At 36.4% G+C, this 72089-nt stretch overlaps 4 protein-coding genes, 1 non-coding gene and 1 pseudogene across 6 annotated transcripts; 3 read left to right on the top strand and 3 right to left on the bottom strand.

Annotated features, from left to right (window-relative positions):
• The first annotated feature begins 26613 nt into the window (after positions 1–26613).
• LOC145225206 (uncharacterized) lies at positions 26614–28791 on the top strand (annotated as a pseudogene).
• A 2771-nt stretch (positions 28792–31562) lies between these two features.
• Positions 31563–34205, top strand: LOC145225208 (uncharacterized). The gene is made up of 5 exons (XM_080091897.1): positions 31563–31779; positions 32061–32303; positions 32830–32938; positions 33118–33167; positions 33368–34205. The coding sequence occupies exons 1-5, from the start codon at positions 31563–31565 to the stop codon at positions 33784–33786; spliced, it is 1038 nt and encodes a 345-aa protein (XP_079948023.1). The 3' UTR covers positions 33787–34205.
• Positions 34206–41553: 7348 nt separating this feature from the next.
• On the bottom strand, positions 41554–43702 carry LOC145225207 (uncharacterized). Of its 2 annotated transcripts, none has more exons than XM_080091895.1 (9): positions 43410–43702; positions 43229–43354; positions 42966–42995; positions 42874–42903; positions 42670–42714; positions 42423–42610; positions 42197–42356; positions 42005–42111; positions 41554–41709 (listed from the first exon to the last, which is right to left on the bottom strand). In XM_080091895.1, exons 1-9 carry the CDS (start codon positions 43609–43611, stop codon positions 41620–41622), a joined length of 978 nt encoding a protein of 325 aa, XP_079948021.1. In that variant the 5' UTR covers positions 43612–43702; the 3' UTR covers positions 41554–41619. The 2 variants fall into 2 exon arrangements, with proteins under 2 accessions (XP_079948021.1, XP_079948022.1); XM_080091896.1 differs by having other exon boundaries at positions 42874–42900.
• A 518-nt stretch (positions 43703–44220) lies between these two features.
• LOC145223741 (uncharacterized) lies at positions 44221–45461 on the bottom strand. Its single transcript, XM_080090133.1, has one exon. It carries the CDS (start codon positions 45418–45420, stop codon positions 44221–44223), a length of 1200 nt encoding a protein of 399 aa, XP_079946259.1. The 5' UTR covers positions 45421–45461.
• A 1019-nt stretch (positions 45462–46480) lies between these two features.
• Positions 46481–46554, top strand: Trnas-gga (transfer RNA serine (anticodon GGA)). The gene has a single exon. It is a non-coding gene; the product is annotated as a tRNA-Ser (tRNA).
• Positions 46555–56733: 10179 nt separating this feature from the next.
• LOC145223740 (NACHT, LRR and PYD domains-containing protein 3-like) lies at positions 56734–65996 on the bottom strand. Its single transcript, XM_080090131.1, has 6 exons — positions 65565–65996; positions 63383–65311; positions 61087–61251; positions 59089–59253; positions 58136–58297; positions 56734–56898 (listed from the first exon to the last, which is right to left on the bottom strand). Exons 1-6 carry the CDS (start codon positions 65994–65996, stop codon positions 56734–56736), a joined length of 3018 nt encoding a protein of 1005 aa, XP_079946257.1.
• Positions 65997–72089: the final 6093 nt, after the last annotated feature.

Here is a 72089-nt window from a genome sequence, read left to right as displayed (position 1 = left end):
CAAAACTAACAACGCCATGTTTGTTCTGCAAAAGCATGCAAAAATATTAAGACAAAGTTTCGTTAAATTGCTTCGAAAGCCGTTATGAAAAAGAAATGAGAATGTAACATAAATCCAAGAAAAATAATCAGCATAGTTAATGCAAACCATATAAGAATACACATATATCGTTGAATGTTAAAAGCGCTACGAAAGTCGACCCGCAAATATAACGAACATGTTTACATGCTAACCACAAACTACCTGCAAAACACAATCAAACTTTCCTTCACAACAACAAGCACAAACGAATAACTGACTTGGTTCCCTCAACACAGAAACTATAATGCGGAAGCTTTGTGAAGATGCCGTGCTGCACTTTCGTTCTTTGTCACGAATAAACGACAATCCTTTTTAATTTGATTAAAGATGGGTGCAGTTTATTTATAGCATTGAGTTTCCATTGGAGACCTATCATAATGGGACATTAATTTACAATGATTTACTTAAATGCACAAATTTGTTTTCAATCCTGACTGTGGATGTGGATTTAAATGTCAAAATGTGCTTTTATAAAACTGCACAAAAACTAAATCACGTGACTTGTGCCTTCGGTCTGTAGAATGACCATGACGTCAAGAATAAACCGAATTATCACAAACTTGTTGCAACAAGTGAGTTTGTCTATTTTGTTAGTGTGCAGTGTAGACACTATGTATTTAGGTGGTGTGGAGTCACATTATGAATCGTTTTTAAAGATTCGGCAGAGAAAACTTTCGCTTCCTCTTATTGAAGCATTGGACGATCAAGTTTCACTAGATGTGGTTGTTCATCTTATATTTTTATAGCTCTACTGGCAATTGTATTTTTATACCGACGTTTCGACGTTCTATACAGGGTGTTCATCAGGATAAATAATGAATGCGAGTAGTGCAGTGCACGATCAACAAAGGAAAAGAGAATTAAACTAAAGACAACGAAACAATACGTCACAACGCAACAAAAACACTGTGCGATAACAAATGTTTAGACCATTGCGTCTGTTTTGATGTTCATTGTGTTTCCCCGTTGCTGAATTTTCCATGAATCGGGAAATAAACTTTTCATGTAGTCAGGCTCCCGGGCCACAACAGACGCCCCAATGAAATCATTATGGCTGCCTTGAAATCAATATGGTTGTCTCGCTGTTGGCGACATCTCGTTCATGTTTTATTTGGCGAGGGTTGAGTGACCTTCCAGTCCCCCGATATATATTACCGGACATTCGGTGCAAGGAAAAGAATATCAACACTTTGTTGTTTGATATTTAAAAGATATTGCTGGGATCTTTTGGGGTGACTCAGTAGCTTGCGGAGAGCATTGGCAGGTTGGACGCCAACCGCTATGTCGAAGTCACGCAATATCCAACAGATAAACTGAAGTAATAAAGTAATCCTACAAAGCGGTATAAAGCTAGCCAGGCCTTTGACCAATATTAAGACAAGCGGTCCTGGGACTCCGGCTTTAAACGGCGATAAACGAACGTTTGCAAGCCGGCTGATCTTCTGAAAAAACACCTGATAAATTTGTCACATTTAACAAATATTATTTGCTTCAATCTGTTTGTATAGAGATTGCAGCTCAATTCTTAATCGCAAGAATTAAAGCTTAGGTTTTGTGAAATGTCAATTTTTTTTGTTTGTTCAAACGAGAGACGTTTGCAAAAACAATGCATAAAAACATAAACACATTTCAGAATAGATTTATGACATTTTTACGCTTGTGACCCCATGTTTTTGAAATCCTTGACCGCCCCCAACGGTAGACTTTCGAAAAAAAATCCACCGAGTTTTTACACAATACGGGACAGGAACTTGGCCGATTGGTTCGGCGCGCCTGACCCATGAACAAACATAATACATGTATACATATGTGAAGAATTACAGCTGTACACTTTATTTCTTTCTACCGAAAACAATTTGATTGCTCATGAAGTGTTTGACTGTGACAACTTAAAACCATGGGTGTGCAAACTTTGTCACTGTGGGCACAATACAATTACCATAATTAGATCGCAGGACGCACCTGTGAAACACACAGTGATTTTACGTTGTTTCAAACCAAATATATGCCTATATTATGTCAAAAATAAAATTCGCATGTGATTCTAGGCGCATTCTTTTTAGGGTTCAGAAAAATAGAACTGATCTGCTAATAAAGAAAATAGCACTGGGTGCATGATAAAATACATAATGGTTGGACTTGTTTGCCAGTACATTTGAAATTCAAGCGTATCTGCGGACCTCACAACCTTTAGTTTATAGGCTGCATTGGACCTGCGGGTCGCAGGTTGCACACCCCTGACTTAAACAAACAACAAGCGATTTTCACCTGTCCAACACGGAGCTTAACTTAATTTGTGATTACGTACGATTGTAATTTTGGCGTTTTGTTACCAACTAAAATAAACCCAACGTGTCTCATACTTTACTAATAAAATGACTTCAAAGCTTGTTAAACGCTCGACTTACTAAACTTTGCACTATGAGAGGAACATTTGGCGGCTGTTACTACAGTAAAACTACTGACACGGTTAATCACAATAAACTATTCAATTTAAGTTTGTAATGCCATAGCGGATACATTATGACACCTACACAACAGCCATCAACTTCACTACTCAACCAGTTACTGGATTGCGTTAAATAACACGTAACTCCTATGCAATGCATGTCACATGTCCTGTTTATCTAGAAACGCTTAAACTATGAATACAGATGTGTTTTCGTATACAGTATGTTTTATTTTGATGTATTTTGCGACACGTTTCAGGTGTTAGCTGTAATAATACAAATTCGACAATAAAACAACTGTGAAACGAAGCCAGGTTTTTAATCAATTGCAAGCGGTTAAACTGTTTTCAACAGCGGGAAACAAACGCCTGCAGGCCCGCTAAGATTACAATGCAACGGTCGATGTCGATTGATTAATAAACAAGAATGTTCAAAACACGGCAAGTTGTACAGAAACAAACTAACCAATAATTTGGTTGCACTTCATTTAATAATTGTTAAACACAAGTGAAATTCTTATTATGGATCAAATGTTATGTATTCAGGACGTCGATCTTGGCTGACGCAATAGGGATTGGCGTCATCAGTTTGTGATTGTGACGTGGTTGATTGTATCGAGTTGTTGACATAGGTTGGTGGGTTGTGTGTTTTAACATTTCGTTGAATTCCATCTAATTAAAACGAACACAACTTTGCAACAATATGCATTTTGTATCTGATTAGAAACTCGCTTTTATCGATATAATATGAACATAAACAAACAAAAACGGATGATCAAAACGCACCTTCGAAACACAGATTATAAATACTTATTGAGGACTTAAAATATGCAATCAGAACCTTGTGGATGGGTGACGTAATAAGGACTGATGTCACCAGGTTGCTGTTGTGACGTTGGCGGCTGAGAGAAGATAGATCCATCATCTGTTTAACACATTTATTGCATAATCTTTAGTCAATTTCATTGATTTTGAATAATCAACTTTTTTGCTGGTAAGAAAGAATGACGAATCAGAAACAATTTGGTTAGAAAGTATACATATCAAGTCACTTGTTTTCGAAACAAAAAAGTTGTTATATTTAGTATATAAGGCACTGCGTTATGTTTCCTACCCTCTGCGTTGTCGTAAATCACTGCTGCTTCATTAGACGCTTCGTTTCTCCTGCGAACGAGAACATAGGGTTACTTCCCACAAGTTTAAACGGTAAAGATGCATGTAACAAAGTTTTGAGTTAACAGAAATGAGAAGTCAGGCTGATTATCGTCTGTGTGCTTGGATGCATTTTTTATTCAGGTAAACAAATAGTGACAGCATTATTCCCTATTGCATTTGCACACAAATGTGTTACCTCCTTTTCTTATGTGACATAACAAAGACAATGGCGATGTAGATTGTGACTAATATGACGCATCCGCCTATTGCTGAAGTGATAATGACTGTGTTGATCTTTGCTGGAACTGCAAAATCAGAAACAAAAACTCATGTACTCCATCGTCCATATAGCTAGCAATTAATTTTGATTTCGTTTTGCCAACATAACATTAATTCTCCTTTCAATCAAAAATATTTAGATTATTTATTTTTTACCCTTTGTTGTATTCGTAGTAGAAAAACTCTTTTTGAGCACTTTTGACAGTAGTGTGGCGAATTTTAATCACGTTTTATTTATGACGCGTCTTTTGTATAATTTACCTTCACACACGTATTTTCATTATTCTTTCACGTTACTTTGTTATATTTGTTCAGATCATTACACACCTTCATGCACATAACGTGTATTATCCTGTGTTTCGCCACTCATTTATTCACTTAATTGTTTTGTCTAATCGTTGTTATGTTTCGCCACTCATTTCTCCACTTAATTGTTTTGCGTATGATTCTCACCACACAGTATCTTCACTTAATGGTTCTTGTTACACATGATGCTTTTCCTATGTTTTATACGTTCGCCTCATATGTGCCAGTTGCGTGTTCACGCTTGTTGGTTCTGCGATACCCGGATGTGCCTCTTGGAATCACGTGATATGTTAATCAACGTAATTGGTGTGGTAAAACGTGCTTGAGAAGAAAGCATGGTCAGTCTTCTGGGTGCCGTACGAGTAGCACTGTGTACTTTTGTGTCGTGTATTTGCTGGCGTTGACTTGTAGTGGAACTTGTCGAATTCGGAGTTGTTTTGTGCGAATGCTTTTTATCGTTTTATTTAAACAAGGCGCCCATTAGTGAAACCAGTTTGTGGTCTCTCTTTGGCTTAGTGGTGAGCCGTTATTACAGGGTTCGGGCCGTTTCCGAATTAGGGAGGCAGTTTTGGTTTAAGATGTATAGAATTAGACATAAACAGATCGACTGGGATTTAACATCGCCACTTGAAACGTCTTTTAGCCGTATTCCCAAAGCTGTCGAAATAATTCCGTAACAGTAGTTGATGTTAATATGGTAAAAATGGCGGGTTTGGTGAAATGTTAGAAACCTGTTGATGGTTCTGTCGTAGATAGTGTTGAACTTGTTGCTGTTGATTTGGTGGACGAAAGTATGGTTGTGGCTGTAATAAGAAGATTGGGTTGTTTTTGTCCTCTCAGAAATTTTAAGTAAAAAGGTTTTAAGAACATCAAATTGACGACACATTCCTTAAAATACTGACATTAAACTTGTACTTTGCACAACATGATTAATGATATAATGCAATTTATGAGTTTACAATAACTTTTGTTTGACACCAAAGACCTCAATAGCATTTCCAACCTGTCATATTTTTCTCACAAATGTATCTTGCATCGTGTAATGTGCATCGCACGTCATGCCATCGGTATAACACGCGATCAACAGGGCGAATGTAATAACCCATTGTGACGCAATTATCACTTCTATTGTTATCTGGTTGTCCAGGGTACCACATAGATTTTGGAACAGAAACATCGCTTCCATCATTCCATTGAAACTTGGTTGTGTTTCCGACACTTTTAGCACCAATGTAAAACGAGAAGGGCTCATCTAAACCAGACAGTCGCTTAATTTACAACAGAGTGTCTTCCAAATAATAATTCATTGACAAGAATTAGTACTGCCATTTTTGTGACGATAGAAGTCGAGTTTATTTTGTCATTGTTTAAAGACGTTATTTCTTATGATAAAACATCATGCCTAATGTATGCGCTATATAGTTGCACAATGCGTACTATAATCCTTTTGCAAAATTTAAAATGCCAAATTTGTCGTTAAAACATAACAAAACTGGACAATTAATACCTGTCAGGTTTATGAATGACTTTAAGTATTCAAAGGTTTCGTTGTTTTTAACATTAGCTACATTAGCTTGCAACACTGAACAATAGTACTCTGCTTCAGCATATGAAGTGACTGGAGTCATTTCGATGGAATATTGAGATCCATTGACGTTATGCCAAGTAGTTCCTTCAGCAGAAATTGACAAACACAACATAAACAACAAAACTAACAACGCCATGTTTATTCTGCAAAAGCATGCAAAAATATTAAGACACAGTTTGGTTTAAGTGTTTTGAGGGCCGTTATGAAAAAACGAGAAAGTAACACATAGACAAGAAAAATAATCAGCAGTTAATGCAAATCATGTAAGAATACATATATCGTTGAATGTTAAAAGCGCTACGAAAATTGACCCGCAAATGTAAATTACATGTTTACATGCTAACCACAAACTACCTGCAAAACGCAATCAAACTTTCCTTCACAACAACAAGCACAAACGAATAACTGACTTGGTTCCCTAAACACATAAACTATAATGCGGAAGCTTTGTGAAGATGCCGTGCTGCACTTTCGTTCTTTGTCATGAATAAACGACAATCCTTTTTAATTTGATTAAAGATGGGTGCAGTTTATTTATAGCATTAAGTTTCTATTGAAGACCTATCATAATGGGTCATTAATTTACAATGATTTACTTAAATACACAAATTTGTTTGCAATCATGACTGTGGATGTCAAAATGTGCTTTTATAAAACTGCACAAAAACTGAATCACGTGACTTGTGCCTTCGGTCTGTAGAATGACCATGACGTCAAGAATAAACCGAATTATCACAAACTTGTTGCAACAAGTGAGTTTGTCTATTTTGTTAGTGTGCAGTGTAGACACTATGTATTTAAGTGGTGTGGAATCACATTATGAATCGTTTTTAAAGATTCGGCAAAGAAAACTTTCGCTTCCTCTTATTCAAGCATTGATCTAGCAAGTTTCACTAGATGTGGTTGTTCATCTTATATTTTTATAGCTCTACTGGCAATTGTATTTTTATACCGACGTTTCGACGTTCTATACAGGGTGTTCATCAGGATAAATAATGAATGCGAGTAGTGCAGTGCACGATCAACAAAGGAAAAGAGAATTAAACTAAAGACAACGAAACACTACGTCACAACGCAACAAAAACACTGTGCGATAACAAACGCTTAGACCATTGCGTCTGTTTTGATGTTCATTGTGTTGCCCCGTTGCTGAATTTTCCATGAATCGGGAAATAAACGTTTCATGTAGTCAGGCTCCCGGGCCACAACAGACGCCCCAATGAAATCATTATGGCTGCCTTGAAATCAATATGGTTGTCTCGCTGTTGGCGACATCTCGTTCATGTTCTATTTGGCGAGGGTTGAGCGACCTTCCAGTCCCCCGATATATATTACCGGACATTCGGTGCAAGGAAAAGAATATCAACACTTTGTTGTTTGATATTTAAAAGATATTGCTGGGATCTTTTGGGGTGACTCAGTAGCTTGCGGAGAGCATTGGCAGGTTGGACGCCAACCGCTATGCCGAAGTCACGCAATATCCAACAGATAAACTGAAGTAATAAAGTAATCCTACAAAGCGGTATAAAGCTAGCCAGGCCTTTGACCAATAGTAAGATAAGCGGTCCTGAGACTCCGACTTTAAACGGCGGAAAACGAACGTTTGCAAGCTGGTTGATCTTCTGAAAAATACCTGTTAAATTTGTCACATTTAACCAATATTATTTGCTTTAATCTGTTTTTATAGAGATTGCAGCTCAATTCTTAATCGCAAGATTTAAAGTTTAGGTTTTGTGAAATGTCATTTTTTTTGTTTGTTCAAACGAGAGACGTTTGCAAAAACAATGCATAAAATAAAAAAACATATTTCAGAATAGATTTATGACATTTTTACACTTGTGACCCCATGTCATTGAAATCCTTGACCGTTGGGGGCGCAAGACTTTCGAAAAAATAATCCACCGAGTTTTTACACATTACGGGACAGTTGGCTGTTTGGCCCGGCGCGCTTGACCCATGAACAAACATAATACATATATACATATGTGAAGAATTACAGCTGTACACTTTATTTGTTTTTACCGAAAACAATCTGATTGCTTACAGAGTGTTTAGCTCTGACTACTTAAAACCGGGGGTGCGACCTTTGTCACTGTGGACACAATACAATTACCATAATTAAATCGCGGGACGCACGTGTGAAAAACACACGGTGATTTTACGTTGTTTCAACCCAAATATATGCCTATATTAAGTTAGCAAATAAAATTCGCATGTGATTCTAGGTGCATTCTTTTTAGGGTTCAGAAAAATAAAACTGATCTGCTAATAAAGAAAATAGCACTGGGTGCATAATAAAATACATAATGGTTGGACTTGTTTGCCGGTACATTTGAAATTCAAGCGTATCTGCGGACCTCACAACCTTTAGTTAATAGGCTGCATTGGACCCGCGGGTCGCAGGTTGCACACACCTGACTTAAACAAACAACACGCGATCTTCACCTGTCCAACACGGAGCTTAACTTAATTTGTGATTACGTACGATTGTAATTTTGGCGTTTTGTTACCAACTAAAATAAACCCAACGTGTCTCATACTTTACTAATAAAATGACTTCAAAGCTTGTTAAACGCTCGACTTACTAAACATTGCACTGTGAGAGGAACATTTGGCGGCTGTTACTACAGTAAAACTACTGACACGGTTGATCACAAAAACCTATTCAATTTAAGTTTGTAATGCCATAGCGGATACATTATGACACCTGCACAACAGCCATCAACTTCACTTCTCAACCACTGGATTACATTAAATAACACGTAACTCCTATGCAATGTCACATGTTCCTGTTTATCTAGAAAACGCTTAAACTATGAACACAGATGCGTTTTCATTTACATGATGTTTTATTTTGATGTATTTTGTGACACGTTTCAAGTGTTAGCTGTAATAATACAAATTCGACAATAAAACAACTGTGAAACGAAGCCAGGTTTTTAATCAATTGCAAGCGGTTAAACTGCTTTCAACAGCGGGAAACAAACTCTTGCAGGCCGGCTAAGATTACAATGAAACGGTCGATGTCGATTGATTAATAAACAAGAATGTTTAAAACACGGCACAGAAAAGTTGTACAGAAACAAACTAACCAACAAACTGGTCGCACCTAATTTAAACATTGTTAAACACGAGTATAATTGTTATTATGGATCAAATGTCATGTAATCAGGACGTCGATCTTGGCTGACGCAATAGGTATTGTCGTCATCAGCTAGGAGTTATTGACGTCGGTTGATTGTTGGGTTGTTGTGTGCTTCAACACTTTGAAAAGTTAATGTTTTTTGTGTATTTGTGATGTGTTGGTTGCAGGAAATGGTTTGCTGGTTCCGACTGCGTGGTTCAAATGATGAGAAACAGTGGGAAGTTTCGGGTTACTGCATTAGTACCCTTAGTGTGTGGTGTTGCATGGGTGGTAGATGTTGCTTTAACGGCGTAGAATGGGATGATTGATTTGGTGCTGGTCGTCGGTTTAGTTTGTGGAAGTTGGTGTGGTTGCTTTTGGTGACCGGTGTGGTTATTGTTGTTGTGGTGGTGAATGGCGGTTTGCCTGTGATTTCAATTGATATACAGGTGTTAGCTGGAGTGGTTATAGCTAAAATGGCAGTTTGTTTGATTTTTGTGTTGATAGTGGATGACACCTTGTTATTGCTTGCTCTGATTACCGTCCTTGCTACAATATACAATGAACAAAACAATTTTGTTACAATTTTGCTCAAATCGACAATATTTTATTGAAACTAGACATTTTCCATTAACTGACTTATACAAGAATGTAGCGACCTCACCCCGTGTTCATTCATGCGAATCGACACATCCTATTGTCTTTTTCTTGTATCGCCATTGCCTCCTTATAAATACCTGTTTCTCGTTGCTCCACCTTTTACACGCATCCAACAGGACTTGCAACTCCTGGACAGCTTGACGTTCTTTATTGATCAAAACACCTGTCCGGTATTTAAACCGTAAATATTCGGTTTAACGTTGGCTACATTAGCATTCCACGCAAAATGCTGCAGCATATGAATTGAGTGGAGTCATTATAATAAAATTTTGAAATCCATTAAAGTTTTGCTACAGCAAAACAGATGAGCGCAACGTAAATAATAAATCTAACATCGCCATGTTTGGTTACTATAGTACAGGTTAAGCTCGTTTTCCAATAAACTTGAAATCACCCTTAGTGGTTCAAAGACTTTCTTAGCACATTTTCGTAGCAGAAAGGTAGTCAACTTTTTTGTCGTTGAGTAATTGCAATCGCAAACTAGCCAATCAACCAACCTTTGCATAAGAGACGTTAAGTTTCGGCATGTTTCTACTGTGACACAAACCAAGAGAATTTAAGCAAGAGAATCATCGGAAAAACGATAAGCATCTCGTAGAAAAAAATGATACGAAGTGGAACATAACAAGATTTTACCAAGGCCGAAAGTAAATAGACTTGAGGTCACATGTTTATGAAAAGGTAACTAAAACACCACAACACATGATGTAATACCCAAACCTTATCCCGTCCTTCCAGAGAAGGAACAAAAGTCCATATTGCGTCGCGACAAGACGACAATCCAATCCATCTATGAAACATATGACATAACCCGAAGACACGAAAAATGATATTCGTACGCTGGGAATCGCACGGAATTATCAACCACGCTTTCGTTTCTTTTGTCACGTGGTAATGTCTGTTATCATGAATATATATATCGGATTGCTGCCGCTTGCAAATTGATCATGGACTTCCAGATAGGATAAAAGGGTTTGTTTTAAAACTGATTGTCAAATATATTTCTTAATCATTATTTGGGCATGTATGCTTTATGCCATGTATTTTGTCATGTTTTCAAGTCAAAACAACGAAAAAACGTACGAGCTATTTACAAACACCGAAAAAGGTTTGAATATTCGTTCACTAACAATCACACTCGGAGCAACTGCTTCGGTCAATGCGTGCATCCTGAGGCTAATACATCATGACCCACAAGAAAAATCCCCAACCTTAAACCGAACTTCCGGTGGAGGAACCGAATGCGTCGGTCGACCCGTGCGCGCACTTGGTGATAATATTTTGAAACAGGGACCTCTTTAGTTATGGCTAGACAGAGCCAGTAGTTATAATAGAACGAGAACAAAGTGAATGTGAAGTTTAAGCCCATAGGCTTTAATGCTTCTAACTTCGCAATCGCTGTTTTTAGATGGTTAATTACCTATACTGAGTGGCAGAAAACTGTCATTAAGTTTCATAAAAGGCTATAAATAACATTTAAGACATTTGATGCATCAAATAAAATTCATTTTGTTTTATGAAGTTCTGCTAAAAGACACCAGAGCAAGGAAAAATAGGGCAAGTTTCTAAAAAGTTTTGCTCTGCAACACGAACATGGGTTTAGTTTTATTGTTTATGCTGTGTTTAACTGTTTATGCTGAGGGACGAACTTGGCATAACTTCAATGGATTTCAATATTCCATCGAAATGACTCCAGTCAATTCATATGCTGAAGCAGAGATGAAATGTTCTGCGTTGCAAGCTAATGTAGCTAACGTTAAAACTAACCAAACCTTCGAATTTTTAAAGTCATTTATAAACTTGACAGGTAATTAAGCAACTGGTTTTAAGTTTCCTTGTTATGACTGTTTTTGGTATTCAGCCGCTGAAACACCTTTTTTTAAAACTTTATTTAGCATTACAACATTTGTTTTAAAAATTGTTTTAAATAAAATTAAATGTGTAAGCAAAAAAAGCAAAACACTCAACGATTTAAAGTAGATTTATTTTAATCGATGACCGTCCTTAATGAGTTACATGCACACATTCACTTTACATATTTATATTTGTAGAAGCTCCTTACTCACTGTACATCGGTGCGACAAGAATCGGAAACACAATCAACTTTCAATGGACCGATGGGAGTATAGTTTCATCAACTATGTGGAATAAAGGACAACCGAACTCCTATGCTGGTTTGGATAATTGTGTCTCAATGGGTTACACCTCCGAGCAGATTCCGTTTTATCTTTGGCACGATGTACCATGCACACAATACCAGTCGAGATACGTTTGCCAAAAACTTGTTCAAAATAAGTTTGGGTTGTTGGCAATACTTTGGTTTTTGTTGATTTTATTAGTTAAGGGCTGCATGGGATTGATCGAATCATGTTATATCATGTATATCAGTTTTACTATGAATTTTATTATTGATTAGTTCGAGACAAAGAGGCGGATGTTGCGACAGGCATTAATCCAGATTGTTAAGAATAAAGAATAAAGCCAATGACACGTTTCGGTGCACTTTAGAGAGCACGGTAGTAAGATAAGCTACACGCATTTTTCACCACCAACTTTGTCAGTAGAATGCAGTTGCGCTTATCAACTCAAACCTTGGGAAAACATGAGTTTTTTTACACTTTGAGTTCCACTTTTAAATGAACTTTTGCATGCTAAAGCAGTTCCTAAAAGACGTACGGTTGTCCACAAAGGTTACATTAGAAAAAAGTCGACGCAGCTTTACACATCCTTTTGGTGTGTTTGTGCGCTTGTTTTAAACATGCTACACCTTGCATGAACTTGGCATACCTTTCAAGGATTTCAATATTCTATCGAAATGACTCCAGTCAATTCATTTGCTGAAGCAGAGAGGAATTGTTCTGCGTTGCAAGCTAATTTGGCTAACGTCAAAACTACAGACATCTTTGATTTTTTGAAGAAATTCATAGACCTGACAAGTACTGCCACGTTTGTTGTCTGGTTTTCATGAGTTATTGTTTCTCCGAATCGACTGTTTTAGTCAGTGCATAAAACAGACTTTCGTTGTTATATTTTTATTTAACCTTAAATTTTAGGTTACATTACATAATTTACAAAAAAAACGTGCCTAATGTTTTTGCATACACAAAAATAACATTACATATACAGAAGCTCCTTACTCACTGTACATCGGTGCGACAAGAATCGGAAACACAATCAACTTTCAATGGACCGATGGGAGTATAGTTTCATCAACTATGTGGGATAATGGACAACCAAACTCCTATGCTGGTCTGGATAATTGTGTCTCAATAGGTTACACCTCCGAGCAGAAACAGTTTTATCTTTGGCACGATGTACCATGCACACAATACCAGTCGAGATACGTTTGCCAAAAACCAGCTGAAAGTAAGTTTGAACACTTGACAACGTTATATGTATTTCTGTTTAGATTTGCAACTTTTAAAAAAACAACAACAATTGCTTGTTTCTATCTTCATTTTAACATTATTATCTTGGTCAGGTGCAGCCACAAATAATATCGCTCTCATTGTTGGCATAACAGCTTCCGCTTGCGTCATTGTAATGTGCATCGTCATTGTCTTTATGACGCTGCAAAAACGTGATAAAAGGTAAGTTGTGTGTTTCAATGCAGACTTGCAATGCAACTGATTTGTTTTGCAACGTTATGTTTGAATTACAAATGGAACCACATGAACCTGTTCCCAATAAGTAGCAGAAACTACGTGTTCGTTAATCTGGGTCGAGCAAATTAAATGTATCGTTAAATTTGTAGATTGTTGTAAAAACCAGAACAGCTTATGACAACTTCACAAACTTTGAGGAAAATGTTTAAATTTATCTGAAGTAAATGACTCGATTGTATTTACAGAAACAAAGCGGAAAATAGAATACTAGAAAACGCTGTATACAGAAAGAAAAACAATGGTTCGTGTAACTCTAAGACATTTATTCAAGAGATGTTTAAATTATTCTTGAAATTTGAAACAATCTGTCTGTTATAACAGACAAGCAAATGCTCATGAAAGCACATTCTATATCATACACTTAACGCAGGTGAAAATATTCAATTCGAAGAACCACGCAACAACCCACCAATCTATATCAATGATTCCAAACAATCTTCTACGTCACAACCTCAACAATCCAATCAGGAAAGTCCTTATGACGTCATTCAAGAGGCAGGAGCTGAATACATGAATTTTTGAACGAGTTGATTTAAACGTCATATACCATGGCTATATTGTTATTAAAAAAACGTAATAAATATCAATTTCCAGTTAAACATATTTGTTGCTCTGCCGTTTCAGCTAGATGTGTTAAATGGAAACAAGTGTAAGAACTTTTCTGAAAGAAATGCATCGGTAATACTGACAATTTTTATTTGTAGTGTTCTTGTAATACTTACTGTTTAATTGTGTTTAGCCACACTTTTAATGCTCTTAAGATCACTGGTTTAACAGTTTTTAAAAATGTATCCCTTATGCTTTAAGTCACATGATTGTTTCACTAAATTGATTGACGACACCGAAACTATAAAAGCGAAGTTTTACTGTAATGACGTAGGGGAAGTTTCGTTTCTTGTATAAGTTAAAAACAATCCTGTTTTTTAAGAATAAAGATGGACTAAGTGTAAAATATTCTAGGTTAAATGCACAAAACCGTTTCGGAATCCCGACAGGTTTGAAGTGGTGCAAATATTTAAGTGATAACAACTGATTTGCCTTAGACCTGATCATAGGAGATGTTTAAAGTCAAAATCTAACTCCATTATTACAAACGTGTCGTTACAACCCATGTGTGCAAAGTCGCACTTAGAATCATTTTGGTGCTTGAACGAAAACTTTAACGAAACTCCAAGTGCTGCGTTTATCGGCTAAGCTACTTAATTTTGTTGTCAACGTTGTCGCCTGATGTCAAACTTTGTCCTTTACAAATGTTAATTGCTTGATTCAAGTTTACATCTGTTTATTGTTTGAAATCAGTTAATAAAAAGGGTTTTACAAATTACAAATACAAACACAAAGTGTCGAAATCAAAACCAGGAACTTCGAGTTCGTATAAGACTGTGGTAAGTATGAAACGGTAAAGCAACATGCAAACCTCTGACATGCTCACATATAAGTCACTGTATATGGCAGACAAGGAAGGGGCGCAACACGAAATCAATCTACTGCGGCCTAAACGAATTACTGACATTTAAATCAGTTAACATTACCATCATAAGTAACACAATTTCCAGCAAATTCTTAACCTGACTAAAAAGTGATTTGTATCAGGATAACGAGAAAGCGAAATATGGCGAAATACAAAATAGATTGCAAAAGCAGATTCACTTTATCCAAACATTTATAAACCTTGCGGATAAAATGCTTAAAATGGATCAATTGTGATATAATCAGGTTGTCGCTCTCCGATCATGCTACAAGGATTGACGTCATCAGCTTGTGATTGTTGTGACGTGGTAGGTTGTACGGAGCAATTGACGTAAGTTGGCGGATCCTTGTTGGTTTTTGCTATCTTTCCATCAACTAAAACGAGTATAATTTTAAAATAAGACAAAATCGCGAGCAAAATGTTTGCACAAGTATGGAAAAAAACAAAGTACAAATGCATTTAACTGCATGTTAAGCTGCACATTGATACACAACAAAAAATATCAAGAAACAATAATCGTGTCATAAGGACCTCGTTCTTTGGTGACGTAATTAGGATTGTTGTCATCAGGTTGCTGCGGTGAAGGTTTTCCTAAGGTATTCATGTAGATTGGTGGATTGCTGTGTTTTTCTATAATCTGACGATTTCCAGCTGTTTATAACAATAAAATGTTTATTATAACTTGGTTTGAAAAACGCTTATTTAGATAAAATCATATTTAAGTTGCTGAAATGAGATGAACGTGTTTGCCAAAATGTTTGTGGTTTTGTATTTCACTTAAGCTTCATTGTGAAAACTTACTCATGTCAACGTACACACTTTCATCTTCAGTTCTCGCTGACATCTTGTTTCTGCGATGCAAACATATGTCAGTTTTAACTGTATTGACCAACAAGAGTGTATTTATAAATGTGTATGTAAGCATGTTGTTCCGGTGTTTAACAATATCCTCTTGCCCTTTTAATAGATCCTTAAATAATACGTTAAGGCGTTTCAATCAATTTCTCTTTGGCAGAAAAATTTAATGCAGCTTGCATGGATTTAAGCCAAAAAAACTTGCTTATTACCTTCTTTTCCGTTTTTGCATAGTCACAACGACAATGACAATGCAGCTAATGACGATGACACTCCCACATGTTGCTGATACTATGGTGGCTAATTTTGAACCTTAAAGAAAAGTTATTATTATTTATAGAACTCTTCTGGGGCAAGCAACGAGTTAAACGATCTCCAAAAATTACTAACAATAGAATCCCTTCATTACTTTGAAAACATGACAGATTGCTTTTAGTTTCGCTTTATAATTAACTAGCATAGATTAATAAATCTCTAAACACCAACTTTGAGACTACAGGGAGATTAAAACACACACGGAAAGCTGAACATTACATCTCAGATTTTGGAGTGAAACACACTAAATAGTTTTGCCTAAGGTTCTGTTTTTCCTTTATGCAGGATTTTTTTAACGAGGAAAACCTTGAAGTTTTAAAGAGGGTTACAGCTAATTTAGACAAACAAAAACTTGTGTCAACACAACCTAAGGATAAAAAAGAAAGCCAGTTAGACATTTCTTGCCTTGTGATATGTTAGATGGTGTAGAAGAGATGGTTGCTGAGCTTGGTTGGCTCGTTCCTATTGGTGTCGTTAAACCGATGGTGGTAGATGGTGCGGTGTCGATTGTTAAACGTGGTTGGTTGGTTCCCTTTGGTGTCGTTAAACCGGCAGTGGTGAATGGTGCGGCATTGGTTGTTGAGTGTGGTTGACTGGTTCCGACTGCTGTGGTCAAATCGATGGTTGTAGATGGTGCGGTGTTGGTTGTTGAGTGTGGTTGGCTGGTTCCGACTGCTGTGGTCAAATTGATGGTGGTAGATGGTGCGGTATTGGTTGTTGAGTGTGGTTTGCTGGTTACGACTACTGTGGCCAAACTGATGGTGGTGGATGGTGCGGTGTTGCTTCCTTTAATGTTGGATATTTTGACGTTTGTTTTGGTTGTTTGAGTTGCTGACGTGTTGGCTATAATAAAGAAAAAACGGTTGATTTCTACAATTTTGATCAGATTGCAAAGATTCACGCATGATGTAAAAAAGATAAAATTGTTTTAGAATTTTTGTCACATTGGTTGCCAACAAAATACTATTCTTGTTAGTAACTTGTGAGTTTTTATTGTTTCAACAAATTGTGGCGGAACATAATAGAAATCCTGTTGAGAAATATACCTAATAATCCAGGTTTTATATGGTTAAGTCGGTATTTCGATTCATATTGTAAAATGCCTATTTCAAACAAATTTCTGTATCCCAACCAGGTTTACCTGAAATCATTTTCTCACAAATGTATCTCGCTTTGTGTCTTGTGCATGGTACGTCATACCAATAGAGATCAGTTGAGTCTATAATGTAGTCCGTATGTCCCATTGTGACGCAGTTATCATTCATGTGTAGATTATTGGGTTGCCCACTATACCACACAGTTGTAAGAGAAACACTGCTTCCATCATTCCATCGAAACTTGGTTGTGCTCCCGACTCTTTTTGCACCGATGAAAAGCGAAAAGGGTTTGTCTAAAATAAAACAGTCGATTCCCAACACAAATTTTAAACAACGTGAATTAACCAGAAAGCAAAGCAACACGTGCACGAAGTAAGGGGAAGATTAAACAGGCAGTGACGTCACGATCCTTTCTGGTAGATCGCCAGTTCATTTACTAGGAAAATCATAAAAAACAAAAAAAGTCGAAACAACCTCTCTGACAGATAAAAATAAAAACCGGCAGGTCAAAAATACGTTTGTTACTTTACACACACTTGTTTTAGGTTTGCTTGTAGTACAATGCAAAGAAAATGTCTAAACTTACCTGTCAAGTTTATGTATGACTTCAAAAACTCAAAGATTTCTGTGGTTTTTATGTTAGCTACGTTAGCTTGCAATGCAGAACATCCCATGTCTGCTTTAGCATATGAAGTGACTGGAGTCATTTCGATAGAATATTGAAATCCATTGAAGTTATGCCAAGTTCGTCCTTCAGCACAAACAAATAAACACAACGTAACGAAAACCTGTCATCTTAGGTAAAAAAGTTATACAATATTACAGAATACGTTTATCGGCATCTGCAACTTATTTGGTCATTACAGTCATTAAGAAACAACAAAAATAAATGCAGTACGATAACTTGAACATGCTAAATATATTTAATTACAAACTTTTACAGAATTAATTTGTATATTGTAAGTGTTGACATATAAGTGCCTAATAAATTTTTTTACATCAAGTAATTTTTTTTCTTTAGTGGGTTATTTGACTGAGATTTATAAATCCATACCTAAACTTAACTACACTTTTCGCCATAAATCGGTTTAATGTATTAAATTTGTTTTAATACAGATGTATTGCTGTTTGTTTCCACATTTGATAGCTCCTCCATACCGCAGAAAACTATATACGGCGTTCGTGTGCACACAAACTATAACACGGAAATTCTATTGAGATGACGTCATGTTCCTTTCGTTCCTTGTCATCCCATGGATATACTTAATTGTTTATGGCCCAGGCAATTATAGTTTACTGCACTGTAATTTGGAGATGTTTTGAGCATTTTTCATGCATTTTTTGTCTTTTACATCACATTACTAATACTTGATATGTACGTTTAGTTGAGTTGAGCAGCGGGATATAGCGTAAAGTAATTATAATAGAACAAACGCTTTCAGTGATGGGTTTAGTGTGCTATATTGTGACAGTGCGTAACTAATGTCCGATATTTGAAGAGGAAGTAGGACGCAAAATGTCGAGGAAAAATGCACTGAGGTTTTTGCTGTCGTTACGGTTTAAAACATTTGGATTAGAATTTATGAGGCAACTTTCAAAGACCAATCTTTTCGACCAATTAGGTTCCTGTTTTGAAACTTGGGCATCGTTCCAATTGATGCGGTGTTACTTTACGCTATATCCCGCTGCGCTTGTGCATTTTCGCTTGCTGTGCTCGGATTATATCGTTAATCTCGTTCTGGTGGGCGAAACGTTAGCAAAAATACAAGTTCTTGAAACAACAATTAGTATTTTGTTTAGTATTACACCAGTTGAATGACAAATTTGTTAAATATGCAGCCTGGTGGACGAAACGCCTGTTCAGTATTTTCAAGATTATGATGTTAAAAAGTATTTGACACTCTCCCTATTAGTTTTACTCACCTTTAGTGCCTTTCTCACAAATATATCTCGCATTGTGTCTTGTGCACTTTACGTCATACAATTTGTAAGATGAAACAAGAGAATAAGCGTAACCCATTGTGACGCAATCTTCTATTCCGCCCATATTATTTGGCTGCCTACCGCCCCACATATCTTTAGGAACAGTAGCATTGCTTCCATCATTCCATCGAAAACTATGTGTGCCCATGATTCTTTTTCCACCAATGTAAAATGAGTAAGGGAAATCTTAAACAATTGCAACTCGCCATTAGATAAGATTTTTTAGTTATTTTCTTGTAAGATTTGCTACTTTTGTATTGATTATCAAATAACGTGTAACTGCATTCTCGGAGCTTCAAATTTTCTTTGTTGTTATTATATTAAATGGTTTGATCATATCATACTAGTATTTAGGCTCGTATTCTTGATGCATGAAGTCACCCAAATAGTTATGTATGCAGTATCACATAGGGACAAAAAATAGAAATGTCAAAAACACCATTTTATTAAAAATATAAAATTTGTCGTTTAAAATTATTACCTGTCAAGTTTATGTATGTTTTCAAAAACTTAAAGATTGCTGCGGTTTTGACATTAGCTACATTGGCTTCCAACGCAGAACATCCCATTTTAGCTTCAGCATATGAAGTGACTGGAGTCATTTCGATGGAATATTGGAATCCATTAAAGTTATACCAAATTCGTCCCTCAGCACAAACAGTTAAACACAACAAAACTAACAACTTCATATTTGTTTTTATCGTTTTTAACACTGTTTACTTACTTTTTATTAATGATTTGAATCTCCTACTAGTAAACAACTTTCTTGGTGTTTAAAAAACAAGAAACTGAATAAATTAAACATTTATAGCCGACAAGCTCAAAAGTTAATCATTTACGACAAAATTTGTTGTCTCTAAAAGCTTTTATTTTGACTCTAATAAGTAAACTAAAAAACTTATTCTACGGTTGTATTCTCGTAAAATACATTTTGCTGCATTGTTGTTTATAGTTTGAACTAAATAACTACCTTATAGTGCTGGCGGAGTTCCTGATGCTGAAAAAAACTATTGTCAAAATTTCAATCAGATCACGTCATCCCACTTTCGCTCCTTGTCATCACGTGGAGATACATAATGGTTTGCTATATTTCCTGTTTTTCTGATGCAGAATTAATCGAGTCCATCTTTAATATTTTACGTAGCGCTAAGTATAGGCAACAAAAGATGTTTTAATGCAGTATCGAGACAATTAGGTTGCAATAATGTTTCCATGATTTCTGAAACACAGCTAATAACTTATACTGTGATTTTGACAGCAGTTTTAAACGCAAACTGAAGATATAAATTCATTTCGAAACAATTTTGAACCATGTCGCGAAAAAATCTTTAAAACAACCATTTTTCAGTTTGTAAAACAATCGGTTGAAAAGGCATCTATGTTACCCATACGACGTAGCATAACCGTTATATTGCTGTTTAAAGCAAAGGGTTACAAATATGCATTTTGTTAAATTAACACAACATACGAAAAAGTTGGACTGTCGTAGACTACAACTTACAGTAGACAGGTTTGGGAATTTCAATACTATTTCAGGTAAAAAATAGAGAAGGAAAACAGCAACATGACGACAAAATGCTAAATCATAGTTGTAATTTATCGTAGGCTAAATTCGGTTTAGGGTCGTTTCTGTTATCATAGATATTAGTTGAATTGCTGCCGCTTGCAAATTGATCGTGGACTTCCACATGTTGAGATAGTTGCAAAGTATCGTAACTGACTTCATCCAATTGATTGTGATCGTATTTTCGAACATGTGATTGTTGTCCATTGTCGTGAACCTTTGTTAATTGTATCAACTTTCTGACCTGAGCATTGCTGCTTCCCGCTATTGACCCCTGGATTGCGTCATAGTGGTTGACGTCATCAGCTTGTTGGTACCACGGTGGACATTGGGTTTGAGGAATGTTGTACGTTTCTTCGGGTTCAAATTTGTCGGCTGTTAAATACAACATATGCATACTAAACAACTACCATCAAAAATTAGGGATAAAACGTAAGGAAAAGAAAACTGTAAGAGTGTACACATTAAAGTCTATCATCGCAATTAGATTTGATTGTTTTCCACATACAAGAAAATTACGATGTATTAGTAACTATGATTATTTTCCAACCTCCTGCGTTGTATTTAGTCACTACTGCTTTGTTTACGGGTTTGTTTCTCCTGCGAAAGTTGAAGGTAATTTACTTCCTGAATGATGGAAAAAAACCACAATGCATCAGCACAAGTGGTTAGGTCTGAGTCGAAAGGTCTTACTCACCAAGTTGAAAAAACGACAGGTTAATATTCTTATCGCTTAAAAAGGTTCAACTTTATTTTCTGCTTCAAAGAAACGTTTATTGGTTACCTTCTTTTAATGTGTGATGAAACAACAACAACAACAATGGCGATGTAGATTATGATTAATATAACGCATCCGCTTATAGTAGAAGCGACGATGGCTGTGTTGCCTTTCTTATTGCTTCCTCTTGGCCCTGGCCAACATTCCCATTATACATTGATCGAGAGTTTGTTGTTGCTAAAGGTTTTTGTTTAGGTAATTCATCTCAAGCAAATTGCTTTGGGGTCGAGGTTGCTAGAAGGATGGCAATTGTTGCGTGTTCGTGTAAAACAAATACAAGTTAGTGTCTGTGAGGCGGACTGCCGAAACGAGCTTTGTGTGTTCAGCAGTAACGTTGCTTGCAACAAAATAGTTATTTGTGACAATTCAGGAGCTTGAGTATATGGTCGTGCAAAAATAAAATTGCTCCAATAGTTTGTGTAGTTCTGCCATTTGGCGTTTTTAGCAGCAGAACCTAGGCTGTGTTGAGTTTATAGCGCTTGTGGATAAAAAGCGCCGACGAAATTGCAACATAAACTGTGTAAACAACGAATATATCTGGAGAATGAAACCAAAGCTTGAGTAATTGCTATCTAAGTGTGGGGAAATACAATACAATTTAACTGCATAAGGAATTACCTCAGGGTAAAAAGGTTGTTTTCTGTCACAGATTAACTAACAAACAATATGAATTCTTACATTTTTCTGGTTTTATTGATGTGCGCGATGGCTGATTCGCGAACTTGGCTTGAATTTCAGAACTTTCAATATTCCTTTGAACTACCTACCGTCACTTCATATGCTGAAGCAGAGAAGGGATGTTCTGTGATGCAAGCTAATGTAGCCAACGTCAAAACTACGGCAATCTTCGATTTTTTACAGCTCCATAGAAGATTAAATGTGACAGGTAAAATATGATATGTCATATAAGATTTTAATTGTTTGTGTTAACAAGTGTAGGAATATTAATGTCGATTGTGTGCATCGAGGCTTGCCTTAAGATGTAACCTCCAAAACAAGTTTTTATTTATGGATCTAAATGTTACAGGCCAAGCAGATAAATGCATCCATGTGCTAAACTTTTATTCAACGATAGCAATCTGTGATGCCGCCAGAAATAGCAAAAGTTTGCCCGCTCTTGATGTACAGCTACTGCAGTTATCTCGCACTTGAGCGGCCCTTCTTATTTTTCTAATTTTGCACCTTGTCGTGCTTGATTAGAAATTCGTCTAAAAAATCCAAATTAATGTGATATAAATATGCAGAAAAATAGTTAATCCTGATTTGGTATAGTAGGTCACGTGGCTGCAGCTTGATTTGTTACTTGTTAGCGTTCAACAGAACTTATAAACAATGATCAAAACAAAAGTTTGTCTTAAAACCAGATGTACCTTATTGCTTTTACATTGGAGCAATGAGAAACATACGCACTGGTTGGTTTCAATGGAACGATGGAAGTAACGTCACAACTACCCATTGGATTACGGGCGAGCCAAACAACGTTGGAGGGATCGAAAATTGCATATCTATGTGCGACAGATTGAATTTTAGATCATCATCTTTTCCATGGTTTGATGTACCGTGTACCCAATACTTCGCCAAATATATTTGTCAAAAACCTTTTCCAAGTAAGTCACCATAGTAAGGTACGTATGTACTGCGGAAAGGTGTTACAAGAGAAAAGTTTTACAATATGTTATGTTTGACTATTTCAAAGTACGTAAACTCGCTTGTCGGAATGTGATTTGTTGGTAACACTTGATTCCAAATGTTTTGTAACGAAATTGCGTTTGCGTTTTTTTTACCAATTAAACTGTCGACATAAAGCGATCTAGAATGAAAGCTGACAGCGATCTGCAAATAGCTTTATCCATAATAATATAACCACGATTTGAATTGTTGGTTGCACTGCCCACATTGAAAGAAATCTGACGTCCACATTGACATTTTGTTGTAGTGATGTATACGTGTATATCCAAACTACAAATTTCTTAGACATCATTACTACAGAGTAAGAAACAAAGTCGCATTGTATTGAAAGAAACGCTTAGGAGATTTCTTTTCGCGAGGAAATTTTTGTTTTGGTGAAATAAACTGGTATTTGTTTTATGTATTATAGCAACCACGCCGGTTAGTGCAACCAGCAGCAAAATGTTATTGACTACCATTACAACCACACCAAACACCGTCCCCAGAGCAACCACCACTACTTCCACATCAAGTACGACATCAATCACTAAGAATTCACCAAAGCCACGTTTGTTTACCAACAATATCGTGCCAGCAACAACCTCCAAATCATTAACATCAACCAAAACTACGATTACTGCAACCAACACTCCACAAGGTAGTACAAGTTTTTTGTTTCTTACACAAGAAAAGTTTCTTTATTCTGGCCCTGTGCATTACTAACGTATAACCTGCGCGTTTTGAGTTGTACTTTCAGGAACACTATACACCGGCTGTCAGCTATATTAGGCCCAAATTGTTTGATCTTCAACAGGAAGCTCTACCAACGTCATCATAGCATTATTAGCATGTGGGAGTGTAGTCGTCATAATCTGCATTGTCGTTGCCATCGTGACGTTAAAAAAACGTAAAAAAAGGTAGGCGGCTTGTAAACAAAAAGCTTGATGCTGTTCCAATGAAAAATTTGCATTTTTTAAACAACAGTAACTATCATTTTTAATTTCCTAAATAACCTTATTATATTAGCGGCTTGTCAATAAATACATTTAATTTCCAGGAGCGAATTGTCCGTAAAATTGGAAAGGGAAAGTGCGCATGTCAACATAAGTAAGTACATTTGTTCAAAACAGAGTAACAGATAGTCAATAGATAGATTTGACAGATTAAAGAAACATTTTTTCAAGCGATTTCTTTTTAACTTTTAACATTGGTTTGGTATTGAAAGGTTTGGTTTTTCGTCGTGTTTGACACTTAATGTGTTTTTGGTGGTGACGTAAATAAAAACGTGTTGTGATTGTTGTAAACAGGTGGAAGTCGCCAGATTGAAGAAACACACAACAATGCGCTTATCTACGTCAATAACTCTGTACAATCTACCATGTCACCACAACAACCTGATGACATCGATCCTTATTACGTAGCCAATGAAGAAGGTACTAATCACGCAATAATCAAATCATAATTTTTGTGTTCGTAGATGTGTAACATATGCTGTAATTGAACGAATATAGACCTGGTTTATTTGTAGCAAATTTTTATGTTTTATTACAAATATGCTTCATAGGCAGAACATGTTGTTGCCAATTTGCGCTTGTTTTATAAAATGGAAGTTATTGTCCGTTTGTAGAAACCCACAAAGACCCACTAACTTACGTCAATAACTCCGGACAACCACCCACGTCACAATCACAAGCTGATGACGACAATCCCTATTGCGTCAGCCAAGAGCGACGTCCTGAGTACATAACATTTGATCCTTGATGTGCTTTTTACTCATCGTATTTATGAATGCTTACATACGGTTGTTTCTTCCCACCTTTTCTCTTTTAATGTTATTCTTTACATTTCGCTGGTAAAATCGATTTTAATAAGATTTAAAATTCATACCACCACTAACACATGTCAGCAATTCCCACGAAATCTGTATCAGTTTAACTCTGCCTGATGTAACATGTTCCACCTTCGTCAATGCATCCATATTTACATGACATGGGCAGTTATGGACTTGTACTTCTGTGTATTACAGGAAGGCAGAAATTGTGGCAAAGACATCCCCCACACAATTTTTGTTCAAACAAACCCTGAATTAGACCTAAACTAGGTGGAATTGCGGCACAAATAAAACATAGTGAAAATTTAGTTCTATGTCCTGTTTTTAAGGGTAAAGCGGTAACCCAACAAGAAAAGCCAGTCCCAAATTGCAACTCTGACGTAACATCGTTGGTGTCGAGGAACGTAGTATGTTCAAAATGATGGACAGGAAACACATTAACTGCATGGTTAACAAAATAAAACATGAAAGAATAAAACAAAGAACCATTGACAAAATTTTGACGGGTTTTCGGGCGTTTGCTTCCCGCCGCAGTATAGATCCTCGATTCTGCTGCCCTTGGTATGTGCAAAGCGGCTAAACCAATTATTCAGTTTGGACGCTAGGTGACAGTATAGGGATCAAATAGACATAGAACAATTAAAGCTGCTCTAAGCCGGCCGGAACTTGGCCGAATGGCCCGTTGCGCCTAGACATAAAAAAACCTTGATCGGGATAAGCTGCTCTAAGTTGTTTCCATGTGCTTGACGTACACATATGTACGGAAGTAAAACATTTAATTTTCCGAATCGCCTACGAAACAAATGGACACTTGAAAAAACTTGCACTGTTCAGCGCATGATTTTAAACTATAAGATATTGTCACGCATGAAGCAAAAATAAACTGAAGGCTGAAGTTAAATGCCAGAAACTAATAAGAATAAATGTTTTCACAAGCAATAAAAATCATTCAAAACTTATAATAAAAGCAATTGGTTCGTTAAACGTGAAAACAAGAAATGAAGGTGGCTTGTGTGTCGGTTTTTAATGGCATAAAATAAAACTTCAGTAAAATGACAAAAACGATTAAAATACAAAAGTACAAGTGGATCCCACACAAATGATAGAGCTACAATTTCAACAAAATACATGAGCTTTTCACTGCATTGGACTTTCCTCTCTCGAACAATAAGCTCGTTTACGTCACGACAAAGAAAGGGCCATGACGTCATCTATATAGAACTTCCTCGTTTCAGTTTATGTGTGGAAACCGTGAGTCTTCATTTTCTTTGCAGTATCAGTTACGCGAGACGGCTTATAGTTAATGTCAAGTGAAATAACTTTGTACAAGACAAACCAAGTATTTTTGTAGTTTTTTGCGGCGTTCTGCATTAGGACAGGTGAATCGCAGTACGCAAGTAGCAGTATTACTGACAAGATTTATGGGTTATGCCTAGTTGATATTAGTTTACCTGTCAGAAAACGTGGATATGGTAATGTATTTTAATGCAAATATTTCAAAAAAATACAACATTAACACCTAAACTAAGCCTAACAACAGCGACTGCTAAACATTACAAAACAATTGTAAGCAAATAGAGCCCATGCAAGTTATCGGCAGTTTTTGCTAAAAAGTCTAATTCAAATGTTTTGGAAATTTTCGGATACTAACGAATAAATTTAATTTTAAGTATGAGATTATACTTTTTTTGAAGACTTGTGGTATACAACTTGTGCTAAAGAAGCCAAGATTATTTAAAAAAACATGAGTTGGTTAGTTTTGTTGTTTATGTTGTGTTCGTCTGTTTCTGCTGCAGGACGAACTTGGCATAAATTTAATGGATTTCAATATTCCATCGAAATGACTCCAGTCAAATCATACAATGAAGCAGAATTGAGATGTACTTCGTTGCAAGCTAGACTAGCTAACGTCAAAACCACGGCAATCTTTGAATTCCTAAAGTCATACATCAACCTCACAGGTGTGCAATGCTATATTTTACAGTGACACGAGAACAAATAGATCAACGCACAAAAGTGAAATATATTATTTAGTTTTCATTTTGCTTATGAAACCATAATTCCAATGTTGTCTTTCCCTTTTGTCATAAAACGACATCATTGACCAATGGAGAAAACAAACAGATTGCAATGAGCGTATTTTTGAAAACTGTTTGGTAAAAAATAACGCAAGTTCTCAACTTTTCTTTAACACAATGCAAATAAACTTTGACTCTTTTTTTCTAAATCCAACAAATACAAGCGACGGACGCAGTGACTGTTTGTTTCAGATAAACCATTCTCCCTTTACATTGGTGCAAAAAGAATCAAAAACACAAAAACCTTTCAGTGGAACGATGGGAGCGACGTTTCTGTTCAAAACTCAACGTGGCAACGTAAACAACCAAGTAACGATAAAGATGAAACTTGCGTCACAATGGGATATGTAAACCATCGTGTACTTGCAACATCTTATCGTTGGTATGACGTACCATGCAAAAATCACAAAACGAGATACATTTGTGAGAAAACCATCTCAAGTAAGCACGATAGTGTTGTTAGAATTTATATTAAAACGGTTACATATCGAGAATAAACGCTATGTAATATCATATAATCACGAGATTAGTTCAGCGGTGTTCAGTTTTTAAATTCAGAACAAAACAGAAACAACTTACATCCGTCACAGATGTAATTAAAGTACCATCAAACAAACCAACAATCAAAACCATGTTCTTATCCCCCAAACCAACAACAAGAGTGCAACCATCCACGAAACCAAGTACTTTGACCATATCAACACCATCTACTGTTTCCACTGCCTCCAACCGTTTGCCAACATACACTACAACACAAGGTAACAAACAAATATTCATCAAAGATTGAACAAAAAAGAAATTTTTGGACAAGAGTGCAAGCTAAACCGAATTAAATGTCATTTACAAGAAAATGCGGTTGTATAACTAATGAAAAATGATCTTTCCGGTTTGCAGTTTCATCAAAAGTCAACACAGCCATCATTGCTTCAGCAGTAGGCGGATGCGTCATATTAGTCATAATCTGCATCGCCATTGTCTTTGTTACGTCACACAACAAAAGAAGGTAACATATAAGTGTGCAAAACAGGTTAATGGTGCTAGCTTTATTTTACCACTTTGCATTTTCATCAAAAAACGTTTATAAAATAAAATAAAACTTTTTTGATTCATTGTTGCTCTATAGACTTTGAGGAAGTAAACTTATTTGTACTTTTGCAGGAGAAGAAAAGCGACTAACAATGCTGTACTAATTGAATACAACGCAGGAGGTAGGAGAATTATCACAGTTCCTTTTCATAGTTGCTTTAACATGTGTGCGTTACAAAAATAAGCAACTTATTCTGTATAATTTCCCAATGTAGTGGTTCTTGACTCGTGTTGTATCACAAAAGTATGAAAAAGTTTGTGATTCAATTTACGGAACCAAAACGATTCTAGGTGACAAAATTTATTTCGTTTAAACAGCTGACGAATTAGAACCCGAAGAAATGTACAACATTCCTCAAATTGAAGAAAACAGTTTCGCACACCATTCAACACAACCGTACTCACATATTCAAATTCATGAAGTCAACCATTATGACGCAATCCAGGAACCCCAAAACGAAAACATAGCTTCTGACGAAGATGCACAACGAGCAGCGGGAAGCAGCGATGTTTATGCTCAGGTCAGAAAGTCGAAACAATCAACAAAGGTACACGACAATGGAGAGCAATCACGTGTTCGAAAATACGATCACAATCAATTGAATGAAGTCAGTTACGACACTTTGCAACTATCTTAACCTGTGGAAGTCCACGATCAATTTGCAAGCGACAGCAGTCCAACTAATATCTATGATAATATACACAGGGTTAAAGACAAATCGAATTCACCCTACGATGAATTACGACATCACAAATAAACAAAATAACTAATAATTGAATAATAACATTTTGTAGATTAACATTTCTAAGGGAAAGGTGATGTCAATTTGTAGTAACGAACTTGCATCGATTTTAGAAATTCACAAAGTTGTCGCACTATTTGCGTGTGTATTTTGACAAAATGTAATATTATATTTCTCTGTATTGTGCAAATCTGCCTTTTCTCATAGTTTGGATCGAGTGGTTAACACGATCTGTTTCTAATACGCGTATACTCGTATATATTTTGTTTTCACAAATTTCGTACAAAACCTTTCGGCTAACTGCTTTTCTTTTATTTTTTGCCTAAAATCAGTACTTTGACTTTTGGCATTTAGCGGTGGTGCTAAAATGTTCCATAAATTTTCATCATTCACTACCTATTGAAAAAGTATGTCCGTAGTCGCCATTCCCACACTAGTTCATGTCCCCAGTTTCCTGATATACCGAAACGGTCTCACCATAAGATGGACTGTTGCATAAAACGGGTGTTTCGAAATATTTGTACAATCCTTTGCAGCAGATATTTTGTGCTTCGTAGTTTGCAAGCTTGTACTTTAAATCAAGCTAACAATTAATCTTAGTTAACGAAGGTAATGCTTTGCAATGATCGGAAGATAAAAGATCAGTTTTAAAGCCAATGTTTTATTGTTGAACTTTCTTTTTAATCTTTTTCAAAAGATAAATAAGACTTGATGTGCGTTGCGTAATCAGAATAAAAGACAAGAACTAAATTGATCGTTTGTGGATCATAACGGCTTGATGCAGTAAGCGTTAAGAATCGTGATAATGAACTTACTCTCTATTGCTTTTGATCTGGACCATGAAAAACTGAAGAAACATAACACAGCTCCCGTTTTTCGTACGCTTGTTTAGGAAACGCTTGTATTTCTCAGCAGTTTTTAACAGTGTGTAGACGTTTGTTGCGGTTTCTTGATATTTGAGCCACCTTAAAAGATTTTTAGTTGTGTGTTTGTAAGAGACAAAGTAGTTTACAAAAGCGTTACAGCAAGCAGTACAGCAAAGCCCAAGTTTGGCAATGGAGGATTTCGGTAGTACAATGAAACAAAACGTTTTTTTAGGTTTGATTTCTTTCTTTTACATACTTGCAACGAAAATAAACAGTACTGAACGTTTTGCGTATCCCTGCAGTAGTTTTTGCTTTTATTGTTTTGGGGTCTCGTTTCCAGTGAAAAATATAAAGTATTTCGTAATAAGTGTACCAATCAATTTTATTAGAAAAGATTTCTAAATTTTTGAATTGTCAGTAGTCACTCTAGACAACACTTAGATAAAAAAGAGCTTTTTATAGTTTCATGAATTCTTTCCGTCGTTGTGGCGTCGTTGGAGCCCACATACTTGACGCCCACGATTTCTTTGCCTTTTTTGCGTCAGGTGAAAAAGACCCAGTCGGCGACGCATAAACATTATGCGTTTCCATTTGCGCAAATAATCAGAGCATTTATATAGATGCCAATTACTTGATATAAAGGGAAAATTTGAACTCGAATCTGACTGGACATGGCTATAACACTTCCAAACTAAGTAATTCTCAACCTAGTACTTGTAGACAAAACTAACAACGCCATGTTTTGTTCTCGATGTTTTTTAAACAATCGCACCTCCCTGTGATTTAACGCTACGCCGGTATCTAAATCAACAGCTCAGCATAATACGCATAAACATTGCAATAATAATGTATTATTGCCCTATATAATGAATCTACACATGCTTCCCACATTCCACCTGCGAACACAACACATCTCCCATGATATTCTGCACGACAAAGAATATAAAGGATCGATCAACGTCTTTTACATATACGCGAAAACTCTATGGAGATGACGTCATACCAATTTCCTTGCCTAGTATGACATGATTAATTGCTTCACTGCGAAAGCAAAGTCAAGTTTACTGCCTCATACAATTTTTTATGAGAACTTCTAAAATGTTAGAATCGTTTCTTTTTTTTAGATGTAATTCAAAGTCTTATGTATTTTCCAATAAAAAACTAATGGATATGTTTTAGTGGCGCGAGTTTTTGTCCTAAATATACGTAGATTAACTTTCGGTGTACTTTTTGCGTTTAACTAAAGTAATGCCAAAACAGCCATTCCAGTGGATGCGCCCCATCAACAAATAACACAAATGCCTACCTACGTTGATAGACTTTACATTTTGAAGTCTGAAATCATCCATCGATGTTTCAATTAATTTATAAAGTGAAGGAAATTTTAATAGCTAGAGAAAAATTTAAACAGCAAAGCAGCTCGTGTTTAACTTATAAACAGCTAGAGAAAGTCGGATCACAGAATCAAGCCTGTAGGAATGGATTTCACCCCAAACTATATTATATTTAAATTAGATGGAAAGCACCAGGTTAGAAACAAACAACAGCCCACCGACCTATGTCATTAACAACACGTCAGTACAAGGAAAGTGCCTTGACGTCATCTAAATACTTCCTTGTTGCTGCTTCTGTTTGCAAAGTCATCAAGTCGTTTGTAGTATCAGTTAGGTAGACAGCTTATTACAAGTAAGAGTCTGTGCTCATATTAACTTTAAATAATAAAGACAAAACTAATTCTTGAACTGGTTGCAGTAAAATATACGTACTAACCATATATAAGTTGTCTGACAGTTACTTTCCTAACGAATGTCGGTTTAAGTATGTGTGATGTTTTTTTTATGAAGAAAATACTTACTTTGTATCCCATTGCAAACTCTAGTAAAGGCTCATTAAGTATTGTGGTTTAGAAGTAGAACTAAAATGACGTTGTTAGTTTTGTTGTGTTTGTTGTGTTCGTCTGTTTCTGCTAATGGACGAACTTGGCATAACTTCAATGGATTTCAATATTCTATCGAAATGACTCCAGTCAATTCATATGCTGAAGCAGAGATGGGATGTTCTGCGCTGCAAGCTAATGTAGCTAACGTCAAAACTATTGAAATCTTTGGGTTTTTAAAGTCATTTATAGTCGTGGCAGGTAAGTGGTGTGAGAACAAGCACATAAGCAAATTAAGATGACAAGTCACCTCCGATCATCAATTTCACGTGCCTGTCGGTAGCACAAAAAATCTTTAATTTCGTCTAGTTAGCAACAGTTTGTCATAAATATTGTTTTCGCTCATTTGTGGATATGTTGGCGAATATAAAGATGGTATTACTCGTTGCAGTTACACTGTGTCTAAACGTTATTGAACAAGTTACAAATATTAATATTAATCTAAAAAGAATATTAAGTTGTGACTTGACTGTTTAATTCAGACAGGCCCTTCTCGTTTTACATCGGTGCAAAAAGAATCGGAAATACAAATAGATTTCAGTGGAATGATGGAAGCGATGTTTCTCTTACAACAACTATGTGGCAAAGAGGGCAACCAAATGACCACTACGGAAACGATGATTGCGTCACAATGGGATATTACAGTGGAACAGTGACTTACCAATGGTGGGACGTACCATGTACAGGACACAATGCAAGATACTTTTGTAAGAAAATCATCGCAAGCAAGCAAGGTGAGGTTGTGTAAATTGGTGAACCAATTATTTTTTTCTTTTAACAAATTGAGCAAAAATCTTTTGACTATAACTGCCGCAAACGTTTTATAATTCCGTTATCCCGTCATCAATTTTTGGCTTTCAATAATTTTCTTTAAAAATTGTGGGTCAGTCAGAATAACCTAATATATCTGTTACAGCCACCAGCACCTTTCAATTTACCACCCAAACAATTAAAATCACACCGCCGTCCATCAAACCAACAACAACAAAAACAAGCGTGCAGCCACCTACTAAACTAAGTATCTCAACCAAATTAACATCAGATATTGTAATAATCCCTTCCAAAACGTCTCCTTCTCAAAACACAACACAAGGTAAGAAGAATCCAAATCTTATAACAAAGAAAAAGACTGCGATCTAAATTTTGGTAAATAATCTTTGTACACTTGTTGGCAACGCTGAAGATCAGCCTTTCAAGTCGGGCTAAAAGCAAACAAATACAATTTAAAAATGTTTCCTTTTTTGTTTGCAGCTCCACCGAAACTCAACACAGTCGTCATTGCTTCAGCAGTATGCGGATGCGCATTATTAATCATAATCTGCATTGTTATTTTCTTTGTTATGTTACGCAACACAAAAAGGTAACGGCAGAACGTTTCTATACGTAATTTGCAAATAAAAAAAATTAAAAACAAATTTATCCAAACAAGTATATAAATGAAAGCAATCTAGCGCTTTGTGATTTCAATACCTTTTGACTCGCAATCAGTGCGGTTGCTTTTCACTCTTCGAGGAAATAATACTGCTTTCACGTTTGTAGGAGGAACAAACCGATGAACGAAGTAGTTGTAACTGAATACAATGCAAGGGGTAGGAGATATATACTAGATGCTTATAATCCATGCAATCGATTTCTTTCAAAACCGTTCAAAGTTATAACTCAAACGTTTTTTTGCACTGTTCAATCTTTTAAAATTGTAAATTGTATGTACATACATTATTATAAGTTTTAATACTCAGTTTACAAGCGAAAAATGTGTTGACAAGATAAACATGGTTGTATTACACAGATAACGAATTTGAACCCGAAAATACGTACAACATTCCTCAAATTGAAGAAAACAGTTTCGCTCACCATTTAACACAGACGCCATCATGTAATCAAAACGATGACGTCAACCATTATGACGCAATCCAGGAACCACGACACGAAGTCGCACAGCCAGCAGTCGAGAGCGATATCTATGCTCAGGTCAGAAAGTCGAAACAGTCAATAAAGGTTCACGACAATGGACAACAATCACATGTTCGAAAAAACGATCATAATCGATTGGATGAAGTCAGTTACGACACTTTGCAACTATCTCAACATGTGGAATTCCACGATCAATTTGCAAGCAGCAGCAATTCAACTAATATCTATGATAACAGACACGGGGCTAATTACGAATCGGATTCAACCTATGATGAATTGCGACGTGGCAAATAAACCCAAACAACTGAAATTTGATGTAAAACTTTTGACAAACATTTTGATGGAGTTTTTGTGCCCATTTGTTTCAACGAACTCTCATCTTTTGTTTTTAACACTGTAACTGCCTGTATCTTTTTCATAAATGTAATAATATTTTTTCTGTATAGAGCATCTTCTGTCTGTTGTAATCGTTTGAATTGAGTGTGGAACGCAATCTGTTTCCTATGTATTTTTAAGCTTATCTTGTTGTTTTTACAAGGTTTTATCCTAGATCATTAGACCAAGTGGTTTGCCTTTTATTTTTTTTATTTTTATTTTTTTCACGGGGTTCGAACCCAGGACTCTCCCGGGGACGAATCCCGATCAGGGTTTTTTATGTCTGTATATGGGTCAGGCGCGCCAGACCATTCGGTCAAGTTCCTGCCCTGCTTTTATTTGCCTTTTATTTCTGGCTTTAAATCGGTAACTTATCTCTTGCGACATCAAGTGTCCCAGGGTGCGTTTAAATTAAATTGATTGGTGTGATTGGTGTGGTATGCACAACCTGCAGCTGTTGAAGCTCCTTATCTGCAGTCCTTCATATTATAATTACACCATTTGGATGTGCGATCAACAGAGAGGAAGAATCAACTACTGTATCTGCACACGATGTGTGTAAAACATATCTTGTTCAGCCCAACTTAGGCGGATAGACGTTCTTTAAGCTTTCCTTTTAATTGGCTTTAGACTCACAAAATTCTGAAAAAATTGCCAAGCGTTATGATGCCTCAATTAAGCAATGCCGACTTTTGATGCGTTACTTATGCGATTTTATATTACGCCAGGCCTACTAAAGGTCTCCCAAGCATTCCCATATGCTGCACATGTCAGCCTGGTAGTACGGGATCACCAGTTCGACCAATGATTAGTTAGGGTGAACATACATTCAAACAGGGATTAGCCCATTAGGGATTTTACCGTGTGGTTAAATGTTGCTTTTAGATTAATTAACAAACAATATAAATTCCAACATTATCTTGGTTTTATTGATGAACGCTATGGCTGATTCAAAAACTTGGCATGAATTCTAGAACTTTTAATACTCCATCAAAATGACTTCAGTCTTTTTTTATGCTGAAGCAGAGAAGGGATGTTCTGCGTTGCAAGCCAATGTAGCTAACGTCAAACCTACTGTAATCTTTGATTTTTAAAAAATCTCTGTATGAATGTGACAAGTAAAAAAGTGATATGTCATATAAGATTTTAATTGTTTGTATTAACAAGTGTAGGAATATTAATGTCGATTGTGTACATCAAGGGTTGCTAAAGCTACAGAAGTTATCAAGCGCTTGTGCGGTCCTTATCTCTTCGTTTCTCGTTTTATTATCTTAGATTTACACCTTAAACGGTGCGTCGCAGTTGATTACAAACTTGCGACAATTCTAAATTAAAGTAAGCTGAAAACACAGAAAAAAAAATAGTTGGTCTTTTGTTACTAGTTGCGTACATCCAAAACAGAGGAGGCAATATGCGCCCGTAAGGCCACATGCGAGAGTAAACATGTGTATTAAAATGCAGTTAAGCTTGAATTAACAAAGCGTTCAGCTATGATTAAAATGAATCAAGTATAAAATCGGAAAACATTGGGTTTAGCACCCCTACTTAAACTTTCAACTTATTTTATTGTCAATTGTTTTCCACTGTAGTTTTCATATAGAGAACGTGCAAACAATGACTCAAACAAAAGTTTATTTTGAAACCAGGTGAAATACAAGCACTGGTTTGTTTCAATGGAACGATGAAAGTGACGTCACGATTACTCAGTGGTATCTATTAGTGATGTACCGAATCAGCGAAATTTCGATTCGGCCGAAACCGAATATTCGGCGGTTTTGCCGAATAAATTCGGCCGAATCAACCGAATCATTTATGACGTCACGCTAAGTCGTACCCTACACGTTTGACATGAAAACAGAAGACTATCTACCATGCAATTAGTGCAGAATGGTTGTGTTTCGTCCTTATTTTCGTTATGTGGGGTTTACATCGCCTCAAGCATGATTGCCAACCCGACAATGAAATACTGATTTTTTGTCTGCAGTGGGAAAAGTGTCAGTATGTTACAAAATATAATGATAGACGCGATTTCCGTTGGTACTAAGCAGAAATGACACGTTTAACGCTTTAAATGGGTGTTCGTAAAAGATTCGGTTTCGGCCGAATCGCAACAAATTATTCGGCCGAAACCGAGTCTTTGCAAAAGTGGCCCATTCGGCCGAATAAATTCGGCAAACCGAATATTCGGTACATCTCTAGTATCTATACGTGCCAAACAACTTTGGAGGGAAGGAGAATTGGATTCTGGGCGATAGTCATAATTTCATATCTTCTTTTTAATGGTATGGTGTACCGTGCACATATTTCACCAGATATATTTGTGAGAAACTAATTCCCAGTAAGTAACTATAGTAATGTATGCTCTGCTGAAAGGGGTTGCAAAAAAATTGTACAATTATTTGTGTTGTATATATCAAAGTACAAGAACTCGCATGTCAGTATGTGATCTGTTAGCAACACTTGATTTCAAATATTTTGGAACGAAATTGCAATGGAAACAATTAACTGGCGACATAAAGCGATCTAGAATGAAAGCTTACAGTTTTACGCGACTGGATGTATTCATAATGATACAAACTACGATTTGAAGTGATGGTTAAACAACCCACATTGGAAGAAAAGCTGACGTTCATGTTTACATTTGGTTGTAGTAATGTATACGTGTATATACAATCCAGGGAGTCAAACCGCTTGTCATATTGGTTAAGATTCGGTTCGGGTTCACTTGGTTTTGTATTGTTCCGGTTTGGGCAAATTATCAGGAACGAATCGGTTTGTAGTTTTTAAACCGGTTTTAATTTTTTTTCGTTACCTATCCTCTACCTGACCTAATCAAAAATGGGGTTCAACTTTAATGAAATTAACCGCTCAAACCGGTTCGCTTGTTCGGATTCAGTTCCGGTTCGACACCCTGGTTGCACCCAATGTTCAATAAAATATTATAAGTTCATTTGTGGTCTTATTTCAAACAAGCAAACTTCATGTAAGTCACTAATTTCTCCGCAAACTCATAGTATAAAGCAAGTTTGCCTGTGTTCATAATAACGATTTGCAAACATATTTACATGCTAATCGTTTCTTTCTTTGATAAGCTAGTTACTACACAAGTGACGTCACACAATTGTGATCCAGCATGACATCAATCACGTGGTCTGGACTTTCTCAACTAATCAACGCATACTCGCTTAGCCCGAAGGTAAAAGCACGAAATATTACACGCAATTTAGCACTGCTATGCATTTTGTTCAGGTTTTAATCGAGACTTCTCACGGACAAATCATTAATGCAAAGTACTATGATCTCAAAGTGAATATTTCCAACCTCACTTTGTCGGCGAGCTACAGTTCAAAGGTTTGTGGCTTTGCGATGGATAAAAACAGTATTTTCTTTGCATGTATAACAAGTCACAGTGGTACTTGCTAGGTTCCAGTAGATCTAGGCAAAACCTTGTACTTTAGATTGAGTATTGCAACTGTTTTTTTTTTAATTTTAACATCCCTAGTTGGTGTGTCTGAAACCAAGATCTAAAAATGTAGTAGTATTTTTACTTCAGTGTCTTATCATGTGCTACTTGGGCCCATTGCTGCGTGCGGTTTCAGGCTTATGAGTTGCCAACTGCTTTCCTTCCTTTATTGTGGAACGTTTCCTGAAACCCAACCGACCGTTTTTTTAATCCAACAAGTTATGGTGTTGATTGACAGCTACCTACCTAGAAACATGATTTAACAAATTTGTCGTTCAATTGGTGTAATAAGTTGCCACACAACTGCGTTTTCAAACTTTAAACCAACTTCTGCTTGAGCACAAATCTCAAATTGGAAAGCTCAAAAAGGCAATAGCAATAGTCGGGTACAATGTATTTAAAACAAATATCAGAAGCTGCGTTTATATTCATCCTTCGGTTTATTATGAATTAAGATATGCATCAAAAAGCAGCAAACTAAATATCATATAATACACGAAGCAGAAAAAATAGTATGTTAAATGATGGGGGATTCTGGTATATTCCACTGTTCCGATCAGCCTAAAACAATTGGTCTATTATGTGCAGAAAATCTGTTTGTTGTCAAAATACACGAGACAACGGTCTCCGCATAAAAGTGAAGGAAACAAGTTTACATAGTAACGAGTTCGGTATTCGTCCGGCGCACAGAAGCAACCCCAGCTTTCTTACATTTCTCGTAAGCGCTGTCAATCACAGAAGAATAAAGCAACGGATTAAGGGCGCTGTTGATCGGAAGCAAAACCGCAGCTGCAAGCACATAAACGATATCAGACAATACTACACCACCAAGCGACACATAACTAAGTATGCAAATCGGAATCCAGCAACAGAAATCGGTCAGAAGCAATCTGGATATTCGCTTCTGCATTTTGGCGCTGGTATCATTGTTTCTGGCATCAGCCATGTGATTGCTGCGACGGTAAATGAGGACATAAGCGACTACCATGAAAATAAACATGACAAAATCGACAGTGATTATAAACAGTGAGTATCCCCATGCAGAATTGCCACTTGAAGCAAAGAGTCTTGGCAAACACACGCTGGTTTTGGCGTAGTAACCAAACTCTCCTTTGATTAACTGCCCGGACATGTTCATGTCGATGACTCGTTTAGCGTCGTGCCATGATAGCACGGTGTTGTTGGAGGGTGACATGCGTTGAGCCAAAAGCATTGTAGCTTCAAACGATACAAAATCACGTTTGTGCACAAAATTGGGAAACCAGATTGTTGTTACAAAGTAACCAGATGCAAATCAATTGTAGGAATAACGGCAATACCCAAAGTAACACACCAGGCTAAAAAGCATGCAAACAAAATCCACTTAGGCCCCAGTGACATAGTAAGAAACGGTTTGTACACAGACACAAGTCGATAAGCTGATATCATTGCCATAGTTAAAGCCGATGTCTGAGATGAACTGACACACAGTGCACCCAGGATCGAGCATTGTGTGCTCGAACGCCATTCAGCATCAAAATAACAATAATTTCCAGAAAACTGGGCACTTTTGGCTGCAATAGCAAGTAAATAGTTTCCCATTAACATGTCGGAAACTGATAGGTTGACAATGAAAATTTGAGTGCATTTATTTACACGATTGTCGGTATTCCAGTTTAGATATGTCTTTTTCCAGTGGTTGCTGCAACTATGAAATTCCCAATCAATGCAAGGATACCCTTCATCCATATAAACACAGTCAAAATCGGGTTGGCGATCATTTCTTTCTGATTGGAGAAAACAGTGTTACGAGAGCTGACAGGTGGGCATTCGTTACTGCCGTCCGAGCAGTCTTTGATTCCGTCTTCCTTGTCAGCAATGGGCACTGATAGTGGATTCCCATTAAGACAATAAAACCTCTTGTCCATACAACGATCCTTTGCCTCATCCGATTTATCGTCACAGTCATAGTTTCCATCGCAAACTTTCATGACGTCAATGCTTATGAAATTGCCGCTGCTGCAAATATAGCGTTTGGGACAAAGTGATTCGTTGTAAGATCCACGCTGTATCCCATCGCACACCCAATACTGAGAGGCATCTGACATAAATTGGGTGTCGTTGCAAAACGCAGGTTTATTTGGGCAGTTATGACACTCATCAGCAGCATTGAAACATTCGGGTCTTTCGTCGCATGCTACACCAAATATCTTCCTTGAAGCACATAAGGTCAAATCAACTTGTGGGTAACAGTATTTGATGTTACTCAAGTTCAAGCATTTTACAGATTGATTGCACAGCACAGAGTCTGTTGGAAGACAATCTGTTTGGTTGTAGCAGTGCATATGACCCGGTGGACAAGTTGACTGGGAATCGCCAAGCACAGCTTTGCAAACGCTTTGATTCTCGCACAAGCATTCATCTGACAGGTCGTAGCAATCAACCACGCCATCGCACACCTGATTCCTTGAGATAACCAGTCTCTTGTCCAGACAAAGGAAGCATCGGAACTCGCCTTTGACAAAACACAGATCGGATTTGTCAGCGCACTGGGCTTGTTCGTCGTAAAGATTGATTTGTGGCAAGCTACATGGAAATGTCAACCAATATCCAAGACATTTGAAACTCGGGTGTGCGTGGATGTAGTAATCAGCTGGAGTTATATCAGGGCAAAAAAATACTAATGCGAATTCAATGCCGTTTTTATGATTCTGATACAAGACAGGAAATTCCGATGTAACCACGTTGTGGGGTTGACATTGAGGTATGTTGCAAATCCAGTAGTCATCAGTACAAACTTTATCCTTGTGTCCTTCACACGGCCTGTGATGCTGAACACAAAATGAAGAGTTGTTTGCTTGAAACATCAGAAATCGCTGCATGGACTTTTCACTGGTGCAGTTTATTAAGATATGTTTGCATCTTAAACTATAAGAACGTGCATGGTAGTCACAAGGTTCATCGCTTCGGTCAATGCATTGTGGTACACCATCTCCAACTGATGTGTTAGTTATGCATTGTCCAGTTGGTGGGCAAATCTGTTCACCATACATGCATCCGCACATTACTTGATCACCATTACATGTGCAATTGGTTTCGTCGCTGCTGTCGTCGCAGTCAGAATTGCCGTTGCATTTTAAAGATAATGGTATGCATTGTTTAGACTTGCACTCAAATTCATCTGCCCAGCAAGGGCAGTTGACTTCATCGCTGTAATCTTTACAATCATCAACCCTGTCACATTCCTTGGATCTTGACAGACAGCCACGCAATCCACGACATGTATTACTTTCATAACAGGCACATTGAAACTCATTAGCTGGACAAGTGCAATTCATTTCGTCTGTTCCATCTAAGCAGTCGTAGACTCCATCACATATTTGTGTCTTTTCATAACATCCCAGCCCATACGTGCAATTACTATCTCTTGGAATACAGCCGCATTGGTATTGCTTTGCGTTGCACGTTGCAGTTACATTGCTGTCTTCGCATCCAGCGACTGGCGCACAATGAGACGCATTAAATGTAGTTGCATTGTTGCTAGGTCTTGTTGCTGGGCAACCACACACAATCTCTCCGTAGTAGCAAGTTTGCAGCCAATACCGACATTCCTCTGTAAAAAAGTTGTTGCATGTATTGTGGTACAAGAATTAAACCACTGTGTTTTTTCAACGGGAATCGTTATCTACACTTCTAATCAGCGAACAAGTAAACTGAAGTGATGTAAAATTGATCATCTGCGATTAATAAAATCATATTTAACTTGGTAAAATTTTGTTACACCTGCCGTGTTGCATCCTCCCAGCTAACACAAAAACGTTAATAAAACGTTTTAAAAAGGGAAATTTGAACGTATTTTAACGTTTCAAATAACGTTTATTCTACGACTTTTCGTGGACTCTCAGTAACGTTTTTAAAACATTAGGATTTACGTTTAATCAATCGTTGCCTAAACGTTAAAACCAACGCTTAAATAGTCGTTCTGTAAACGTTTGACATAACGTCAATAAAACGTAGTTTTCAACGTTTGGCATACGACAACAATTAACATTGCCTAAACGTCCTTCATTTCGATTTATGTAACGTTTCTTTTAGGCGACAGACAAACGTTCAAAACAGGGAATTATGAACGTATTTTAACGTTCAAAAATAACGTTAATTCTACGGCTTTTCGTGGACTCTCAGTAACGTCTTTCAAACCTCAAAGTCAACGTTTTCACAAGTCGTTTTTAAACGTCTGCAGAAACGTTTTGTTGTCTTTTATTACGAAATATCACCGGACCATGTGTTTTGAAGAAAATTTAAAAGATTTATTCAGAATCTGTCGATGAAAGCAGTAGTTCAGTGCCGTTAGAGGAGTCGATGCTGCTGTCAAACGAATTGTTAGGAGATAAACATTTCTGAAAAACACATGACGTTTACTACAATATTGTACAGCTACAAAACTCAATTCGTATGATTTACAACCAACTTAAACTATGTAATGGGAAAAGTAAATATTTATTTATTTTTTAAATATTAGAGCAATAAGATTTTTTACCAAACACATTACTAAAGCAGCAAGTTAATTTGATAACTTGGAAACAGTATCAAACGATGTTTTAACTTCTTTATTTAACTTTAAAGATGACAAAACTCTTTTAGAAATGTATTTAATGACAACAATAAAAAATGCTTGACCAATAGATTTCCCACCTTATACTTTGTGCCACCTGGTTTGAAAGGACACTGCTTTAAAAAGTCTTGTAGCTCTTTTTCAACTGCTCGAACAGTAGTGTCAGTCCTAGTGTGAAGTATACTTTCTGGAATAAAAAAGGTAGGGAAGTTGAAAAACAATTGTTTAAAAAAAGAATAAAACAAAAAAGAAACAACTAATAATGTACTTACGCATCAGTACTTTATTAAAGTTTGTTTGTGAAAAGGCTCTTTTGCCTTTTCTTCCTTTATAACTGTATTTCTCCCAAAGTCCATGGGAACCAATTGTAGTCATCATTTTTCTTACACAAGGTCCAACATTATCTCCACCAAGGCTTGTCAAAAACTGCCGCTAAACAATAACAGAATCTGTTGTGACAGCAATATTTTCAGCATTAATTAAAACAACATTACTTACTGTTGTTCTGCGAAACTGTTTTTCCTCCAGTTTTTTTTCAAAAGCCTGAAAATCTGTTATAGTCAACAGCTTTTGGCTGAACAAATCCAAATCAAACTGAGAAAGTTTTTCTGCTTCACCTTTCGTTATTGCTTCTTTCAAAATGCTCATCAGTTCATGCTGCCCTTTAATAAGCATGTCCATTTTTACTGCAAAAAATCAAACAAAATACAGACCTGCTTTGCATTTTAAATATTTCAACACCTACCATTTAAATCCTGCCTATCCCCATCCTGTTGTTGTGCATTAACACCTAAAAAACAAAGCTCTAAACTAGGAATGAAAGAAAACAAACTCAAAGTTTTTGAGTAACCCTGCTGCTTACTAAACAATAATGAAATCGTAAAATATTTAGATCATATTTGAGTGTATTTTTAGTACCAAATGAATATGCATAATCTTGAAGACCTACCTGCCACAGCAGCTGTCTCATCCCCCACTTCTAGTAAAAAAGTAGAACAAACGATTTTTATCCAAGTAGATAATAACTGTCACACTACAAACCTGTGTTGGTACATTTGCTTGGTGACTCTCCTGTAATGAAAACATTATAACTTTCAATTTGAACAGTGTGTGTAGAGCCTACATACAATTATATTTCTGACAATATTTAATTTTTAACAGTTAAAGTCTGCTGACAAGTTTAGACTTAAGTTTGTAAACAGGACAATACTTTAAATTTTCATAGTATATATATATAATATTTAGTTTATAGGATTGTGATGAACATGAAGCATCATCAAAGTCAAGCAATGTTAATATCTGACCTTCGTCCGACAAATATCTGGCAGGTCTTTTATGAGGCCTAGTGATAGTAGCTTCAGTATCAGAACTGTCAATGTTTGATGTGTCGACAGCAAGACCTGCTTTTTTGTGTGCTGTCTCATATTCATCTGCAAGAAAATCCAATTAATAACTTCTCAACACAAACCTTGTAATAAAACTTACCTTCATATCCAAACACACGTTTTATTTTGTAAACAAACCACTTCTCCTCATCTGGTGTTTCACCTCTTTTTACCTTTTGGCGTTGTGACTGTCTTGGCCAATAGCTGAACTTCTCTGATGACCCATGTTTTGAAAAAATCCATGTGGAAGGTATAACTTCCACACTGCTATCTTCAGCAAATTCAACAATAGCAAATGACATGCTTCCAAACAATTAGCAATAAAATATTAACCTGAGCAAAAAAATAGTTATAAGTGGTGCAGTATACACATCAACCTGACAAAGTTGCCTTGTTTAATGTGTATCGGACCTTGGACTTTTAATTCAAAATACATCGGAAGTTACCTACAGTTACCATAAGAGTGACTAGAGTACGCATTAGAATTGATGTCTCACAGTTGATTCGTGCGCGGTGACTTTTGTGTTGCGTGTTTAGCCGCAAGAGGCGCTCTCGTGGTATGCCTTATTCAAATATAATGTGGGAACGTTAAGCTAGTTTTGCGTCTTGTTGTTCGTTTCGGTAGTGATAGTTTGTTTGTTTATTAGAGTCAGATACACGGAGTGTTTAATTGTCTACCCACTGGGTCAGTACAAATGCAAACAGCTCTCTTAAAGGTGACACTTGTAATGTCAAGAGTTTCCATACAACTTTTGTTTATATTTATATTGTATGCATGAATTAAAGATGAATTAAATGGTTCCATGAACAAAGGTTGTACATTACTATACACTCTACACAGGCATGATTTATCATTGCTTTCCACCATCTCGACACATTTCACAGTTTCACTTTTACATACAACATATGCATTATTTGGTGGTTTGGAGAAAGTAACGTGGGACTGATTGATAGTTGAGCTCAGAAAAACCAATCTCTTGCACTCGCTTTATTACTTGAACAAGTGGATTTTTGCCACATCTAACAAAGCGTTTAATTTTGTGCATATAATTTTCAAATGCAAATGCACCAAAATTGTCAAGTGGCCCATACTCTTTTACATCTGAGATCAAATGCAATAATGAATGTACATTATAAACCAAAAATTCTTCACCATACAGTGTTGTACTCTGTGTGACAAATGTACAAAGAAGGGAATGAGCCAAACAGGCATTTGTTTTGCAAAGAGATGGAGAAATAAAAATTGATATAGCTGCACTTAAAAGCATAAAATGTTCATACAGCTCATTGCTCAAAACCTTTTTTAAAACAATTTTACCGGTATATATTAAAAACTGCCGGAATTCAGTTGCTTTCCATCTGTCAATTTCAAGCAAAGTTCTTGGTTTTCGTGCAAAGCACTTTGGAACATAACTTTTAAGTGCCAACAGCCTGTTGCTTATTTCAGAAATTTGACTTGCGCTTAGTTTAACATTTCTTTTTCCACGTATCCATGTTAATAACAGCTTTTTCATTACTCCCAAGCATACCTGGTGCATATAATCAATCGGAAAGTGTTTTACCATGTCTATCTCTAAATCACAAAAAGGGGACACTGCATGGTGATGTTCCTGATTTGTTTGTTGTCGAAAAGACATATCTGTTCTTTCTACAAGTTGTGAAACAAGTGGATAAGTAACACGTCCACACCAATAACCTTTTTGGGTACATTTGTCACAACCAAAGTAACCTGAACAGAGTTTTGTTGACTTGACCATTGCACGTGCAGGGGCATCACATATAACTGAATGTAATTTAACTTCCATAAAATATCCGTTAACTGACAATCCATTTTTAATGAGGTCTTTTAGTTCATGAACCATGTCTTGTAAAAATTGTAAAGATGATGATTTGGATTCTCCATATGAAAGTGAAACTGGAAAAACACACTGACGGAATTCATTGAACCAAACAGAGCACAGTATAGGCCAAAAACAAGAGTTTCTGCTTTTAAAAACTGGAAGGCCATCAATGTTAAATGAGAGTTCCAAAACATTTGGATAATTAATTGGGTGTACACTGTCAAATAGTAAAGCTATCTGTGATTGTATTCCAAAATAGTAATAGTCCATTCCAGACACTTTTACAGTTTTGACCAGTCGAGATGTACTTACAAGAGCAAGGCAAGTTTTCGGAAGATTAGAATGCCCATGGTTGCGTAAAATATGAAGCAATGAGTCAACTGCATTGTGCTTGATCTGAAATTGATTTACCCATTTATTCACATCAGACTTAAGACAGTTCTCAGCATCACAATCTGATGAAGAACTGTCACTGTCATGACAGTGCTGATATTTTTTAAACTTAGAGCTTAACACAGCACCCTCGTCTGAGGAATAATTTGGTCCCATTACAGATTCCTCAGCAAAACTATGATCAGACAAATAACCTGTATTTGTTTTAGCACAGTTTACCTTTTCAGATATTACGTTTTTTTTCAGTGTTTGAGAGGTTGTGGGCGTGTCCCCATCGGATTCCGAACTTTCCAAAATTGTAACCTTCCGACATTTCCTGGCTCTATATTTTTTCATCCACAGCCTTTTGTACTCTTTGCGTTGCTCGTTCATTTTTACACACAAATTTATTATACAATTGTACAAAACAAAACTAGGCACAAAAAGGTAAATTCTATCTGCATCTAGACATGCGACACACACGCGCTCGCGCCCCTGATTTTAGCCTGGTGATCCCGAACAAAAATCCACCCTGACCTTAAGGTTGCATCGTGGAGTTTGGGTCATAACTTTGTTAACGCAACTGAAATACCGTGTTCTTACGAAAAAAGTTTAAAAACCGCCGGCTAAGTAGGTTCCGTTGCCTTAACAACGACGTTTTGCATAAGTTTTACTGCAATGAAAAAAAAAACGTTAATTTTAAACGTTCGTTACAACAGCGTACCGTAACCTAATAACGTTGTAAAACGCTTTAATGTAAAAACACAAACACGTTTGAATTAACTAAGATGAAACATATTCATACTGGGATCAGCCCTGAAGCGTCGATGCAGACCAGCGATCACGGCATACATATCGATAAATCATAGTACGCCAGGCCTGTTCAAGGCGTTATACCGAATCAGCTGGTCTCCCAAGCATTCCCATATGGCAAGGCATAGACTAGATTCTCCACTGAGCCTGTGTAGCTCAGTTGGTAGAGCGCGAGTCCCGGAAAGACTCCGGTCGTGGGTTCGAATCCCACCGCAGGCTAGATTTTTCTAGTCTATGCCTTGCCATATGGGAATGCTTGGGAGACCAGCTGATTCGGTATAACGCCTTGAACAGGCCTGGCGTACTATGACGTTTGAATTAAACGTCTTACTTCCTTCCCTGGTAAGAATAAAACAACGTTAAATTTGAAACGTATTTTTGTCAACGTTTTTTTCACAGTTTATTGTAACCACAAATAAGCATTTATTTTATAGGCTACGTGTTTATTACGTTAATTAGTAAGGTTGCAAAAACATTCTAATGCATACGCTTCTTTAATAACGCTTTAAGAACATTATATTTAACCACATAAAAACGTTTACTTTAAACATTTTTATTACGTTAATTAGTAAGGTTGCAAAAACGTTCTAATGCATACGCTACTTTAATAACGTTTCAAAAACATTATATTTAACCACATAAAAACGTTTACTTTAAACATTTTTATTACGTTAATTAGTAAGGTTGCAAAAACGTTCTAATGCATACGCTACTTTAATAACGTTTCAAAAACATTATATTTAACCACATAAAAACGTTTACTTTAAACATTTTTATTACGTTAATTAGTAAGGTTGCAAAAACGTTCTAATGCATACGTTACTTTAATAACGTTTCAAAAACATTATATTTAACCACATAAAAACGTCCATTTATAACGTTTTATTTATGTCGTAAATAGACATTGCAGAAACGTTCATGCGGTAACGTTGGTTTGATGACGTTATAAACACGTTCTATTAGCACCGTTTAAAAATGTTTTTCAATAACGTTTCAAAAAAAACATTTCTGAAACGTTTTCAAAACGTTCAAGGATAACGTTAAACCATGCAACCATAATGTAACATTTACTTTGAAAATAAAAAGACCTCAAACCATTTTACAACCTTTAAACAACGTTGTGAAAGTTGTCATAACGTTTTGTGTTAGCTGGGCTATGACCATGATTATTGACCGTATCATACTCACAACCTTGTGTATTTTCTCAACAGTTTAATCCAGGAAAAATCAACATTTGCTTACCATATGTGACAAGCCTGTCTGATGGAAAGCTGTTGATCAACAGTACCACAGATAACAATATCACAATCCTAACCATATTTAACCTGCTAAATTATTCATTAATCTAAACACGAAAGGAGACACATATTATGTGCTCAAGCAATGTAATAATCCGATAGTAACAGAGCGTTTGGGGAAAATTGCACAATATCGCTATTTTATTTTATATTTTCCTTCAAATGTTTCAATCTAGCTGAAAGATGTCACCCTTCTTTCCACACTGCGCCGATCGTGAGCTACAACAATATACTACACCATCTAATGCTTGGCTTTAGCGGGGGGAAGTCGCTGACCATACGTCATTGTCCTTCCATCAATCAAGCTTTAAAGCTTAATCAAGCTTTACATTTCAACGTATTAAGGCGTTATCCAGGGAGAACACTTTGCTACAATCGACTCACATACGAACCAATCCATAGCAAGTAAAGTTATTTGATTGATGAATGATTTTTTGAAAAACCTACAATGATTTTTATTTTTAACAGATAGAATCGCGTAATATCGCGTTTAATCTGTGCTAGGGTTTATCAGTGCTTATAAAGTTTTGCAAGTTACTTACACCTCGAACTGTCTTGTCTAACGTTTTTCGAAAATACTAGGTTGGTACAGATCATGTGAAAAGTTTATAAACAATCAAGATGTGCTTTTCCAGACTAAAAATCGCATTTACAATAACAATTATATTAGTTTAGCATCCTGGTTTAAAGATAATTGCTTAAACAAGCTTCTACAAATAGGGCAATTGAACGTTTGGTCTGAATTTCTCTTTATACATCACAGCGACCACACTTTTACCTCTCCATAACAGATTTGACAATTTTCCGCCAAATACGCGTAAAAACTTCCGAAGATACATCGTAAATATTGTGCCTTGTTATCGCGTTTCAACAATTAACTGCCTCGGTTAGGAGAAACCTGTTTTTATACGACTAAAGTAGAGGACAAGTAATGAAAATAGTTTACCCTTTCAATATCCCTATATTTTCTGTTACTGAATAGCATGTAGATACGTTGTGTCACATAGAACTATTTTCTTTTGTTTTTTACAATCCTACACAACTGATTAACTAGGCAAAATTTCGTTATTTATTTTTGCCGGGGTAATGCAACAAACGCTTGTGTTGTTGGAAAACGTCAACAAAAGTAATTTGCAATATTGTTTTATAACGTTTAGAAGCGACGGCACAAAATTAAAGTCGAAATAATGTCACCTAAATCCAGTATAAAGGCGTTTATGGTGCTGTATCATACATCCCATGAATTTCTGCGCAGAAAGCAAGCATATGGACTTGCTTGCCGCAGGCGAATTAGTAGAAGGTGAATGGCTTGCGAAGTCTTTTCAACATCTACATTTCCATGTAGTTGTAAAGACTTTTTAACTATTGATATCTTTACTTGAACCATAAGAGGAAGCTATTACACTTTCATCCTGTCTCCACATCAATAGCTGATGAGTAATGATTAATCATCATCGATGAGAGAACCTGGGTTTACTCAGTTGTGGTTAAGCTGATCTATTAAAGTCAATGACTTCCTATTAAATGTAGCATGCGGATGCAACACTAACACTACATCTATGTTTTTATGTCGCTATTGGGATTTTTTTTGTCTGTGTTTCAAATTGAACGCCTAAAACGGGTAGTGCTTTCATGTCGCTAACGCAGTCAAGCACAAAGTGTTGCAACGATTTTTTTGGCCTGGCAAGCGGAGTTTTTGGGTGTAACAAACAAAGGTGTAACAATTTTGAACCCCTTTTTGTGATAAAAACATTCAAAATTGCTGCAAAATAACTTTTACGTCTAAAACTGAGTTGTAAAATCGACAAAAGTTTGTCATTTAAAATTTATTTTCTACGTGTTTAATAGTTTATTTTGGTTAAAAAGAAGCTGGTCTGTTCTTAAAACAAGAAAAGTGTGTCATAAATGTACGAAAACTCTCATTCTTACCAACAGACCTACTCTTATACAACCAACATCAGTATCAATTTTCTATCATTATAAACTAAGAAACTAACAAGGAAATTCATCTGATAATCGTAAATTTGTCAGTAAAAAGATTTCGTAACTGACTTGCAGCGATAATCTGCCAAATACACGCCATTTTATAGCTTACACAACGAAACACAGTTGTGTAGAGCAGGTTAAAAAATCTGGTACGACATAGAAAAACGGAAAAGTGCCGGGAGAAGGAAAGACCTACTTCTCACACAAACTAGCATCCATTTCAACACAAGCATCTGGCTGAGGCAATTGCCACATCATTGTATTTTGCAGTATTTGGAAATTCTAGAAGTTGGCGAATAGTTTACTGAGTGGAACTGTTTAAACTAAAGGTTCTGACAATTTCAAGTTTTTAGGCACAGAGTATCTATCACGTCGTGTAAATGTTCTTCTTCCGCGTTAGATTTATATAACTTCTAGACTAAAAAACCTTAGGTATTTATTTCTGGTCTGCAGCATGTGTGGTTGCCGCGCGTTTAATCCATTTACCAGAAGCATGATATTGCATTTCTTTCGTTAAACACGAAGTGTTTTACCAGAAAACTCTTGTTTTCATTGAATTTATCACTAGTCTCAACTGCTTTTTTCAATAAAGTGGACAATTTCAGGGTTGTTTGAAACACACTCAGCAACATTAACCAAAAGTCCATCACATCCAAACTAATGATTGTAATTAACGCTAAGAGAATATCCCCTACAGTGGTCTCATTACACGGTAAAAAACAAAATGATTTTCACATTGCCGTGCAAAATAGTATTCATTAAAATCACCTTAATTAATGTAAACAAAATATTTCTCTTTCATTAAACTTCCTTTTGGGTTTACAGCTGGAATGACAGCTGACAGGACAGTTGCGCCATCCGCTTTGTAGTTTACATCGTCATTGTAATTGTGACGTTGCAAAACACAAAAGATTGTAAGTAGCCGTTATGTAAAGTAGCGTTTTCAAACTTTTTTTAATACGATTTTACCGTTGTCATAAATACACTCGAATTTTGTCATTAGGTTATGGAAAATGAGCTTAAAAAATCATTACGCCAGGTTTTTTTTACAACAACTCGTTTTCCGACAGTTGCAACCCTGAAAAATAAACGTAATAAAATGTGTAAATTGATTTTAATGCATTAGTATTTTACTAAACTTACATTACCTTCACAGAAATAAAATGTCTGTAAGATTTCAAGAAGAAAGTGCTTACGTCGATATGAGTGAGCTTTTGGTTTTTAAATTTACAAGAAAGACAAAAAACAAAATATATGAAATGCCACCGAGTTTGTTATTACTTTTTTTTAATTTATTTGCTTTTTGCCAGCTGGAAATCGTCAGAATGCCGCATCACCAAGCATCCCACTCACCCAAAACAATCAGTCTGTTCACGTCACAAGAACAAACGATGACGTCAGCAGCCTTTATGAAATTATCCAACAGATAAGGTGGAATACATGGAGTTTGTTTTGTAAAAAGTGTCATTTTTTTAATAATCAAAATACGCAAGAGTATTCAGATTTTTAAGAACTTTACACACCGATTTAAATCAAAAACCATCTACTGCTTTGTTTATAATGAGTCGGATCGGAAAATGATAAGTGTTGCGAAATGCGGTGTAACCTTTAATTTTTAGATAGTTGAGTAACATTTTTTAAGGAACTTCAACGGTTTGAAAGTTTTTCGTGGGGGGAGATAAGAGAAGTTAAATAGATTTACACTGCTTGCGGTAAAATTGGTTAAAGTTGAAAATAGTTAACGAGTGGTAACGAGTTACCACGTATGTTTGGTCATTTTTGCTTCTGCAACTGGCAAAATAAAGTTTTATAAAGCGTTTTGTCACAAATGGGAGCTAAAAGGTTTAAACCACTTGAAATTTATTGAAAGTTTTAAGAAGTTCAAACCCGGGATGCGCCCTGCGCGGACCAAGATTTGGCGGATTATTAACACCCATTGTTACTTACAAACATGGTTGTTAGCCTATAATTCAAATAGTGAATAATTGCCAATTTACATAGCACAAACGAATAGTAATCACCAGCAATGGATGCGGTACATTCACGAATCACGTGACTGTGGAATGCGCGTACGCGATTCACTGCCTTAAGGAAAGTACACAAAGCGGAACCACAACACAAAACGTCATTTATTTTATCAGCAGACTGGCAACTATTCTGATGCAGTAATTCTGATGAAGTACTGACAACCCCTCCGACCACTGTTTGCCTGCTGGTAATAAACTTGAGTTTCAATATTAACAGCGCAGCAAACTGATTCGCATGACGTTATAAATAATTTGTTTGAATTTATTCAGGACAACTGAATAACATACGGTTTCAAATCGAACACAATTTAGTCGATTCGATGCATCACTAATTAGACGACTTATATGTTGTTGTTTTTCTCACATGTTTCTTACATCAAAATGAAAAATGCTTGTAAGTAAAAATTGACAAAACTAATGTTGCAAATATTTCAACCAGAAAAAAACTCTACTTTGCACTGTCTATTTCTGCTTGTGTGTTCAAATTAATCTGTTGTTTTTCGAAACATTTTTTGATCAAAAATAAAAAATAAAAATAAGAAAATCTTTGCTGCATGCACGTTTGCATGCTGTGAGTTTTGTACTTTATGGTAGATGATCAAGTAGGGATTAAAAAATCCTTGAAGATCCCACGTGACTCAGCAACAAACAAAACCAGTTAATCCAATACTGGCCAATTGCACAATCCGTTTATTTGCATAACGATAGTGATTACAAAATCGTAGCTTATCTTTTGTCGATAACATCGTTCGGTTAATTGCAATACGTGCGATTACCGGAATGTAGATTTCGCAAACAATTTCTCAACATAGTAAACTGGAACAATCGGACATTCATGCCATAGTGTGACGCAATGTGTTAAGTGTGAGACTATACAGCTCTTTTCTTGGGGTTTTAATCTTTTTCCTCTATTTTCGAAAGAAACGTCTGTTATTATTTTATTTTATCCTGCAATTTGCTAGACAAGGGCGTCATGGGCAATGAATTCTAGCATCAGATTTGATACAAACATTACTGCAAAAAAGAAAGAAAAGAAAACTAAACCGTGTGTACCATGTTGAGAAATGTGTGCATACATTGCTAATCTTTCTTGAAACGCGACATCTGCACCATTCCACGACCTCTACTAAAACGACCTTAGAAAATTTGATCAACATTTTGCAAAGTGATGTAAGAGTTGACCCAGTTCGAAAGGAGAAATTTCATTTGTTCTCTGTTACAAATGAGAAAGGACGCATCAATGTAAAAGACGTATGTCATTTCAGCTATGTAAGTGGAAATTAGAACCTGTTAAAATCGTGTAATGCATCCAGAATATCGAACAATCCAGTTAAACGCAAAAGGAAGCTTGGCATATCAATTATACGATTAACTAGACCTAGATTTATATGCGCAGCATGTGTAATAGCCACTAAGTATTTGAAATTTACGTACTTTATAATTGCCAATTCTGCAGGAAAATGGTATCACTGCTTTGTACAGATTTAAATAAGCGTCCATCAACAGAACATTGTCTTTTCAGTTTCACATGTACATAACCGATACATCAGGCCGTGTTCGCAAGTTAGATAAAGTTACTTTAAAACGTTTTCCTGTTGCGTCACATACCACTCATTACTATGTATTAAACTGACTGGCACTTAATAATCTTACTAAGATTTGGTTATCACTATGTAATTTGCATGTTATGAATATTTTAAATTGAAATTAGTTTTACCGGCTTTGTTAGGTTTTTCACTCCATCGCAGAGTTTCTCGACACGTTCTCTTCCGATCGTACACCACCTCAGTTTAAGTTGTTCCATGTTGTAAAGGCAAGGGCGAGTGAAGCTGCTTCCGTGTTACCGATCTCGTTGTAGGAGAGGTCGAGTCTCTTCAGCTGATTTTAATGCAACAAATATTATCACATTTATCGTGGGGACTAATCCTAGTAATGGTACACTGCGTTGTTTTCTGTCGTGTCGTAAGCTGCCGAAATAATTACGATTCAGGATTTTTTAAAGATTCAGAATTAGTTGAAGATTTGATTTTGTTGCCATCGGTTCAGGAAGAAGGTCTGCGTACATATTTTTACAGCCTAAATACATCGTTTGACGGCTGTGATATTGGGGAATCTTAAGACTAAAAAAGATCGACGAGCTGCGCAGTAGTGTGAACACATAACTTCGTTTCTCGCGCCTTTGAACCGACTGTAGTTGAACTCGCCTTGCCTACACACAACTGTTGGTTTGGCCTATTAGTATTGTACAGCCGGGTATTTCTGCATTTCCTGTTTATCACGTCCATTTGCACTGACCACTGTTTTGTGCTTCCATGTTATTGTTCAAATTACTTCGGTCTTGTATTTCCTGATAAATTGTTTGTCAAAATGTCACAAAAACATTAATTTAATCTGAGCTTGTAATAATGATGCGGCCAACGTATGAAATATGGCTCAGAATAAAATGCTCTTTGCATAGGCCCCTCCCCGCCTCAACATGTGACGACCGGCCGATAAAACAAATTATAATGTCGTCTCCATTTATAAAGACAGTTACAAAAGAAAAAAAACGAAAAAGCAGGAACACAAAAATGTTACGCCAAGTAGTCATACAAAAATGTCCCATATATTCATACTGATAAAAATCTAATGCAGGGGTGTTCAACACGTGCCACGCGCGCCAAATGTGGCACGCAAACATTTGAAAATGCCTCACAAGCTTTCGCACATTCTGATTCTAAACCTTATGATTTGTCACACAATCAAATTTGTTTCTATTGATTCTTCTTGGCCTTTATTGTAACTTCAGTAAAGATTGTAAGCAGTAAAGTTACACAACCCAGTAATTAAATTGTTCGTTTTTTGACAAAACTTATGTTTAAGCGTAGAAAAGTGCCAGGGATGCGAGTGCGACATTTGATCAGTGCCGATACCTATACCATGTGCAGTGTATATACCCGTAATAACAGTTTGGCGGTATTGACACAAATTTTTGTGTGGTTGGGACGTTTGCAGTGCTTCTAAGAACAATATGCACGTACCAAAAGGACGATTTGCCGAATCAGAAATTTTAACAACGGTTTAGTTTTTAAGTAATTTGTTACGGCGAGAAATAAAAGTAAAAGCAATTCACGTTCCAGATATAGCTGACCGTGTATGCGCTTTCGCTGTTACACAAAGTACTCTACGCCAGACCTCTTGCAAACTATTTGTATCTTGTGTCGCTTAATTAAAATAAAAAGTTTCTGGAGCATCTTAAACAAGTTTACTCGCATTTGACGGCATAACATTTTTTTGTAAACATTTAATAGGGTTCTACATATTGGCCAAATATTCTGATTCAACCCGTAACGTTTGGATTTTTAAGACATGATTTGGAAAATATACCAAACGTTGGCACGCAAGTATATTTTAAAACCAAAATTGGCACAGTGGTATCTGAGTTGGACACCCCTGATCTAATGCATACATTTTAATGAGGTTGTACAGGTAAACACTACAGGCGAAGAGTTAAGACGGTATAGAGCACTAGGTACGGCGGCGTCCCTTGACTGATAGGCCAGAAGAGACAGGGACTCAGAAACATCTGATAAAAAAGTACAATCGTTATAGGAAACATTTCAACACAATATACACTAATATACAATGGCTGAGCAAAACATGAAAAACATGAGAATATACGGGCGACATATTATATATGAGCGACCTATTTGTTAAAAACCGTTAAAGTAACTAAAAGGTCGGGACGCAACCACAGATGATGTGCGAGATGTGTGGTAACTTTAGACTTTTTGTGACGAAAAACGACTAATGAAAGTCTAAACCTTGCTTTTTTAAACCTTGTGTCACAGAGGTTGATTTCCATTGAAAAGTTAAAAACATGTCTCATGGTTTTGGGCGCAAACAAGTAAGTTGGGTTTAAAGTTTTACCTCAACACAAAGTATGACATTTGGATTTTTTTAAACGAAACAACAAAAACATATTGTTTCGGGGAAATCGGAGGGCTAACCCCTAGTGACGTCACTAAACAACAGTATGGAGAACGACATCAAAAGTTGAAATAAAACCACAATCGGTTTCAACATTGAACGACACTGGATTTTGCAGAACACATATCATAATGTTGTCACGCAGTAAAATGTTTTCCGACAACTTATGTTTTGTCACACAGTAAACAACAACTTGTGTTTTATTACCAGTATTTACGTTCATACATCTAAGAAGAGCTAATTTTGGTATATACGCATTAAAAACATCTGAAAATTTTCAAGTCCTATTACTTCTCATAACACAAGCACAGAAACATTTATTTCCAAGTTAAATATCTTACTTAGTTTCATAACGTTATAATCACAAATAAGTGGTCAACTTAAACGCCGTACATTTTGCAACGATATTCAATCAATATGAATCTGAAACCGAACTTATGACGTCAGACAACATACGTCTCACGACTAAAACTGCAAACTGACGAGGCATAAGATTCGTCATAAGGAGAAACAAAGCAACACCCATGTTGCCAATTTAGATAGATAATCTTCACACCAAAAAGCACCTGCCCTAAAAGCAATAAAACTCATACAAGCAATAAAAGGCGACGCAAAAGTACGGGGGAAGGATTGAATGGTAAAGCCAAAACAAAACAATATTAACAGTTGTGTATAAAAATGACAAGAGCGATAGTTTACATTCTTGAAATAATTTTTTAAAATATACTTATTAATGTTAGGACGTCGTTTGTATCAAACATTTTTATTTCTTGTTTAGGTCTAAATTACTTTATAAGCCAAATTCACTGCAGGCTTTGCACCAGCTTGCCTTGCACACACTCATCATGTTTGGCGCATGTGCTTGTCGGTGTTGAGCGCAAATAATAATGTTGGAAACAATACAGCTGATATTTGTCAGAAAAAAATACTGACTCAGAGAGTGGACAATAATGTCTTATTCCATCGAGCGCTCAGGCAATGACCAATGCTATCATTAGTGATGAAATAATGCCACTTTTATTCTATGTCTGGTAAGCATGTATTGTGAGGATTGATTTTACAAATTAAGTTTGTTGAAGATTTATATGGCATCCAAGTGTTGAAGCTTTTCGTTGGATTTAAAACCTGACTTTTCCATTCGACTTTGATCTGATGAGATTCTTCTCTGCTTTTTTTAAGTCATTGTGCCGAACATCCAAGATATTGATGTTGTGGACGCATCGTGCCAAGGACTCAGCACTTTCATTTTTCAGCCCGTTCCAAGATAAATCAAGAAGTTTCATCTGAAACAAGAATAAGTAAAACGCAAGTAACAAGAGTTAATTGCAAATCCAGTATGTTGTAATAAATAAAACATATGACGTCATACTACAAATTGTTTTTGACACAAAAAAACGATGTCACGTGATGTGAAGTGTGAAAAATATATCTGAGTAAAAGACAAAATAATTAGACAAAATAACTAAGGCTATAAGATAAGATTAACAAACAAACAATTAAACAACTACCCATGTGTAGATTTGGTCGTTTTTTTTGTTTTCACAAGAAATACGACGTGTTGATCTATTAAGTACCATTTGTTTAAATTATCTTTTAGAATGCATACATTTTTTATTGCAAACAAGTTGTCCAACACTGTCATAATTTTACAAACATCCTCTTTTGGTTGAATAATATGTTGCATTTCGGCCCAAACCAAATATTTTACAATCACAATTTTAAAGCGTAAAACCTGCCTCTTGCGCCTAATTACCACACAATCTGCCAAATTATTTTCAACAAATATCAAAACCTATCATTTTGCCCACTGATGCAAAACATCAGTTATATAATCAGCAGGGCAACTATTCTTATGCAGCAACACACCACTATCTTCCTGCTGGTAGTAAAACGTATGTTTAAATACTAAAGGCGTAGCAAACGGAATTTATTCAGTAAAACTGCATAAAACTTGCTTTCAGATCGAACCCGATTTGGCTAATTCGATGCATTACTAATGGAACGACTCGTGTGTTTTTTCTCAAAACATATTAAACTTGAATGATTAGCCATTCCTGCCATAGTGTGACGTAATTCGCTAAGCGTGAGACGATACAGGTCTTTTTCTGGAGTTTTATTCTTTTTATTCCATTTTGAAAACAAACGTCTGTTATTATTTTTTACTCCGGTAATTTGCTAGACAATGGCGTCATGGGCAATAAACCCTAGCATCTGATTTGATACAAACATTACTGCAAAAAAGAAAAAAGTAAACGGTGTGTCCCATGTTGTAGAATGTGTGTCTACATTGCTAATTTTAACTCAAAAAAGTGTGTTACTGAAGATTCCTGGTAACATTTGGTTACTAGCGTGTCGTGTGCATATAAATATTTATTTTCTTAAATTGATTCAATCCATACTCGTTTTTTGCAAAACATTTTTTTTCTTTGCCACATATGATAAGTTTATCGTTTTTGAAACAAACAATCTTTTCTATTGAAACAAATGTGATTTACACAACATATAATTTAACTTTTTTACCGGCTTTGTTAACTGTTTCACTCCATCGCACAGTTTCTCGAAGCCTACACTTCCGAATTCACATCCCTCCAGAATAAGTTGTTCCATGTTGTGAGGGCAAGAACCCAGCGAAGCTGCTCCCGTGTTGCCGATCTCGTTGTGGGAGAGGTCGAGTATTTTCAGCTGATTTTAATGCAACACATATGATCACATTCGTTGTAGTGACAAATTAAAGTAAATAAAAATAGACACACAACAGAGCTTCGGGTTACGCCTTGTTATACATGCTACGACTGTTTAACACATAATTTCTGTCCCACGTTAATTCATTAAAAAAAAATAATACATGAAAAGTAAGCAGTAGAATGCTCATACAATCTTAGTTAAAAGAAATACCAAACCGACCCAGGCTTTGCTACTTTTATGTAAGAAATTTATTTAGGTTAATTGCGATGTTTAAGTAGCGTGTTACCGCACTGGATTTGTTTCTAAGATTAAATATTACATCTTGTACATGACCAAGACTTTGCGCACCAAGCTAAAGTAGAAAAGATATCTGCGCTGCTCGTCTTTTATCGGTTTACTGTTTTAATATTTTACTGCAGGTTTGATTTGGGTAATTGCAGTCTGTTACTGCAGCAGAAATAAGAAAAGGCGTAACAGAAAATATAGCAAGCGCGCCAGGGTAAAATTACATTTACATTTCCATGGTGTGCCAAATACCACCTATTTTTACATACAGAAGCGGTTTGTTACTCGATGAGACTGGTAACATTTGGTTACCACTGAGTGGTTTGCAATAACTCATTCCATACTATTATAGCTTTTTATGCTTAGGCTTATGTTATTAATTATTTATTTTGCTTTGTCGCATTTTGTGATTTCCTTGGGCGCATATGGGTTATCGTTTATGAACCAGTTGTCTTAGCTGTTACGGAAAATCATTCTGGCAACACATGTTTTAACATTTTCACCGGGTTTGTTAGCTTTTTCACTTCATCGCAGAGTTTCTCGACACCTTTACTTCCGATCTCACATTTCCTCAGTGTAAGTTCCTCTTCGATATTGTGAAGACAAGGGGCCAGTGAAGCTGCTCCCGTGTTGCCGATCTTGGTGTAGGAGAGGTCGAGTCTCTTCAGCTAATTTAATGCAACTAATATTATCACATTTATCGCAGTGACAAAGTTAAGTAAATCAAAATAGACAAAACATCAGAAATTCGGATGATACCTTGTTATAAATACCACAACTTTTTAACACATAATTTCTGTCCCACATTAAATTTGAAATTTCATAGAAATTCATAAATGTATTACAAGAAAAGTCAGCTGTAGAATGTTCACACTAGCTTTGAATTAACAAATCAATCCAGGCTTTTCTAGCTATACATACCAACTTTATTTGGGCCCATTGCATTGTTTAAATCCCGTTTCAACGTCCTGGCCATGTTTCTGCGATTAAATTTTACATCGAACCTTGTACGTGTGTAGAACGACTTTGTGTTATATCAACACACGAATACAACAAGTATGCCCTATACGTTTTTTTACTATAGTTTGACATTTTTTAGGAAAATGTGATTTAGTTTACCAATTACAACTTCAATGAAAAAAAAGGAAAAAAAGCAAATCCCGCAAATTTGACATAAAATTTCTCTAGTAAATGGTTTGGTAAGATTTACAACACTTTGGGAAAACTTCAACAAATGCATTTCTTACCCAGTGCCTGGTTTAATGTGACACAATGCATTAAAATCTTTATTAGAAGTTAACAGCTTTGAAACTGAACGAGTCGGATAAATTAAACTGACTAACACCGTGAACATACTACGTGACGTCATTGCGAAAAGTACGTCACTACCTACCTTAAGTGCAACAACGAAACGTGAAGAAGAATAAAATATAAAAAGACTGGAGGGTTGAAGTTGATTATTTAGTTGAAAAACAGGCCAAACTGTTTTATGTCGAATAAATTTTGAGTCAATCAAACAAGCAAAAACAAATGTACATGAGCGCTTTCGTGAATGAGATAAAATTGCATTTGAACATTATTCTGTTGCGTCACTTATCCTAATTATCACATACAAATGTGTTTGTTAACCTAAAATGCAAAAAAAGTTTGTACGTATGTCCCTCTTGCATATTATTATTAGTTTCATACATACACTTACAATATTTTATTACATTTTTAAGCTTTTATTTTGGTAACTAATAATTAATTCATTGGTGCGTATTGTAATAACATAACATGTCACATCTCTACCTAACACAAGTGGGCGTTTTGGGTTGCTGAATCAAGTTGCATTAAAACTTTGTCTTGTTCGGGGCAGAAATGGTCAGGCGCGCCTGACCCATAACAGACATTAAACAAACCTTGATCGGGATTCGTCCCCGGGAGAGTCCTGGGTTCGAACCCCGTGAAAAAAAAAGAAAAAAAAAACTTTGTCTTGTTCGTCACTTAATATCCATTGTTACGTATAAAACAATCTATTATTTATTACAGATTTTTTTGCACAATTTGTCATCGATGTGTCGTTATATTTATTATCAGAATCAATTTATGTTAAAATCTTATATTAATTTAATTAACACTACAATTTCAATGACGACATAATTGCTGGGTCTTCAACCTTGTCTGCATTGAGTGAAATTTAACATTAATTTTGATTATTGCGACCAAGTTAAAAGCTTAACAAAGTATATTTAGTTATAATGTATTTAATTGTAACGACAGATTTAACTTCTGACGCAACAAAGGTATACTTGCGTGACAATCATTCTCTTTTATATTGAAAAATCTTTCGCATACAAGACCAATATTTTAAAGCGCCGGTGACCAGTACAAACATATCTGTAAAGAACGTTTACATGTTTATTATTTTTTTCCAAATAAATGAGTTTTAAAAAAACGGTTGCAACGTTTGCCATTATATAAAATCTTGTACACTTAAATCAAAATTCAATAACTTTTACCGGTTTTGTTAGCTTCTTCACTCCATCGCAGAGTTTCTTGATGCCTTCACTTCCGATCATACATCTATCCAGTACAAGTTTTTCTTCGATATTGTAAAGGCAGGGACCCAGCGAAGCTGCTTCCGTGTTGCCAATCTCGTTGCCAGAGAGGTCGAGTTTCTTCAGCTGGTTTTAATGCAAAACATATTATCACGTTCATCGTAGTGACAAATTTTAGTAAATAAAAATAAACAACACAACATAACTTCGGATTACGCATTGATGTAAACGTTTGACTTGTTTTACCCAGAAAATTAAAATCGAGTTTTTTGGAAGGCTATATAACTTACAAAGCATAAGTTGAGTACACGTTTTCGATTGAAAATTTTTATATCATTACACGCAGACACTTATTTATTTTCCAAACATTCTATTAACAAAATATTTGACAACTTGACACGACAGAGATGTTTTGTAGCAAAACCTTTCATTGAGAAAACATACGGTCGTTATAAGTTAGTTAGAAAGTTTAGTTGTCAAATTTGAAAAAAAAATTCCGTGTCGTTTGTTTCGTAATGACGTCGCTCGTGCTAAAACAATTGATCGGTTTTTGGTGCTTTCTTTCCTGATAGTGGTTGATGTTGCTAAAATAAATAACAAATCGATAATCGATATTTTATCGACATTCAACAACCGCAGTATGTTGCATAGTTCAAACAAAACGCACGATGCTTTCTTTCTGGGTATTATGTCGTGACTACGCGTGAGATACGAAGACCAAGACGTAATGACAGAAGCGCTAGTTAGAACAGGATATACCATGAATATAATCGACGCAAATTTTACTGGCACAAGAAACTTGTTTGTGTTGTTGTTGCGCCTGAACCAAAGTTGTAAGCTGGGCCGGGTTTCAGTTTTAATAAAATGGACTAGATTTGAGCCTCACGCCACGTTTGGCCTCGGTATATTGAAATTTCGAGTCGAACGTGGGTTACACTTTTACAAAGTGTCGGTTCGGGACGGATTTAACGCTTGTAATTTCAGCTTCATCCAATTTTAGGTATTTTTCCAACACTAACCCATGGTTTTGCTACAATAAGGTAATAAACCTCTTGTTAGTTAATTGCGTTTCACCAAACCTTGTACCTCACCTAGTCTGTGCGATGCCACAACTGGGCATACACCACAGAGGAAACTGGCTCACAATAGCCAAGCAACAGATTGGGAATCAGAGGCAATGGTGATAAACCAATAAAGGTAAATAACACGCAGCAATGCACATATACACAGTACAGTAGTTAGGTCTCTACAGGACCCCCCACCCCATGTAGAAGCGGGCTTGTATTATAATGACCAGTGGATAACGTAGCGCCTAACGGAAAGAATATTCGCTGCCCTTTGAACTAGACCCAAATGGCGAAGAAGAGTCGTTACTTCATGGTCGAAAGTCCGATTTATCTTAATGCATCGGCCACCGGAACAGTGTTTGTTGAGGAAAGACTGGCGGTTTCAGAGCTGAGCGAGGATTTCAACAAAAACCGGATGGTTTTATTGTTGGAAGTAAACGTTTCGGAGGTGCGGTGCAACTACTTGATGAGTGACTGTCAATAAATGAAGCCTAGCAGGGTAAATTGGTGCCCTGAGCAAACTTGAATTACGCGAAATAGCGTCACCACAATTGCTTGTTCAGTCAATTTATGAAGAACTCCATCAGCTAAAACAAACCGAATATTCCGATGCATGTGTATCAGTCGCAGCGTGTTCGTACCGTGTAGAGCAAACGATAGAAGCAAGATCACTCGCGCCGCCAATGCAAAACAGGCGGTTAGATGGCGAAAAGCGGTCCACACACTTTTGTTTATATTTGACCTTCCAAACATTTAACAAATCTATCTTTTTTACAACATGCATTGAAGACACCATTATATACCGAAATATGAAACCACTACCTATAGACAGCGCGACATACTTGGTCGGTAATGATTGGACGATAGGCATGTGACGTTTTATTAACTTTCCTTTTGTGGGATTTTCGGGCAGTTTTGTCTCGTTGTGTTTGTGCTCTTCTGTGATTGTCAACGTGGTAATATGGTGTAACCTATTTGTGTGGTTTTTGAACTTGATTTTAATCTTTCACATTTTACAAATTGTTGGGCTGACTGAGAAAAATAGATTGCTTACAAATCAACTTACTAAAAACATGAAAAAAGTTTGCTACTACAAAAATTACACAAGAAATTATCAAATTTATACAACATTAATTATGGAACACTTTACAACACACTTTAACGCACATTTAACAATATCACAGTATTACCGGTTTCGCTCTGTGTTGAATTACGTAGAAAAGATTCTCGTAGTCAACCGGTTCGAGAGATGAATCACGAAGGTCGAGCTCATCAGGAAGTAGGGAGGCCACAGATGAAGCAATCTCCAGATCATTTGACTCATGAGCCCAGCTGCAAACTTGCAACATTTCCCCTCTCTTGCTGAGCTTTCGCTTGGACTGGACGAATTTTACAAGCAAAGATTTCTTTTGCTTCCAATCTTTATTGGAACATTCAGGAACAATTGGCTCGAGTTGATGGAAAACCAAAGGATCGCAAATCCCGAAAACAAACTTGGAAACAACTTCCCATCTGTCGTCCGAAAGTTGTTTGAGGACATTCTCAAACTCTTTAGGGGACATGATCATCATCAGGTAAAAACCAGCAAAAAATTCCTGCCAGATAAGATGAGAGAAATATCGAACTTTGTGACCATCTAATATCGTCAGCTTGAGATTCCCGTGCTTTGTGACTGATGTGTTTGTAAATGCATCGGCTGTGGATTCCTTGATGCCTGCTTGTACGAATGCGATTGCCTTGAATACGATCTCCATGTTTAGAAATGCATCATAGGCCAGTTTTGCCAGTTTGTCCAACTCAGCTTCTTGGCCTCTTAAATGATTGGTTGTGAGATATTGGCCACAAGTGAAAGCAAGGACTCGAGTGAATGAAACAAACTGAATATCTCCATCGTAATTCATCAAGTAGACAAGAGTCAATATAAAATTGACAGGAACATAGCAGTAAGCAAATACATTGCGGTTTTGAATTAGCTTTTGTTGTATATCGTCGTATCCGGCTCCACATATCTGACGTCCAAGTTCATCTTGTGATGTTGGCGTCAATCCAAGTATTTGAACAATAAACCTGGGTCGATATGAAGGATGGAGCTTGTACAGTTGAGTTGGCCGTGACGTGAAAATCTTCCGAGCTCGTGGAAGCAAGTTTCCTCCCGCCAAATGCTTCACATAGTTTTCCGCTTTGAATTTCGAATGTAGTAGGGGTTGGGGAACTTCAGTGGAGAATGATTCAATGGCTGCCTCGTCAAAACCGTCAAAAATCATCACAACATTTGTATCATTGCAAATGACTTTGAGAATGTTTTTTTGTTGTTCCGGGGTGTAATCTGGTTCAATCGACATTGTGGAGAGCAGAAACTCAAGGAGTGTCATCTCTCTCGTGAAGTCGATGTGCCTGATCAGTATGTAAAAGAAGAATGAGGTCTCTCCGAATAACTCTCCTCTTAAACCTTGCATGGCCCACTTTTTGGCTGAAGTCGTCTTTCCTATTCCAGCTTGTCCAATCACACCTACCACGTTCCCATGTTTTTCCACGTAATCTTGTTTGACTTTGACTTCATCAGGTTCAAATTTCTGAACCGCTTCTCGTTGGGCTGTTTGTTTTGCACGAGCAAACATTTCTTTACCTGTGATGTCACTTTGTGGTATGTTGTAAAGTTCCTCCTTACGTCGATAATGTCCTTCTGCCTGAAACTCGTCATCAATTTGCTGTGGTTTGCTTACCATGGCAAGGTTGACTGTTGATATAGGTCGGTTGGCAAAATCTGCAAGTGACGATTCTTCACTGGCGATTTCTTTTGTTCTTTGTTTGAGCAATGACATCAGCGCTGAAAAAGACTGAACATATTCATGTTTTCTGTGGTGCTCCGTTGATGTTAACGGTTTGTGTCGAGAAAATCGCTGCTTTTGTGCCGACGATGAAGATGTAGCACGGAGTTGGGGTGACGTTTTTTCATCAAAGCCGTGTAGAGCAGTGAGTTGAGAGGAGCAGTGACCTTGCTCGAATGTTTGATGCACGTTTACATGGTGTGTAATGTGTTGTTGATAGACTGGAGCGTTGTAAACTGGTCCAGTTGTGTGGATGATTGTGTCTCCAATCTGAGGTGCTTGTTTACTTTCCTTCACAAATAGTTTCGTGATCAAAACAGATACTTGTTTTGAGAAGTCCACCTTATAAGTCAAGAAGTTGTCGATTCAAATCGACTGTTGTCGGCAGAATAACTGCTTGCAAATCAACCATATTGCCACATAAACTTAACGCAGTCGACCCGCGTTATAATCCTTGTCATAAAATAAGAATGCCGCTCGATTAGAAAGCAGAAGTTCTGAATTTAATCGACAACTTCTTGACGATTCGGGTTAGAATTCTTACCAAGTTGTAAACCAAATTCCTGCCATGTACATCAACTGACAAATGGTGGTTTGAAATTGAATGCGGCACCATAGGCTCGGAGTCTTCGGTTGTGTTGTGCTGGGAAACAACATCATCTAGGCTTAGGGTTGGGCTTGATTCTGATTCAGTATCATCTGGTCCCTGGGTCAGCCTAAGTTGGGGTTCAGCATCATCTGGTCCTTGGATCAGGCTGAGTTGGGGTTCAGCATCATTTGGTCCTTGGGTCAGGCTGGTTAGGGATTTAGCATTATCTAAACCTTGGGTCAATCTAGGTTGGGGCCCAGCATCATCTGGTCCATAAGTCGAGCTGGATTGGGGTTCAACATCACCTGATCTCTGGGTCCAATTGGGTTGGAGTCCGTCAACATCCGACTCTTGGGTCAAACCCGATTTAACTGCTTTGTTACCCATATTGTGGAATAGACAGGAATGTTTAAATAATGTGTCTGATTTATTTCTATGTGATTGTCACATGGTTGGGTTCAAGTTGGGTTCGTTTGTGATAACTTTTCTGCTTTCAACAAATGACAGTATTACTGATAATGAAAGACTTGCCGAAACACTTGATAAATGAAACATGTCGCCTTAAACCACATTATGGCCCAGAGTACTAATTATTCAACCAGTACTGGCAAATCAATGTAATCCTACAACCTACATCAAATGTGAAACAAAATGAGTTACTAAGGCAACGTAAATGTGCACAGGCTAGTATAAACAAAACACAAAATGTAACATAATGTAAATACAAGCAATAAACACAGTTGTCAAATATAAATCGACAATGATCTTCACAAAACACAATATTTCAGAAAATTTCAATAGTTGCTAAACAGGAAAATCAGAAACATTGCAAAAACATGACTAAACTTTGTTACAAAAAATATCAGAATCATGAATAAAATGATTTCATTTAGTTTTCAGTATTGTTCGTTTCGCAACAATTGTTTATTTTCGCAGCAGTGTTTGTTACATTTATAGACATGTATAAATAATACGTAATACTCTTTTTCGATTCTAGGGAGAAACAGATTGTAAAGTCATTAAAGCAACAGTTGAGGTGAATTTGAGTAAGACTGCTTTACAAATTTCCTTCAGTAAGCTGTTTTTGAAGTCAATTCAAATGCACACTGCCAGAATCTTCAAACGCAAAATGCGAACACACCATGCGTGGAAATTGAAACACAAAAAGTGCAAAAAGTTTTTCATAGCCAGATATAGACTCATCATTCTAGACACAAAAGAACGTTAGGTATATGAAAAAAGTTAGGTAATATGAAATAAAACATTTCGGATAAAAAGAAGAAAATGATATTTTTTTCTGATTAACTCAAATCACTTTGCAGAAGTGTTTGATTCGATTAGAACACTATTTATACAAAAACAATTTAATTGATTGGTACAATTTCTACCAGGTTTTGCTGTATATCTATTATCATCCAGACAGATCTATTAAGAACAAATATGAAAAAGCAACACACGCGCGACTGTGTCATTTGGTATTTATAACTTGTCTAAAGTGCGGTACAATACAAAACAGACAAATAATCAGTGGCGGCTCGTGCCTAAAATTTGTGGGGGTGCTGCTCCAAATTTTAGCCTTATTGAACACAAGTAAGTTTGGGAAATCTTTATTTCCAGGCTGAAATCAGTTGACAATCTTTTAAAAACAAATATATTTCGCTAAAACAGAAGTAAGTTGGCAATATATAGAAAAGTTACATTTCTAGTTTTCTAGCCATTGTTTTGTGTAGAAACAAGTAATACCAGTCCTAATTAGCAACTCCATTGTGACGTAATTTTTGTTGCGCAACAATGTACACGAGTGTAAACAACAGACGGTATCATTTGTGTATTTTGTTTACTTGCACAGCGGCGGGCCAAACTCACATGCAGTAATAATGTGGCACAAACTCGAAACGAAGCGGTTGTAAACACGGTAAAACACAAGAAGAATATACAAAAAGGAGTATAAAACATAGTTATAAATGAGTCGAAAAAGGTCGAAGTATTTCAGGCAGACAGGGTTTCCGCGGAAATGGAAAACCTGGAAAAGTTATGGAATTTAAATTTGTGTTTTTAAGGCCTGGAAAAGTTTTGAAAAAAAAAACAAATTTTGCAAATCTTGAAAAAGTATGGAATTTGGATGTCTCGATGTACAGTTTATGGTTTTGGCAAACGAACAGTCGCGCGTCTGGCGATCTAAATGCGCAATCTACTTGTAAAACGTTGATGGAACTTTTGCAAGTGTTGGATGTTATGAGTAATGTCGGAGTGATGGTTTGTACTAAGTGTCAGCATTTTATACGTTTCATTAGCAGATTGCATATTTCACAGTAGCCGAGTCAGAGAGGATTTAAAATAAGAAATAGAGCCTTAACAACAAATCGGCTGGATGATAGCAGCAGCGTTGTTTAGGGCTTTTTGTAAGACTGTTAGTTTGTTAAGGAATAAATGTCATGCTTTTCGTTTGGAAAAAACGCTGTTCGTTCATTTCTCAAAAGCTTTTCATCTTCTGAACATAAACTGGCATAAAAATACAATGTGTCAGCAGCATCAAATAAGGTCTCCGATTTTTTAAAAGTGTGACGAAGTAACGGGCTCAATTAGTGGAGAAAATGCCATACGCAATGCAGCTAAGCCGTTGGTCAATCTTTTCGTGTTGCGTGGTCAATTCATTAGTTGTAGGCTATACTTGCTAGCTTATTGTATCAGAAGGGCAACAAAGGAACAAACGTGATTTGTTACAATATGCGTGACGTTATAAATGCCTTTTTGGAACAGTATTGTGGGAATTAGAACACGGACACAGTTCATATATTAGTGTTTTGAAGTAAAGAGTCTTGGGTGCCGAAGGTTGCAGGCACCGTTAGCGTCTTTGAAAGTTTCATTAGTTTGTGTTTTAACAGTTTTTTTTCCGTTTTGTGATTAACTTTGGTTTGTCGTTTTGGGCTTATTATCTTGATTATAATGCCTGGAAAAGACATGTTTAAAAATTCGTGGCTTGCAAATAAGGATTATGCACCATGGCCAGAAAAGGTGGAAAGCTGCAAACATAAAGCCCGCTGTAAAGTTTGCCTGACAACATTTCACATTTCCAACATGGGTGAATCTGCCCTAAAAAGCCATAAGTCAGGAAAGCAACACGCATCAAACCCCGCGCAGAAAGCAAGATCGTGTGTAAGAAAGGTCACAGATTGTTATTTGGCTCCAAAATCTTTTGAAGTACGCTTGCCACTCGCCGAATATGTTCGGTCAGATGTACTGAAAACAGAAATACTGTAGACTTTAAAGGTAGTCATATCACACTTTTCGTTCCGTTCTAGTGAGGGTGCCAATGAGCTTTTCGCTTCAATATTCCCAGACAGTGAACTGGCTCAAACGTTTAAATGTGGAAAAAACAAAATATACTATCTCGCTGTTTTTGGCATTGCACCATACGCATCAAATCTTTTGACAGACAGAATCAAAAAAGCCAAACAGTAGGTCCTTCTTTTCGATTAAAGTCTCTATAAATCAATGCAGGAACATCAGTTGGACTAACATGTGCGTTACTGGGACTTTGACACTGTTAAAACCAGATACGTTAGGTCCAAATTTTTGGGACATTCTTGTGCTGCTGATATACATCAGCATCTTATTGATGCAGTTCAAAACTTAGGTCTGAAGAATTTGGTTCAATTGTCAATGGACGGACCTAACGTAAATTGGTTGGTATTCAATAAGCTTAGTGCGGAAATCGAAAAAGAAAATATCGCTAAAAAGCGTTTAAACACTGCTAGTTGTGGTACCCATATTGCCCACAATGCTTTTAGGATGCATTAAAAAAAAGATGCATTACTTGTGGATGGTTTGTAGAGGAGCAACTTTCAAGCATATAGGCTACTGGCTTTTCAAAGATGCCCCTGCTAGATGCGAAGACTTCAAATCTTTTACGGGATGTTCTCTTATGACCCAAAAATTTTGTAAACATCACTGACTGGAAAATGTGTCAGTGATTGAACGCGCCTTGGAAATTCTGCCTTTCTTCAAGCAGTACGTAGCGGGTGCACTGTCTGCTAAAGTACCAATTCCAAAAAATAAGTCATTTTTATCTGTAAAAGAAACTGTGAAGGACTTGTTGTTTGAAGCAAAAGCCCAAGCGTTTCTTTCTATGGCTAAGGAGGTCGAACCTTTTCTAAAAGATTATCAAACCGATGCTCAATGTCGATGTAGGCTTTATAGCAAAAAAGTGTATACTGGACCTAAGGTTACAAGGGAAAGTCACTGACTTACAGACTGCTACTTTTAAAAAAGAATGCAGAACTTTTGTCAAGAACAATTTACAAAAGTTGTTGGAAAAGTCACCATTGAAGCATTCACTTGTTCGCAACCTAAATTGGTTGGTTCCGGAATTTATTGTCTCACAGCCATGACAGTGCAAAAGTTGCTGGCAAGGGGGATGTTGCTTAGCTTGACCTTTGTCTATCACACGGCCAAGCCTCAGTAGAGAGAGGCTTTTCCCTAAACAAGGAACTGGTGTGAAAATCAACAAGAAAAAAGTTTGGTTGCTCGCAGGCAGATTATCGACTACGTAACAGACGTTGGAGAATTAACTAAGGTTCAGGTAACACAGGACATGGTAAAATATGCTTCCAGTGCCAGAATGAGGTACAGAGAGTATCTTAATGAAGCGAGGAAAACGGATGTAAGTTTAGAGAGGGGAAAAAACGTCAGTTGATTGAGAAGTAGATAACAGATCTATAGAACAAAAAGCAGCGATAGATTGCTGATATAAAAGCATCAATAACAGCTGCAGATGAGTACGCAATAAAAGCGGAAAATAAAAGCGACCTCGCAGATGTGGCAAAGTCCAACTCACTTAGACGAAGTGCAAACGAAAGGAAAAGATTGTCGATCAAACGGTTGAAGATATTGATTCAAAAAAATCGGATCTGCAGTTAGTTGTTTAACTGCTGCTGTTTGACTTGTGTTCTTTTTTAAAAAAAAAAAAAGTTTTACAAAGCGTGAACTGTGTGCATAGAATGTTTAACATGCAAGCCAGTTGCCTCACCACAGGTGAGGCGAGAGAGGACGTTTTTTAAACGATTCAGCTCTGCGTGATACGGAACAGCGGCTCAACACACGATCAAACGTTCCACCTAACCGCCCAACACTGGTAAAATAAAAATATATTTTCGAAGAGGATGACCAGGCTTAAATAATAAAGCAGTTGCCTATCCTGTCGCAATTACGAAATTAAATAGCGCTATTTGTCAAAGTGTCAGGTGTTTTTAAGACTATTAACTTTATATTTGTTCTGATAAGAAGTTACAAACGGATTGGTTGTTTTTAGCGCCAGTTTTATAAGGTCATGGAAATTTGCGTTTATTTTCTTGAAAAGTTTTGGAAAAATCTTAGGATTTACGGACGAAAATTTCGCGGGGACCCTGGTCAGACAACATTCAAAAAATGGTCATGTTTCATTTAAGTAACTTATAGTCACAGTCAGCGTTTTCAACATATTCTATGACACTTCACAGATTATTGCCACAAAAAACTAGCCATACAGCATTTTTGTCTTTTAGTTTCTTAACTGCTATACTTGCTGCTTTATTTGCTGGCAAATAGCTTATAATTCATTTTTTGAGGTGCAAACTCATCCAAGTTTTGAAAATTTACAACAATCTCATTTAAATTTAAACCATATTATTAAACCTTGTGCTTCCTTTTTACAACCAAAATGAATCATAAAGTTATAGTTTGGGCTTGATAACTACTGTTTTTCTATATAGTGCTGGCACTGCAGGTGCAATCTTCTAGAAATAATGGTGTTCCTAAGAAAAGTTTGCATCCTTTTCAATGTCAAAAAGAACTGTTTTGCCTTTCAAGGACTCATGGAAAAAGCAATGGAGAAGAAACATTTTCATTTCAGTAACTAGCTTTTCTTTGTCAATAATAGGATGTCCTTGGTGGTCACTACAATCTTGTCTGCAGAATGTTCATTCTTAAGAAACACTTCCTGTGAAGCAATTTAGCAGCTACTGTTTATTAGACAAACAGTACATGTCCATTATATCAATACACATGATTGCACTTGGTTGCAAATACTGTCCACATGGTGTGTTAAGAAATCCACACTTTAAATTGTCTTCACTCAGGTATTTCAAAATCCCTGTTGCTTTTGCAATTGTTTGTTCTGCATTTGATATTGCCTGAATTTCAGTGTGGCATTTAACTTCACAGTCACAAAGCTATTTTTTTAGCAATAAGAACTAAAACTAAGTATTTCTTGTTGTTGCTTATTCCTGCGTGACATATTTGGAGTAGCAAATGTTTTATCCTATATTTTCTTAAAAGTTTTTCATTCAGTTATTTATTATAAAGGTTAATTGTGATTTTTCAAGGTGTTAGATACACTTATTTAATTCAATGATAACTGCAAAAACTGAAACCCATTTACAGTCATCTTAAAAAGTCACGACTAACAGTCAAACAATAAATTTAAAGATGGCAAAATAATTA

The sequence above is a fragment of the Phallusia mammillata genome, chromosome 4, assembly GCF_965637545.1.
Source record: "Phallusia mammillata chromosome 4, kaPhaMamm4.hap1.1, whole genome shotgun sequence".
Lineage (NCBI taxonomy): Eukaryota > Metazoa > Chordata > Ascidiacea > Phlebobranchia > Ascidiidae > Phallusia > Phallusia mammillata.
Note: the sequence above shows the minus strand (reverse complement) of the source record. Positions and strands in the feature narration are given on the sequence as shown.

What these genes read in the sequence shown, in the direction of transcription:
- LOC145225208 (XM_080091897.1), top strand. Translation starts at nt 31,563, where the DNA reads ATGACGTTGTTAGTTTTGTTGTGTTTGTTGTGTTCGTCTGTTTCTGCT. An exon ending in GTCATTTATAGTCGTGGCAG is followed by an intron (nt 31,780 to 32,060) that starts GTAAGTGGTGTG and finishes TGTTTAATTCAG; the next exon opens with ACAGGCCCTTCTCGTTTTAC. An exon ending in TTGTAAGAAAATCATCGCAA is followed by an intron (nt 32,304 to 32,829) that starts GCAAGCAAGGTG and finishes TTTTGTTTGCAG; the next exon opens with CTCCACCGAAACTCAACACA.
- LOC145225207 (XM_080091895.1), bottom strand. Translation starts at nt 43,611, where the DNA reads ATGTCATTTGCTATTGTTGAATTTGCTGAAGATAGCAGTGTGGAAGTT. An exon ending in TGAGACAGCTGCTGTGGCAG is followed by an intron (nt 42,715 to 42,873) that starts GTAGGTCTTCAA and finishes TTTGTTTTTTAG; the next exon opens with GTGTTAATGCACAACAACAG. An exon ending in AACAGTTTCGCAGAACAACA is followed by an intron (nt 42,357 to 42,422) that starts GTAAGTAATGTT and finishes GTTATTGTTTAG; the next exon opens with CGGCAGTTTTTGACAAGCCT.
- LOC145223741 (XM_080090133.1), bottom strand. Translation starts at nt 45,420, where the DNA reads ATGGACTATTACTATTTTGGAATACAATCACAGATAGCTTTACTATTT.
- LOC145223740 (XM_080090131.1), bottom strand. Translation starts at nt 65,996, where the DNA reads ATGGGTAACAAAGCAGTTAAATCGGGTTTGACCCAAGAGTCGGATGTT. An exon ending in GGAATTTGGTTTACAACTTG is followed by an intron (nt 65,312 to 65,564) that starts GTAAGAATTCTA and finishes CTATTTGTGAAG; the next exon opens with GAAAGTAAACAAGCACCTCA. An exon ending in TGAAAAAGCTAACAAACCCG is followed by an intron (nt 58,298 to 59,088) that starts GTGAAAATGTTA and finishes CATTAAAATCAG; the next exon opens with CTGAAAATACTCGACCTCTC.